Raw genomic sequence first — 72,089 nt, 5'->3', positions numbered from 1 at the left:
TCCCATATGGTACCCCATGCCTGCCAGGGACAATTTCTGAGCACAGAGCCAGGAGTAACCCCTGAGCGCTGGCGGGTGTGACCCCCCCCCAAAAAAAAAGACAAGAAAAAAATAGGAGATTTTACAAATTTATTCATTTTCTTAGTTTTCTTTTTGTTGTTGTTATTGTTGTTGTTGTTGTTTGAGAGGCACATCCTATAGAACTCATGGTTTATTTTAGATTAGTTGCTGGGAGTAATCAGTGTAACCAAACTTAGAGTATCATTGAGATACCTGTGTTCTAACTCAGGTTACTTGTGGGCAAAGAACTCATTCCAGCTAGTGAGACAATTTTTCAGAATAGAAATACTTTTAAATTGTTAAAGAATTAATTTCTTCTATTAAAAAAGTTTTCATATCTTTAACCAGGAACAAATGGAACAAAGAAGGATAAATTAATTTCTCCGAGGAAGGAATTGAACAAGGTAGACTTGTCATAGTGGTGCAGAAGAACTGTTTGGAAAGTCTTTAAACTATACAGGGGTCTCTCCTTGACTGATGATGTGTATTTGGTTCAGACTCTGGTGTTGAGTGTTTGCTGTCACACCCTGCTGCCTCCTCTGGACATATTTTGTTTCAACAGTAGTGACATATTTGAAAGAGAATTCAGGCCCACTTTTTTATGCATCCTCTACTCTTTAGAATCTTTGCAGAGGGGATATTATTTTGACCTTAAGCTCTTTCTAGAAGGCAAGCTCTCAGGGGCTTTCCACTAGGTTACTAATTTCTACTCTGAGAGATCTGGTGTCAGCTCTAGTAGCTACAGGGACCCTTCCCATCTCCCCTGATGGATGAACCCTGAGCCCAGAGCTCTCCCAGTTCATGACTCCTCTATACTCTTCATGACCTGCTAAAACTCCCAGGGCTCATGTTCCAGGCCCCTGTTTCTGGCATGAAGAAGCACGACCTCAAGAGTTCAGGGGTGACTGCCAAGGCAGTGCAGCTGCCTTGACTTTGACTATTGACTTTGACTAGAGTAGGCTGCTACAGAATCTGGACTTGTATGTATCTAAGGGATAAAAGGCTCAGGGCTCTAAGCCTATAGGAAAGCAGGGATTGGCCATTTGCTTCCTACAAACACTGCCAAATTTGCTTCTGTCCATTTCTCGATCAGTTCTTTATAGTTCCCTCTAGAGACTCAATATGAAGTGCTGGAAGAGGCAAACTAGATAGGAAGGAAAGGTGCCAGAACCTGTCTCTCCAGGCATTTGGCCCCAGTTTCTAACTGGCGAGATCAAGAACAAAGGACTAGAAGTGATGTCCTTGAGGTCTGTTTTTCTGCCCCAGCTCAAAGGAGATTGTGCTTGTTTTTACGTTTTTATTTCTACTTTCTCAATTGAGTTTAGAAGACTTTCCTGGTTTTTATTCTGTGGAATTGTGCCCCCTTCCACAGCACATCCTCTTTGCTTCTTTTCTGTACCCCCAACGCCTAAAATGAATGTGAGAGTAAGTGATATCTTTTGTTTGTTTGTTTGTTTGTTTGTTTTGTTTTGTTTTAGGGTCACACCCAGCAGCACTCAAGAATCACTCCTGGCTCTACACTCAGAAATCATTCCTGGCAGGAATGGGAGGGGGGGACCATATGGGATGCCAGGATTCGAACCACCATACTTCTGCATGCAAGGCAAACGCCTTACCTCCATGCTATCTCTCTGGCCCAGTAAGTAATATCTTAACTTGCCTTCAGCTGCCTTGGCAGTCTTCAACCTGAGAACCCCTGAGGTCATGCAACTTCATGTCAGAAACAGGGGCCTCCTATCTCTGCACATTAAAATAGGAATTCCCCTCCTCCCCCCCTCCCCACACACACATACTGCAGTGCAAATCAGATTATCAACCACAACCAAAGACACTGGACCATGCCCCACCCAGATTTCCAGGGTGGTCTTAGACAGTTTTAAGGACCCTCATCTGTTTGCATCAGAACTTTACATTCACTCTCTGTTACCAATTCCCCAAAGGAAGGGAGGTGTGTGTGTGGTGGGGAGGGATGGCCTTCCCTTGGAGAGGAGAAGGGAGCTTGTAACTAGAGACACTTGGAGTACATAGTTATTTTATATAAAGAAATGATACATATGTAATTTTAGATTTTCTTCTGAATTAGAGTTCTGAGGCTATAGAAAACCTATTTTTAAAATCCCCTTCTCTCATAACAGCCTTGATTGCTTAAATTGCTTCTAATTGGGTGGCACACATTACTGGCTACGAAGGACGCATGACAAGCAGCCTTCATTCTCTCCCTGATGGAGCTGATGTCTCTGATTGAATATCTTTTCCGGTCAGGCACAACTGCTGAACTCTTCTACTGCCCCCAGTTTTCCTAAAGATTTGTACAATGGGGTAGAAACGTGCCAGACAGAACACAAATCATGCAAATATAGAAAATATTTGCACCAAGCATATCATCAGTCGCCAATATTTTCCTCCTAGGTCTGGGAGGCATAATGAGCAACCATACTTTTTTCTTAAAAAAAAAAAAAAGTCTCATATTTAGTCCTTGAAAAAGTTCTCAGTAAATCTCTACAATATGCGGTAAACTCTCTTGCCTCGAAGCCCCAGCCTCAGCCTCTCACTCTAGCTTCCCCAATAAGCTCCCGTACTAAGGTGCAACACCCTTTCAGGAAAGGTCTTTAACCTCCCAGCCCAGTGCGTTTCAGCACTTGAAGAGTTGGCGACCAGTTTACACCTTGAGTGAGAAAGTTTGAACTGCAGGGAGCCCTGCCCCAAATTATGTGCTTAGAGGAGGAGGGTTAGGATTGGAGGGGATGCAGCTGGGCTTTCAGAGACGTTCTCTAGCACCTGAAGATGACAAAAGTTGCTAGAAGTTGAAATGCTGCGATCTACGAAAGTGATCTGACATGAACCCACATCTCAGGATCTCACCAAACTGTGGTTTCACTTTTTACTTTATTCACAAGTAAATACTTCAAGTTGCTACTGAAGGCCGGGATTCAATTTGCCCAAAGGAAGCGCCCTTTTTCTGCTTTAGACATACCCAACATTCCTTGTTATTTGTACTTGGGAAACCCCGTTAGGGCATCTTAAATTGATTCCCATGGAAGCCCAGAGGAAAATTATGTGGGTCCAAGGAAGGACTAAAGTCCAAGGCTGCCTGGAGAGGAAGGACGCAGGCTGTGTGTGCTCTGTCACCAGGCAGGCGCTGCCACTCTCCCCACTTCGTGCACAACTTTTCTTCTCTATACACTAGAGTGAGAACAACTAGATTTCTGATTAACCTAATGCTTTGGCTGAATCCAAGGGCCCTTGGTATATGTCTTCACATTTTGCATTGAACCTTAAATCTTTCCTTAGTCCCAGTAAGGAAGACTTGAGTAGAAAGAAATTCTCTAAGGTGGCTTTATACTTTGGTTCCTGTAGTTAGTTTGTGCCTCACTCCTGGTTTTGGTGTGGTTGCCAAATATTGTTGAAACGCTGGGGCTTTCTCTGGCTGGTTGCCCTCTGCCAGTCCCTTCATGGGGCAACACATGGTAAAATATTACAGAGTAGGGGAGTCTGACAACTTTGGAGGGTCAGCCAAATCCTTTCCTGTTTGGGGAATACATTATGGAAGGCAGTTAAAAAACCTAGAGGCCACATCAAAGCTTCTCTTTGTTTTAAAGGTAACGCTGGTGATTCAAATCCGATCTTTTGCCCAATGAAGACTAATTGCCTGGAAACGAAATTGGCATTTAAATAAAGTCAGGTTAAGGCCAGCATCCCAAGCCACATTTGGAAGCTCAGAAAGGCACTTCCCATGTCCACCCCCCTTTAGAAAGCGAAAGGAAAAGAGTAAGACAGGTCAGAAAGGGGGAGAGTGCAAAAGAAAGGGAAGGGGAGATATTTAGCAAGTTAAGAGGTTAAATATTTGAACAGATTTGTAAATATATAGACAGCCCTAGTTATTTGGAATGTGTAATAATGCCTTTTGTGATGCGGTCTGGCTGTGAGGCTGCAAAAAGGCAGATTCCCTATATCTTCTTCCCTGGGAAATCAACTGGAAAGCTCACAAGCCGCAAAATCAAAAAGTAGGGGCTCCCCTCTGGTGGGGAAGAGGGATTCGCCCTTCCTCACCCACCTTGTTCTCTCTCTCTCTCTCTCTCTCTCTCTCTCTCTCTCTCTCTCTCTCTCTCTCTCTCTCTCTCTCTCTCTCTCTTTCTCTCTCTCTCCTTCCCTCCCCGCCTTCCACTCTCCTCTCTCCTTCCCTCCCCTCCTCCCTCTCTCCTCCCTCTCTCCTCTCTCCTCTCTCTTCCTCCCTCTCTCCTTCTCTCTCTCCTTTCCTCCCCTCCTCCCTCTCTCTTCCTCTCTCTCCTTTTCTCCCCTCCTCTCTCTCCTCCTCTCTCCTTTCCCCTCTTTCTTCCTCTCTCTTCCTTCTCTCTCTCCTTCCCCCTCTTCCTCCCTCTCTCCCTCCTTCTCTCTCTCCTGCCCTCTCTTCCTCCCTCTCTCCCTCCTTTTCTCTTTCTCTTTCTCTCTCTCTCCCCCTCCTCCCCCCTCTCCCACCTAATGTAAAACTTAAGAAGGAAAGGCGGAAAGGAGATAAAAGCAAAACAGAATGAATGGTTATTTTCTTATTAAAAGGTCTATTTCAGGAGCATCCCAGAAAGCTATCTTCAAGCTAAAGTCATTCTAAAGTATTGCTGAAGAGGCGAACAGAGTCTTTGTAGTTCTCGGCAATCTATTGTGCATTCATTATTTCTTGGAATCCAACTCTTGTGTCTGACAAACGTGGTGCTTTTGAGAAGATCTGGGTTCACTAGCGGGGCTTCTGCGACCGTACAGGGAAGATGCCTTCGCGTTGGCCTCGCTTTAGTGTTTTCTGCAAAACTGCACCGGAGCGCCCTGATGGCATCTGTCCTCTGCTCGTGTCCGTAGGCGGAGGACAGACCGTGGGTGTGTTCCGCCCACAGTAGCGCTTGCGTGCGCGTGTGTGCGCGCCTAGATACACGCATTCTCTAGTGTGTTCTTCAAATGGAGCCATTTTCTGTGCCTATGTCGGTGTCCCGTTATTTTTTTTTAATTAGTATGATGCAAATAGAAGCATTTTGCCCCAGTATCTTTGGAGGGGGAGAGGATAGAACATTTAAATCTTTTTATTTTCTTCTTAATCTTTGCATGCTTGGGAGTTCACTTGGATGCTTTTGCAGAGGTGTGTGTGTGTGCGTGTGTGTGTGTGTGTTGTTGGACAGTGCGTGTGTGTCTGAGCATGTGGGGGTGTGTACAGCTTGTGAGTACCTGTGTTCTCTCCGGGGGGGTCCCTACCGCCCACCCCACCCCCGTTTTTTGTGTTGGCTGGATAATTATGTGTGTATTTACATATATGCGTCTATTCCCGGCTACGTGTATTGTTTTCTCTACAATCCACATATTTCTTACCTTTCAGATAGATTCCTCTTATCTTTGGGCAAACAAAAAGTCTTCATTTTTTTTCTAATTCCTTATTTATTTGATGTGATCATCTGCAATGAAAAGTAGCCTCCCATGAAGGAGAAGCAAGAGAAAGGGGTGTTCATCTCTCTTAATAGACGGGGCAGAGCCAGTGGACTGGATCACAGGGTTCCTCTGCACTTTCTGCGTGGTGTGTGTGTGTGTGTGTGTGTGTGTGTGTGTGTGTGTGTGTGTGTGTGTGTGTGTGTGTGTGTGTGTGTGTGTGGCGTGTGGGGGCAGGGACAGGGACAGAGACGGGGCCTTTAGCCAAAGGAAGGAGCCGAGGCCTCGAACAAAGATGGGTAATTGCGCCCCTTCGCGTCCAGGCCTGGCATTGCGCAGGACCGGGCCCGCTAGCTTTCTTTCAACAAATGAAGCCTGCCATTTGCTCCCTTAAGCCGGGGAGGACCCGCCTTTCAGACCCGGCCCCCAGCCACCACCCAATCACCCAGCGCCATGCAAATCACCTTTTCCGTTCACCCTGTAATCGCCCCTCCCCGCTGCTTCCTCCGCCTCCACCCCAGCAGCTGCCGGGGAAGAGGGAGGACAGTGCTGGGGGCCTCATGCATATGCAGGGATTCTTCCAACCTCTCCCTTCCATCTTCTCCTGCTCTCCCCTGTCCTGCCTGCTATCCCTGCTTCCCGCCATCTCCGCCGCGCGCTTCGACGTGCACTTCGACCGGTCCTAGTTCCCCGGGCAGCTGGTGCCCACAAGAAGGCCTTTGCGCATCCTTGCAACTGGCGAGGGAGAGGAAGGAAGGCAGGCAGGCAGGCAGGCAGGCACTCCCCTTGAAATTCCTTTCCAAGGTCAAGTTGGAGGCATGCTTAGCGGGAGGCGAAAAGCCCCCTAAGATGCCACTGCGGGGTCCACAGGACGCTTCTGCATTCAGCTGACTTTGAAATGTCTGCCCCCACCCCCCAACACACGATTCATATTTCTGAAACACACAATGTACTTGGTCACGTCCGATGGCAGTGGCATATAGATGATTGTGTAAGCCGGGAGATAACAGTGTTGGTCTCCTACGTCAACGTTACCCAGCTACATACATCGAAAAGAAGGGATGAGAGCCAACCGCATTCGGTTCATTTAGGAGCACCCCCTGGGGGGCCCAGGGGGGAAGGAAAGTGGAGGCACAAGAACTCCTAAAGGGTGACAGTAACTGTCACTGTCTAGAACGGGGCAGAGGAGCACAAACCTGGAGCCCTGGAAAGAGAGACCAAACCCGAAAGAAAAACAAATCAAGTAAACAAAAACCAGAGCCGTGAATAGCAGATGTTGCCTGTTCTTGACATTCAGATTCTGGTTTCTGGGCCCCTTGCAGGCTATGCAAGCTCTGAACACTGCTCAGGACTGACCTTGAGAAACAGTGAGAGGAAAATGTCACTGGAGAAAACGGCTGCTTTTGCAGTGCTTTGAGATCCTGAGTCTAAGGAGAGAGCGGGAAGATTACAAAATGACCTTGTTTCCTAAGATTATGTAGAGGACGTTCTACTGAGAAACTAGTTAATTCTCCCTCAAACCATGAGCCGCGGAGGAGATCATAAAAGATGTGAAATGATGTTTTGCCAGCATAGATGATTCAGCAGTTTATTAGGGAATTGCTTCTTGTGTGCCAGGCACACCCAGAGCATCCATCCTCCTCCATGTAAATAAAGCACATCACATGTTGTGTGCTTTGCAGGGTACTGGAAATTGGGAAGTGGGGCGAGAATTCTAGATGGTTTCAACCTTGGAGTTGCTTCCTGTCCTGCAAACTTAGTAAATCATTGTGGTAGAATGTTCCAGGGAATATGGAAACAGCCTTAATATCTATCAGGAGTATAATAAACTAGTATGTTGCCATATTCCTACAGAGAAATAACTTGCAGTAGTTAAAATCTGCCGGAGACACAACTGGGTGGCAGAGCACTTGCTTTGCGTATGTGAGACGCAGGGGTCAGTTCTAGGCACTGCCAAGACAAATAAAAGATTTGAGGGAGGGTGGATTGCAACCACACTCCCTCACCCATGTGATATTAATGTAGTATTAATCTAAGTGAGAAAATATTGCATTGCCAAAACAAATACTGCAAAAATACATGTGGTATTAATGTAATATCAATATCTAAATATGACTTTAAAAATCCCCTAAAACAATATATGTGGGTGCATTACAATGTAGAAAAGTATAAATTCTTGTCAGGGGAAGATGCATGCCAACTTCAAGATGGACTTTACTCCTGAGGAAAGAGGTTCTATAATCACATGACTGTTAACTATATCAAAACGTTTATTTCTGGGGCCGGAGTGGTGGCACAAGCAATAAGGTGTCTGCCTTGCCTGCTTTAGCCTAGGACAGACCATGGTTCGATCCCCTGGCATCCCATATGGTCCCCCAAGCTAGGAGCAATTTCTTAGTGTATAGCTAGGAGTAACCCCTGAGCATCACTGGGTATGGCCCCAAGACAAAAACAAACAAACAAACAAAAATAACAAAAACGTTTATTTTTAAAATGTTTATTGTCAAACATTGAAAATATTTATTTTCAAACATTTGGGACTGGAGACATAGAAAGTGGGTAAGGGAACTTGCCTGCAAGGCAACAGACCTGGGATAAATCTTAGCACCTCTAATATGGGAGGCATTACTTTCCCCAACTTTAAACTGTATTGCAAAGCAATAGTTATCAAAACAGCATGGTATTGGAATAAAGACAGACTTTCAAATCAGTGGAATAGGATTGAGTACTCAGAGAATGTTCCCCAGACATACAATCTAATTTTTGATAAAGGAGCAAGAAATCCTAAATGGAACAGGGAAAGCCTCTTCAACAAGTGGTGTTGGCACAACTTGCAAAAAAGTAAACTTAGACCCCCCAGCTAACATCATATATGAAGTTAAAATCCAAATGGATTAAAGACCTTGTTATCAGACCTGATACCATAAGGTATATAGAACAACAGGTAAGTAAAACACTCCATGTCATTGAGACTAAAGGCATCTTCAAGGAAGAAATAGCCCTTCAAGGAGGAAGCAGAGATAAACAGATGGGAATATATTAAGCTGAGAAGCTTCTGCACCTCAAAGGAAACAGTGTCCAGGATACAAGAGCCACCCACTGAGAGGTAGAAACTATTCACCCAGTAAGCATAAGATAAGGGGCTAATATACAAAATATACAAAGCACAGACAGAACTGAACAAGAAAAAAAACCATCTAATCCCATCAAAAAATGGGGAGAAGAAATGGACAGACAATTTGACATAAAGAAATACAAATGGCCAAAGGGCACATGAAAAACTTCTCCACATCACTAATCATCAGGGAGATGCAAAGCTAAACAACTATGAGGTACCATCTCACACCACAGAGATTGGTGCACATCACAAAGAAGTAGAACAAGCAGTGCTGGTGTGGATGTGGAGAGAAAGGAATTCTTATTCTCTGCTAGTGGGAATGCCATCTAGTCTCACCTTTATGGAAAGCAATATGAAGATTCCTCCAAAAACTGGAAATTGAGCTCCTATATGACCCAGCTATACCACTCCTAAGAATATACCCTAGGAACACAAAAATACAATATAAAAATCCCTTCCTTACACCTATATTCATTGCAGCACTGTTTACAATAGCCAGACTCTGGAAACAGCCAAGATGCTCTTCAACAGATGAATGGCTAAAGAAACTGTGGTACATATACACAATGGAATATTATGCAGCCATCAGGAGAGATGAAGTCATAAAAATTTTCTTTTTTTTTGTTCCTAAAATTTCTCGAAAGCAATATTTCTTTTTTTTATATATAAAATTTTTCTATACATGGATGTGCATGGAATCTATTATGCTCAGTGAAATAAGTCAGAGGAGAGAGATAGACGCAGAATAGTCTCACTCATCAATGGGTTTTAAGAAAAATAAAAGACATTCTTGCAATAATTTTCAGAGACAAAAGAGAGGAGGGCTGGAAGTTTCAGCTCACTACATGAAGCTCACCACAAAGAGTAATGAGTGAAGGTAGAGAAATAACTATATTGAGAACTATTATAACAATGTGAATGAATGAGGAAGTAGAAAGCCTGTCTTGAGTACAGGCGGGGGTGGGGTGGGGAGGAGGGAGATTTACATTGGTGATGGGTATGTTGCACTGGTGAAGGGGGGTGTCCTTCTTTCTTTCTTTCTTTCTTTCTTTCTTTCTTTCTTTCTTTCTTTCTTTCTTTCTTTCTTTCTTTCTTTCTTTCTTTCTTTCTTTCTTTCTTTCTTTCTTTCTTTCTTTCTTTCTTTCTTTCTTTCTTTCTTTCTTTCTTTCTTTCTTCTTTCTTTCTTCCTTCTTTCCTTCCTTCTTTCCTTCCTTCTTTCCTTCCTTCTTTCCTTCCTTCCTTCCTTCCTTCCTTCCTTCCTTCCTTCCTTCCTTCCTTCCTTCCTTCCTTCCTTCCTTCCTTCCTTCCTTCCTTCCTTCCTTCCTTCCTTCCTTCCTTCCTTCCTTCTTTCTTTCTTTCTTTCTTTCTTTCTTTCTTTCTTTCTTTCTTTCTTTCTTTCTTTCTTTCTTTCTTCTTTTTTTTTTTTGATTTTTGGGTCACACCTGGCAGCGCTCAGAGGCCACTTATGGCTCCATGCTCAGAAATTGCTTCTGGCAGGCTTGGGGGACCATATGGGATGTGGGGATTCGAACCCATGACCTCCTGCATGAAAGGCAAAAGCCTTACCTCCATGCTATCTCTCCGGCCCCGAAGGGGGGGGCTGTTCTTTACATGACTGAAACCCAACTACAATCATGTTTGTAATCAAGGTGTTAAAATAAAGATATTAATTTAAAAAAGTCAAAAAAAAAAAAAAGAAAAGATCTTAGCATCTCTGGTTCTCAGTAGATCGGCAGAAGTGAGCCCTGAACACAGAGCCAGGAGTAAGCCCTGAGCTTGGTGTAGCTCCCAAACAACAAAAAGAACAACAAAAATATAGAGAATTATGGGAGTTTGAGAGATTGTAAGGAATCAAGTGAGGCTTTGCATGAGGTCAACCCTGGTTTTAATTCCTGGTACTGCATTATCCCCTGAACACCACTGGAGTCAGGAATAGCCTTTGAGCACCCATGGATGTGCCCCAGATACCTAAATCCTGTCCCTGCTTCAAAATTTAAGATTATGAAAGAATGTAGAAAAAATGTTATTTATAGAAGAGGTGACATTAAAGGTAAATATTTGAAGTGGTCATCAATGATTTAATGGGAATATTCAGAGGAATGTTCTCTATTTCTAAACTCATGAGAAATACCAAAATGTGACTAAAAACTTTTATCTGACTTTTAATTTACATACCAGAAAATTCACTTTTGGAGATATATAATTCCATAAGTTTAACAAAATAATGACTCCCTCAAGGCAGAAAATATCACTGTCTTCTTTTCTCCAGTGTACTATAGTTGTAAACAATCTTTGCCCTTTGTACTCAAGTTTCCATAATTTTGACATAACAAACTACTTATATGTTCTCCATCTATTCATAGTTTTGCATTTTCCAGAATGTGATGCATGGAATGAAACAATATATAGTTTTTTTTTTTTTTAGTCTGGCTTTTCTTTTTATTTATTTATTTATTTTTTGGTTTTTGGTTTTTTGGGCCACACCCATTTGATGCTCAGGGGTTACTCCTGGCTAAGCACTCAGAAATTGCCCCTGGCTTGGGGGGACCATATGGGATGTCGGGGGATCGAACCGCGATCCTTCCTTGGCTAGCGCTTGCAAGGCAGACACCTTACCTCTAGTGCCACCTCGCTGGCCCCCAGTCTGGTTTTTCTTACTTAACATAATAAATTTTTCTCCATCATTGCTGTTGGTTTTATTTCTTTTTGACTGCTGAATAATATTTTATTGGACATTTTGTCAGTTTATCCCCTTTTTTTTTTTTTTTTGGTTTTTGGGCCACGCCCAGCGGTGCTCAGGGGTTACTCCTGGCTGTCTGCTCAGAAATAACTCCTGGCAGGCACGGGGGACCATATGGGACACCGGGATTCGAACCAACCACCTTAGGTCCTGGATCGGCTGCTTGCAAGGCAAACGCCGCTGTGCTATATCTCCAGGCCCAGTTTATCCCTTTAAAAAAATTAAACATTGTGATTATATATAAGAGTACTATTACAGGAAGGGTATTTTTTTTTTTTACCATGAAGGGTATTTTTTTTTTTTACCAACTGAAGCTTACCTGAGTTATTTTTGGCATACAGTACAATTCCAGGTTCTATATTCATTGTTGCCCAGGTTGTTGTCATCTATAAACAAAGATTTATTTTGAGGGGTCAGAGAGATAGTGGTAAAGTGTTTGCATCCCATGTGTTCCCCCGGAGCCTGCCAGGAGTGACTGCTGAGCACAGAACCAGGAATACCCCCCTTAGCACTGCTGGGTGTGACCCCCCCACCAAAGATCCCAAAAAATTATTTTGAAAAAAATTTAATTTTTTTTTCACTTGCCTTCCCTCTGTCAATATTGTAATGATTGGGGCTTGCACTCTTACTTGGGTTGTGTTTCTCATCGGGCTGTGGTGGTAAGGTTCCAACTCCCTACATTGTGGTCCCTGAAGCATAGTCTGATTTGTAGTGCTTTCTGAGGTTGCACTTTGTGATGCTTATATGAATGCTCACTGCGTAATACATTACTGACTGTGGTGCTTGCATTTTTTTCCCAAGTATGCTTTGTGGCACTTGCCTCGAGTTACACCCCTCAGCAGTAACACTTACACACAACAGGCAGTGATGTAGTCAGAAATCACTTGTGACACCAAGAGAACTTATAGGATAATAAAGTGGAACTGGGAACCAAATTCATGGTCACATACTTAAAAGGCAGGCACTTAAGTCACAAACAGTCATCTTCCAGTTCCCTATAATGTAGATCTTCTTAAAATGTTTAGTGTATTATGCCGATAAATGTGTTGTTATTTATTTACTCCAGTCTAAATCTGTAATCTGACATTAAACACTGGGTTGTTTTGAGCTGGACAAAATTTCCTAAACCAGATCTACAGAAAAGCACATGTTCACAATGAAAATGGAATTTGTCTTTTACTTACCATCAGCCTGTTTAGTTGTAATGTAGGACAGACCAGTTAGAGATGCTGATGGTCAATAGGTATGAATTTTACCTGAATGTGACTGATGACCACGATGTCTATCTCTTTAAGTTCTCCTGTACTTTTTGCTGTGGAATCATTGCTTGTTTCTAAATGCTTCATTATTCTTGTGGAAAGATTGAATTTGGCTCTAGGAGGACCATATTGATCTTTAATGACAAGCTGAGATGTTGCATGCCGGATAGAGGACTGCAGCTCTACCACATCACTATAGACTGAGCCTCAGAAACATGAAGATCCCAGTATATGCATGGAGATCCTGGCCTATCTAGTCAGGCCTTTCTTCTTCAGATTCTTATTAGTTCACCAGCAGGACCCCAAGGAACTAGCTGAAATTTGGGCTTTCTAGGATAAGTACGAGTTCAGAAGCAGAAAAAGCAAGTTGTGAGTATAAAGTATTTCTTTTTAAATATATATATATATATATATATATATATATATGTTAGGTTTGGGGCTACATCCAGAGGTGCTCAGGGCTTACTCCTGACTCTGCACTAAGGGTTCACTCCTAGCAGAGCTCAGGAGACCAGATGGAGTGCTGGGGATTGAACCCAGATCAGCCACATGCAAGGGAATTACTCTACCAGCTTGCTCCTGTCCTTAACTTTGATTTATACAAACATTTCTTTCTTTCTTTCTTTCTTTCTTTCTTTCTTTCTTTCTTTCTTTCTTTCTTTCTTTCTTTCTTTCTTTCTTTCTTTCTTTCTTTCTTTCTTTCTTTCTTTCTTTCCTTTCTTTCTTTCTTTCTTTCTTTCTCTTTCTTTCTTTCTTTCTTTCTTTCTTTCTTTCTCTTTCTTTCTCTTCTTTCTTTCTTTCTTTCTTTCTTTCTTTCTTTCTTCCTTTCCTTTCCTTCCTTCCCCTCTCTCTATCTTTCTTTCTTTCTTTCTTTCTTTCTTCTTCCTTCCTTCCCCTCTCTCTTCTTTCTTTCTTTCTTTCTTTCTTTCTTTCTTTCTTTTCTTTCTTTCTTTCTTTCTTTCTTTCTCTTTCTTTCTTCTCTTTCCTTTCTTTCTTTCTTTCTTTCTTTCTTTCTTTCTTTCTTTCTTTCTTTCTTTCTTCTTTCTTTCTTTCTTTCTTTCTTTCTTTCTTTCTTTCTTCTTTTCTTCTTCTTTCTCTTTCTGTTCTTTCTTTCTTTCCTTTCTTTCTTTCTTTCTTTCCTTCTTTCTTTCTTTCTTTTCTTTCTTTCTTTCTTATTCTTTCTTTCTTTCTTTCTTTCTTTCTTTCTTTCTTTCTTTCTTTCTTTTCTCTTTCTTTCTTTCTTTCTTTCTTTCTTTTCTTTCTTTCTTTCTTTCTTCTTTCTTTTCTTTCTTTCTTTCTTTCTTCTTCTTCTTTCTCTTTCTTTCTTTCTTTCTTTCTTTCTTTCTTTTCTTTCTTTCTTTCTTTCTTCTTTCTTTCTTTCTTTTCTTTCTTTTCTTTTCTTTCTTTCTTTCTTTCTTTCTTTCTTTCTTTTTCTTTCTTTCTTCTTTCTTTCTTTTCTTTCTTTCTTTTCTTTCTTTCTTTCTTTCTTTCTTTCTTTCTTTTCTTTCTTTCTTTCTCTTTCTTTCTTCTTTCTTTCTTCTTTTCTTTCTTTCTTTCTTTCTTCTTTCTTTTCTTTCTTTCTTTTCTTTCTTTCTTTCTTTCTTTCTTCTTTTTCTTCTTTCTTCTTTCTTCTTTTTTCTTCTTTCTTTCTCTTTCTTCTTTCTTCTTTCTTTCTTTCTTTCTTTCTTTCTTTCTTTCTTTCTTTCTTTCTTTCTTTCTTTCTTTCTTTCTTTCTTTCTTTCTTTCTTTCTTTCTTTCTTACCCGGTAGGGTTATTCCTGGCTCTATGCTCATAAATCGCTCCTGGCAGGCTCGGGGGACCAGATGGGATGCCGGGATTTGAACCACTGACCGTCTGCATGCAAGGCAAATGCATCACCTTCATGCTATCTCTCCAGCCCCTATACAAACATTTTTTTTTTGTTTGTTTGTTTTTTGGGCCTCACCCGTTTGATGCTGAAGGGTTACTCCTGGTTAAGCACTCAGAAATTGCCCCTGGCTTGGGGGGACCATATGGGACGTTGGGGGATCGAACCGCGGTCCTTCCTTGGCTAGCACTTACCTCTAGCGCCACGTCGCTGGCCCCATATTTCTTAATTAGTGCTTTCTAGTTCCCGAGTCAAATATCAGTTGTAAATTGCCTACTACAAGAGAAATTTTGATTTGTTTAAAAATCTTTTAGCCGTCTTCTGGGCTACTTTAAAATCCTGTTTGTAAAAGGCAACTGTCTAAGTAATAATGTGCAAGATGGCAAAGAGAGGTACAAATGCTCACTTACTTCTTGGTGTGGTTTAGTGAAGAGTCAAGGACAATCCCAGCTAAGAAAAGTTTTGTGATCAAGAAAATGCTGATTTTAATAGTAATTAAGTTGCCAAAACAGACTGTTTTTCTTTTTAGGAGTAATCCCTTAGTACCCAGCAGTGCTAAGGAGTTACTCCTGCCTCTGCACTCAGGGATTACTAATGACAGTGCTCAGGAACCACGTGGGATGATGGAGATTGAACCAAGGTCAGTAAAGTGCAAGGCATGCACCCTATCTGCTGTACTATCACTCTGGCCCCCAAAAAACTGTTTTTATAGTTTTTAATTATATCCATTTACATCATCACAATCTAATTTTATTTATTTATTTATTTTTAAAAATCTTTATTTAAACATTGTGATTACAAACATGACTGTAGTTGGGCTTCAGTCACATAAAGGACACCCCCTTTACCAGTGCTAATGAGTGAGAGAAGTAGAATGCCTGTTGTGAATACAGGCAGGGGTGTGGGTGCAGGGAGATGCCATGCATTCGGGGTGATAATGTTGCAATTCTAATTTTAATAATCAGCACCAGTCTCTTATAAATGACACTAGAAACGAAAGTTTCATCTAACTAATCAACTAAAGGAGTAGCTGGTAAAATAAGTATTAGGAATTTATTTCAGATTAGTTAAATTTCTGTGGGTCTTTGGGGAAAAAAATCTATCTCATGTAAGTCACAGTTGTCTTAAAATAGAACAATGAAATAACTATGTTACTATGTAGGATTCTAAGATTCCCCAGCAATAAGTGTTTTATGAGACCTAGACTGCTATTTTGGATTTCTTTCATTAATCATGCCAGATTACATTGATGTATTGATCTACCTTTTTTTTTTATTTGAATTAATATATCTATGCTGCACATTTTCTGGTACATTTTGAAGATTTTGAAAAGTTGATATTTCTACTTAGATAAGCTAATTCATAATTCTTTAGTTGTTCAAAGAAGGTTACTTTTGCATAATTGCATAACTTTTGTTATTACTGCTTCATAACTTCCTTTATTACTATTGCACATATTTAGAAACATGTCTTTGCTAAATACATTTCTTTAATACATGATTTAAAAAATGTATTTAGCGAACATGGCTGGGAAGATGGTCAGTCTATCTTTGTGCTTAATGCTACAAGTAAATTATCCTGACTTAATAGTACTGAGATTGTGCTTTTTTTTTTTTTTTGTAACAACCTCTGGTGCTCAGAGCTTATTCTGGCTCTGTGTTCAGAGAGAACCCTCTCTGGTGGGCTCGTGGGACCAAATGGGGTGCTGATGATACAACCTGAGTTGATGATAATACCCTTTGTACTATCTCTCTGGTCCCTGAAGCTGTGCTTTTTAATGAAAATGAAATTACTGATGATAAAAAGAAAAGAAAATAACAAAAAAGAGAGAAAAAAAAAGAAAGGAAAGACCTTTGAAGTGACCATCATGGATTAAGCTAGTAAGGCATTTTCTCTTCTATGCACTGTCTTTTAAAATGAGATTCTGTTCAAGTGTTACAGTAGCATAATATAAATTGGTGGCTCTGGCTTCTTAAACTTTAGTTCTTTCTCCTGTAAAGCAGCATAAGTGAGTGCCTTATCATAATGTTGGAATAATGACATCTCAAGGCCTGTGTTCTGCATTCACAAGTAAGAAAAGTTCCAGAATAGAATTGACTCAGCAATACCTGACCAGGGTCCTTAATGCACTGATGAATACCATTGCCCCTAGGAATTAAATATAGAGGTAGCTGTAGCTTGTGTAAAGTTCTCTGTGCCATTTGAAAAAGGTACTGAGAGAAAAGATAGGCTGATTTTTTAATTTTAATGTTTTACTCATCGGTTAAGTACATTTAGGGTTTGCTTTGCAAAATGTCAACAGATATCCCAAGTGGATAACATTTAAAAAAGATTGAATTTTATATATTTACTCTAATACCATCTCAAGAATGTGGTCATCAATGCCAACAGGTTCATTGGTTAAGACAACTGACTCAAATAATTATTAAAAATCATCCATCACACTTTTTACTATTTTTGTCATTTTCTTTTCAAATCCATTTGGATCAAAATTCTAGCCAGAAAAGCCTAGCGATTTCTTCCTACTTCTGATATATTTAGGAAAAGTTCCAAATGGAGTTTCCATTTACAAAGTTGCTAAAAGACAATCTGAGGAGCAGTTATCTGTTACTTAATGGTATTTCTTTTTACCTTATATTTCTTTTTCATTATAAATAATATTGATCATGCATTTATTTTTATATATTCAATAACTGACAAACCAATTTCAATGATCTCATGTTATATAACTTATCTTAAAAAATGACTTTTTTGGGGCCGGAGGGAGCATGGAGGTAACTAATGCATGTCATTAGTTCAAATCTCGGCATCCCATATGATCCCCCGTGCCTGCCAAGAGCGATTTCTGAGCATGGAGCCAGGAGTAATCCTTGAGCACTGCCGGGTGTGACCCAAAAAAACCAACAACAACAACAACAACAAAAAAAAAAAAACCCCAAAACCCCACTACTTTTTCAAATTAGCAATGTGAATACCATTATTATTGTTATTAGGCTTGGGGTTTGCACCTGACTGCTCAGGGCTTATTTCTGTTGTGCTCAAAGATGACACGTGATCTAGAATCAAACCTGTATTAGCTTTGTGCAAGTCAAGTACCTTATTTGCTTGTACTATCTCTCTGACTTCTAATATTATTTTTTAAATATATCTTGCCCTCCTTTTGTTGTTATGACTAAATATGACAGACACTTGGTTGTGGTGCTTGCACACGTTCTCATCATTGACACTTATAAATCGTGATTCTCATGAACAGTTATCAATGGTTCCATATTTATCGGGCTACACACTGGTTGTGGTGCTTGAACACTTTTGTTACAGGTTCACACATACTTGGCTGCAATGTAATTGAGATAAAAAACATTGTGCTCAGGGATCACTCCTAGAGGTGCTGGGGGATCATATATTACTAGGGATTCAACCCACATTGGTAAGATGCAAGTAAATTCTTGCATATATTGTCTCTCTGTCCAAAGATCACACACTTCGTTGTGATCCTGAAGGTTCCAAACAGCAAACAAAACTATAGGATTGTACTTGGATATATGGAGCAGTGCTACAATTTAATGCACAGCCTCATGGGCCTCTAGTTTGTAAGGTTGGCACTCCTAACAATTACAATTGTTGTCATTATTTTATAATAAATTATTTTGAGGTTCAGGGATATTGAAATAATTTGATTTTATGGAGTATTTTCTCTGTATTGGGTAGTATTTGAAGAACTTCCTGTTTAAATTATTTGATTGAGATAACAACTATAGGTAACCTCATTTTATAAATTGAACTCAGTAGTAGAATGAGGTAAAAATAACCTACTCCAAAGTATGGAATGAGTAAACAGGAGAGTCCGTTAAATAAGAATTCACTGAGACTGATTCTAGAGCCAAGTGCTTACCACCTCTTTGCCTAGCTAAGGTCCAGAAACTTTTTCCTAGAACTTGGCTCCTAAATTAGGATCTGAATCTTCTGATTTCTATCAAACTATTTTTATTTTGTATTTGGTTGTAACTTTTCTCATTATCATTTGTTTTCTCCCATAATACAATTTGCAGCATTATGTACTACTCACCTGCCCAACTTCACTTGTACAGGAAAAAAGTGATTATTTCTTATATATGTATAAATATATTTATATTATTACATATACCACATAAAAGAGAGTCAGTTAAAATGACTGAATCAAAGTGGTGGAACTCCTTCAACACTTCAGAATTTAATCTTTACAGTTGGAATTTTCATGACATAAAGTTATTAGATAATAAAATTAGCTGACATAAATGTAGCTGACTAACCAGAGGGGGTGAAGAGAGGTTGATATGATTGATATGATAGAAAGAGCAAGATAATCAGAACATTTTACATAGTTTTTACTGTTTCAGTTTTTTGCTTGGTGCTTTTTTTTTTTTTTTTTTTTTTTTTTAGGTGCTCAGGGATAACTCCTCACTCTGTGACCAAAGTCTTGGTAGTACTGGGAAATCATACATGTATGGAGAGATGAACTAGGGTTTGCAGCCACTCACACAGCCACATTACTAGGCAGGTGCTTGACTCTCCTCGGGCTATATCTCTTGCCATCAATGTCAGGTTGTTATTAATCAAAACCTATTAGTTATTATTTTTGTTTTGGGGCTACCTTAGTGCGTGCTCAGGACATGTTCATGTTCCTGGCTCTGTGCTCCAGGATGGGATCTCTGGCTCTGGACTCTAGTATACAAACACTGGAGTTAGTCAGAGACGCCAAAGCAAGAACCCTACCCCATGTGCTACTTGTTCTGCCCTGGCCTGCATTTAATGTCTCCTTAATCAGTATCTCCTCTGTTTTAATGGGCTCGTTGAGGAGATGGACAAAGAGGAATTACTTCTGACACAACTCTAATATACTAGCTTGTATCTCTAGGATAAATATAAAAAGAGGGACACGAAAGTATAAAGGATTGACTTCCTATCATCACCCACGCTCACTAACAATTTCCAAAATTTTTTCTTGATTATTTATCGTATATTGTCTGTGTTAGATACCCACCCCTCCCTTTCTCTCACCTTCTCCATCTAGTTTCTGTAGGGCCTCATTATTATCTATGATCTATGATGTATGACATATGATATAAAAAGCAAGATAACCTGCTGCTTGTTGGTTTAAGATTTTGACTTTGTTTTAGTTCTTTTGTTTCATTTTTTTTTTACTTTTTTGATCACAGATGGCTATGCACATGGAATACTCTTGGCAGGGTTTAGGGAACAATAAGGGGTTCCAGGGTGCTGGGATCACACCTAGGTTGGCTGTGTGCAAAGCAAGAGCCCTACTCCTGTTGTTTTAATTATAAAATATAAAGGCTAAATTCCTAGTGTTGGATAAGGCCTTTCTCGGCATGGTGCTTTTAGCCCTTTCTGCCGGTGGGTCTGGAAAAGGGTAGTAGTGGTGAAATAATTTATTGGAGACATCTTCATTTATTCTATTCTCCATGTGCATTTCCTCACATGGCTTCTATGCTAAACTTTTTTAGCAGCCACTCTCTGCTGCTTCTCCTCTGGCTATCTGCTTGTCATTCTCTCTGCTGCTCCTAAGCAGTGTCTTTCTCTCTCATCTCTTTTTCTCCAGAGCTCTCTCTGACTTCTTTTCTGCTGCTCTACATGCTTCCTTCTTGCTGCGTTTCTCTTGTTCTTGCTCTTTCCCTTTTTTATCCTCTCCCTCCCCCCCAGGCACACTCCTCTATCCACCCATTCTAGGTGTGGACAGTTCTGATCATTCGGGTGGGATTAACAAGAAGTTTGGGGAGGGGATACCCATACTCTCCTGTATCATGTCTCCAGCACCTAATTTTCAAGATTTTGTTAATTTGTTTGTTTTGGGGGCACTCTAGTGGTGCTCAGGGGTTACTCCTGACTTGGCATTCAGGGATCACTACTGCTTGGAGGACCATGGGGATGCTAGAATTGAACCCAGGTCAGGTGTGTGCAATGCAAGTGTCTAATCCACTATACTATTTCTCTAGCCTCCTTACTTCCTCAGTTCCTATAGATTATGTAGTTTATTGTCATAATGCTGCTTCTTCTTTTATCATTTTTATTTTAGGCTTATTTTCTAGTATTTTTAAAATTATGATTGTATTTAAGTCATCTTTCATCCCTGATAAAAAATGTACTTTAACATTTTTGTGACTTTTTCTTTATCGTTCTTTCTACCTAGATTATTGTTTACCTCCTTTTCACTTGAAGAATTAGCACTTATCCTACAAGATAAAATCCAAATGTATTTCATTTTCAATTTACTTTTATTTTATTGACACCATTGTGATTTACAAAGTCCTTCATAATTGTATGTAGATACTCAATGAAACAGGGCCAATCCACTGCTAGTGTTGACTTCCCTCCAACAATGGTACCAGAGTGCATGCATACCTTACCACCTTGCCCTGTAACCAATCTGCCTTTATAATAGGCCCTTTTTAAGTTTAGGCTATTAAAGCTTAGGTCTTTTTATTTCATTGTTGTTGACTTTGGCATGGGAATTTAGTTGGATGTATATCTTGATGAAAATTTTATGATCCTTCAGATAAAATTATTATATACCAACGTAAAGATATTTTGACAATGACAATGAGAGTAAATGTTTATAGAATACTTAAGGGCAACAATTTTATTATCATTGATAAAGAACATGAAATTTAGATATTTTATGTAAATTATTTGGGGAGAAAAATTTCAGACAAATCTGTTTGATTCCCAAATCCATAAACTTAAATCTTCCATCAATAAATGTATATTTTGGCTGCATATCTTCAAACATCTTCATTGGAGATGGGTACATGATGCTGGGGGTGGTGTTGGAATTAGGTGCATGAGAAACCTTTATTGACAGTATTGTAAACTACAAAATCTCAATTGATCAATCAAAAACAAAAAAACAAAATGAAAAGATAAAGTGCATATTTACATTTTGTCCTTTCTGCCACCACAGTATCTTTAACATTGAAGGATTTCACTAAATACAATGAAATGATGGGATAGATATTGCACTTTCTCTGGATTATACTACCTTCACTTGGTCCATTTTTTCCCATGTCAGAGAACAGGATCTTGTTACATATTACTATATTTTTTTCTCTTATTTTACAGCTTCTGAAGTGGTGATGGGCAGAATTGAGTATCTTGACACTTGTTGCTTGTGAGCCTTTCATTTAGTAGGTATGGCTCTTAAGTAATAATAAAGGTGTGATTTTTATGCTATATTTATTTTGATATATTTATATATTTATCAGACTATTTTATATTTCTAGATTGTTTCAGAATGCTCTCAACTCTTATGCTTCAACTTGTATCTTATATCTTTGGAGCACCAGGTCCTCTTTTCTAGAACTTAGCTTTTTAAACAATAAATCTACTAATAGTAAAATTCTTCTGAATATGCAACAATCAGACCTTAATTCAAAATCAACTTCATAATCAATCCCTGGTATTTCTGACGGCATTCACCTCTGTTACAGTTATTTATGTGAAAACATGTATGAAAAAAGTTTAAGAAGCCCTACTCTAAGTTTCACAAGAATTACTGGATTTGCAAATTTTCTAAAGAAGTCCTATGGCACCTCAGGGTTCAAGAGTGCCATAGGGAACTTCATGTCATGGTATGTTAACCAGGCAAGCATGTCTCTTTGAATGTGGCTGGACTCAGGGATCATTCCTAGTGTGACTTGAGGGGCCATATTGGATATCTGGAATAGATCTCTGGTTGGCCGGGTACAAGGCAAGCTCCCTACACACTGTACTATAGCTCAGCACAATAATGCGTAGATTTTTAAAAAAATTTAAAAAAATTTTATTGTGCTCGAGTGAATTACAATTCTTTCACAGTAATATTTGAGGCTTATAGTGACAATGAGTGAGAAGCATTCCCACCACCAGTGTAGTCCTCCCTCCACCCCTGTTTCCAGCAACTCCTTCCTCCCGAACCCCAGCGCTATCCCTAGCTGTCTGCCCAGGGTGCCAGTGAGGTGGGTGCTGGAGAGGAGTTTAAAGAGGACCCCAGGCCTCCCCAGCCCCCACCCCACACCAGAGTGTAGTATAACCCATGTACTATATCTCTCCAGTCTTAGAGAGTTGTCATTAAAAAAAAAAGGAATTCCTTACTGTATGTTACTTAAATTAAGCTGCCATCATTGAAACATTTTTTATTTCTTCAGTGCTTATATGCAATCTTATTACTACTCCTAAGGAGAGCAAATATTTGTATTTGGAAATGAATTTGGTTTTGGAAAGAGCATTATTTGGCTTAGTCTTATGAATTTAATCAGTATAAAAATTGCTTTTGGTCTCCAAAGAGGTGAAACTATAACAAAATGACATGACTTTGTGAGTTGTATTAAGTCTAGGAGAGAATTTCTAAATACTGTGTCAGGATGGAATGTCAGGGAAATAAGCAGAGAACTTTCAAGTGTGACTGCAGTCAGAATGACACAAATTTGAATATAAATATTCTGGTATATTTGCGACTATCTAGTTTCATTATGTTTTTAAAGGCATAAGTTACATGTTACTTCAAAACCCTTGCTTTGAAAACCCAACTGTAGACTACATTTTGAGGTGAACATGAATTTTCTGAGGTTGTAAGAATGCAGAATCTAAATTCTTTTTTTTTTTTTTTTTTTTTTTTTGGTTTTTGGGCCACACCCAGCGGTGCTCAGGGGTTACTCCTGGCTGTCTGCTCAGAAATAGCTCCTGGCAGGCACGGGGGACCATATGGGACACCGGGATTCAAACCAACCACCTTTGGTCCTGGATCGGCTGCTTGCAAGGCAAACGCCGCATCTTGCCGCTGTGCTATCTCTCCGGGCCCGCAGAATCTAAATTCTGCTACCCAATTCAACTCTGAAAACCAAGAGTCAGTATTTCTAAACATCCCCTAGCATTCATTCAGTTACTTCCTGGTGAGAAATACTACTCTAGTCTCTCTAAATAGTCCTGTTAAACAAGTTGAAATCTTGGTTTGCATATGGATATTGCTACCCACATAAGACCACACATGAATATTTCTCCTTAGAAAACTGTGCTAATGAACATAAATTTTATCTAAGAAAATGTGCCTTAGAATTTTCTCTGATATTGCTTTTGTTTTTGTTCCCCAATTCACAATATGGACCAGGCAAAGGGCCTGAGGTGAGGTGTATATGGAGTGCATTTACTGTACCTCCTCTTTCTATACAGTTAGCTTAAAGAACACAGCCTAGGGCCCGGAGAGATAGCACAGCAGCGTTTGCCTTGCAAGCAGCCGATCCAGGACCAAAGGTGGTTGGTTTAAATCCCGGTGTCCCATATGATCCCCCGTGCCTGCCAGGAGCTATTTCTGAGCAGACAGCCAGGAGTAACCCCTGAGCACCGCTGGGTGTGGCCTAAAAACCAAAAAACCAAAAAAACAAAAACACAGCCTAGCTGAAAATGTAATGCCAGGCATCTTTTTGGATTTTTTTTCACACTCCTGGCTGTGTTTTCAGAAGACAATATGTGGTGCCAAGGATGGAAACCGGGTCAGCAATGTGCAAGGCAAACACACAACCCACTGTACTATTTCTCCCAGTCATAACTTTTAATAGTGTAAGATTAGAGGTAATTTTTCATGAGGGACTGTGGTCAAAATCACATTACATACCTCATCAAAATTAAATAGGGATTTGCTCAAAGATAACAAATCATCTAATCTTTCTGTTTAATTGTTTGTTTGGGGGTCACACCTCATAGTGCTCTTGATTTACTTTTTTTTTTCTGCATGTAGGGATCACTCTTGGCAGGTTTTGGGTACCATATAGGACACTGGAGATAGAACTCATGCTAGTCATGTGCAAGGCAAATGCCCTATGTGCAACAAACTTATAGTGATATATCCTTGTACCAATAAATCTTAAAAGTCTTTAAGAGGAAAGTGAGTTGCAATATTGCTGTTGAAGACTGCTTATCGGTATCGGAAATATTAATCCTTTCTTATGACACAAACTTAGTGGAAGCTTAAGCATACAGATCTTTCCAAATTCCTAATGAAGTCTGGGAATCAGAGTTTGCAAAACAGAAAATGAGACCAAAATTCAGGATTCAGTTCTCCTGTGTGAAAGATTATCCAAAGATTATCTTTTTGCATGTTAGAACTCTGGCACCAGCACCAGACATGAAAGGTTCTCCAGTGCATCACTGAGAATGACAAAAAGCTTAAGAGAGTGTGTGAGAACACTAAAGGGCATGTCCTTTAAAGAGTAGTATGGGATGAAGTTGCTATTCTCAAGTGCTGCAGAAGTTTTAAATAGGTAAAATATTTAATGACTTTTTATTTTTTTTAATTTTTTTTAAATTTATTTAAACACCTTGATTACATACATGATTGTGTTTGGGTTTCAGTCATGTAAAGAACACCACCCATCACCAGTGCAACATTCCCATCACCAAAGTCCCAAGTCTCCCTTTGCCCCACCCAACCCCCGCCTGTACTCTAGACAGACTCTCCATTTTCCTCATACATTCTCATTATTAGGACAGTTCAAAATGTAGTTATTTCCCTAACTAAACTCATCACTCTTTGTGGTGAGCTTCCTGAGGTGAGCTGGAACTTCCAGCTCTTTTCTCTTTTGTGTCTGAAAATTATTATTACAAGGGTGTCTTTCATTTTTCTTAAAACCCATAGATGAGTGAGACCATTCTGCGTTTTTCTCTCTCTCTCTGACTTATTTCACTCAGCATAATAGATTCCGTGTACATCCATGTATAGGAAAATTTCATGACTTCATCTCTCCTGACAGCTGCATAATATTCCATTGTGTACATATACCACAGTTTCTTTAGCCATTCGTCTGTTGAAGGGCATCTTGGTTGTTTCCAGAGTCTTGCTATGGTAAATAGTGCTGCAATGAATATAGGTGTAAGGAAGGGGGTTTTGTATTGTATTTTTGTGTTCCTAGTGTATATTCCTAGGAGTGGTATAGCTGGATCGTATGGGAGCTCGATTTCCAGTTTTTGGAGGAATCTCCATATAGCTTTCCATAAAGGTTGAACTAGATGGCATTCCCACCAGCAGTGGATAAGAGTTCCTTTCTCTCCACATCCCCGCCAACACTGTTTATTCTCATTCTTTGTGATGTGTGCCATTCTCTGGGGTGTGAGGTGGTATCTCATCGTTGTTTTGATTTGCATCTCCCTGATGATTAGTGATGTGGAACATTTTTTCATGTGTCTTTTGGCCATGTGTATTTCTTCTTTGTCAAAGTGTCTGTTCATTTCTTCTTCCCATTTTTTGATGGGGTTAGATGTTTTTTTTCTTGTAAAGTTCTGTCAGTGCCTTGTATATTTTGGAGATTAGCCCCTTATCTGATGGGTATTGGGTGAATAGTTTCTCCCACTCAGTGGGTGGCTCTTGTATCCTGGGCACTATTTCCTTTGAGGTGCAGAAGCTTCTAAGCTTAATATATTCCCATCTGTTAATCTCTGCTTTCACTTGCTTGGAGAGTGCAGTTTCCTCCTTGAAGATGCCTGTAATGTCCTGGAGTGTTTTGCCTATGTGCTGTTCTATATATCTTATGGTTTTGGGGCTGATATCGAGGTGTTTAATCCATTTGGATTTTACCTTCGTACATGATGTTAGCTGGGGGTCTAAGTTCAAGTTTTTGCAAGTGGCTATCCAATTGTGCCAACACCACTTGTTGAAGAGGCTTTCCCTGCTCCATTTAGGATTTCCTGCTCCTTTATCAAAAATTAGGTGGTTGTATGTCTGGGGAACATTTTCTGAGTATTCAAACCCATACCACTGATCTGAGGACCTATCCTTATTCCAATACCATGCTGTTTTGATAACTGTTGCTTTGTAGTACAGTTTAAAGTTGGGGAAAGTAATTCCTCCCATATTCTTTTTCCCAATGATTGCTTTAGCTATTCGAGGGTGTTTATTGTTCCAAATGAATTTCAAAACTGTCTGATCCACTTCTTTGAAGAATGTCATGGGTATCTTTAGAGGGATGGCATTAAATCTGTATAATGCCTTGGGGAGTATTGACATTTTGATGATGTTAATCCTGCCAATCCATGAGCAGGGTATGTGTTGCCATTTTCGTGTGTCCTTCTTATTTCTCGGAGCAGAGTTTTATAGTTTTCTTTGTATAGGTCCTTCACATATTTAGTCAAGTTGATTCCAAGATATTTGAGTTTGTGTGGCACTATTGTGAATGGGGTTGTTTTCTTAATGTCCATTTCATCCTTATTACTATTGGTGTATAGAAAGGCCATTGATTTTTGTGTGTTAATTTTGTAGCCTGCCACCTTGCTATATGAGTCTATTATTTCTAGAAGCTTTTTGATAGAGTCTTTAGGGTTTTCTAAGTAGAGTATCATGCCATCTGCAAACAGTGAGAGCTTGACTTCTTCCTTTCCTATCTGGATTCCCTTGATATACTTTTCTTGCCTAATCGCTATAGCAAGTACTTACAGTGCTATGTTGAATAGGAGTGGTGAGAGAGGACAGCCTTGTCTTGTGCCAGAATTTAGAGGGAAGGCTTTCAGTTTTTCTCCATTGAGGATAATATTTGCCACTGGCTTGTGGTAGATGGCCTTCACTATATTGAGAAAGGTTCCCTCCATTCCCATCTTGCTGAGAGTTTTGATCAAGAATGGGTGTTGAACCTTATCAAATGCTTTCTCTGCATCTATTGATATGATCATGTGGTTTTTATTTTTCTTGTTATTGATGTTGTGTATTATGTTGATAGATTTACAGATGTTAAACCAGCCTTGCATTCCTGGGATGAAACCTACTTGATCGTAGTGGATGATCTTTTTAACGAGGCATTGAATCCTATTTGCCAGGATTTTGTTGAGAATCTTTGCATCTGCATTCATCAGTGATATTGGTCTGTAATTTTCTTTTTTGGTAGTGTCTCTGTCTGGTTTAGGTATCAGGGTGATGTTGGCTTCATAAAAGCTATTTGGACGTGTTTCTGTTTGTTCAATTTCATGAAAGAGTCTTGCCAAGATTGGCAGTAGTTCCTCTTGGAAAGTTTGATAGAATTCATTAGTGAATCCATCTGGACCTGGGCTTTTGTTTTTCGGCAGACATTTGATTACTGTTTTAATTTCATCAATGGTGATGGGGGTGTTTAGATATGCTACATCCTCTTCCTTCAACCGTGGAAGATTATAAGAGTCCAAGAATTTATCCATTTCTTCCAGGTTCTCATTTTTAGTGGCGTAGAGTTTTTCAAAGTAGTTTCTGATTACCCTTTGAATCTCTGTCATATCAGTAGTGATCTCTCCTTTTTCATTCCTGATACGAGTTATCAAGTTTCTCTCTCTCTCTTTCTTTGTTAGGTTTGCCAGTGGTCTATCAATCTTGTTTATTTTTTCAAAGAACCAACTTCTGCTTTCGTTGATCTTTCGGATTGTTTTTTGAGTTTCCACTTCATAGATTTCTGCTCTCAGCTTTGTTATTTTCTTCTGTCTTCCTATTCTTGGGTACTTTTGTTGAGCATTTTCTAGTTCTATTAGCTGTGTCATTAATTCTACTCAGGTAAGCTCCTTCTTCCTTCCTGATGTGTGCTTGCAAAGCTATAAATTTTCCTCTCAGAACTGCTTTTGCTGTGTCCCATAAGTTCTGATAGTTTGTGTCTTTATTGTCATTTGTTTCCAGGAACCTTTTGATTTCCTCCTTGATTTCATCTCAGACCCACTGGTTATTGAGCATGAGGCTGTTTAACTTCCAGGTGTTAAAGTGTTTCTTCTGAGTCCCTTTGGAGTTCACAAATAATTTCAGAGCCTTGTGGTCAGCAAAGGTAGTCTGCAAAATTTCTATCCTCTTGATCTTATGGAGGTATGTTTTATGTGCTAGCATGTAGTCTATCCTAGAGAATGTCCCATGTACATTGGAGAAGAATGTGTATCCAGGTTTCTGGGGATGGAGTGTCCTATATATATCCACTAGGCCTCTTTCTTCCATTTCTCTCCTCAGGTCTAGTATATTCTTGTTGGGTTTCAGTCTGGTTGACCTATCCAGTGCTGACAAAGCCATGTTAAGGTCCCCCACAATTATTGTGTTGTTGTTGATATTATTTTTCAGATTTGTCAACAGTTGTATTAAATATTTTGCTGGCCCTTCATTCGGTGCATATATGTTTAGGAGAGTGAATTCTTCCTGCTCTACATACCCCTTGATTAATATAAAATGTCCATCTTTGTCCCTTACAACCTTCCTGAGTATAAAGTTTACATTATCTGATATTAGTATGGCCACTCCAGCTTTTTTATGGGTGTTGTTTGCTTGGATAATTTTTCTCCAGCCTTTTATTTTGAGTCTATGTTTGTTCTGACTATTCAGGTGCGTTTCTTGTAGGCAGCAGAAGGTTGGATTGAGTTTTTTGATCCATTTAGCCACTCTGTGTCTCTTAACTGGTGCATTTAGTCCATTGACGTTGAGAGAAAGAATTGTCCTGGGATTTAACGCCATCTTTATTTCAAAATTTGGTGTGTCTTTTGGGTAGTCTTGTCTTAGATTAGGTCTTTCAGTTTTTCTCTTAAGACTGGTTTTGTGTCTGTGAAGTTTCTGAGCTGTTTTTTGTCTGTGAAGCCATGTATTCTTCCGTCAAACCGGAAAGTGAGTTTTGCTGGGTATAGTATTCTGGGTGAAGCATTCATTTCATTCAGTCTTGTCACAATATCCCACCACTGCTTTCTGGTATTGAGTGTTTCTGGTGACAGGTCTGCTGTAAATCTCAGGGAAGCTTGCTTGAACGTGATTTCCCCTTTTGATCTTGCTGTTTTCAGAATTCTGTCTCTATCTGTGGGATTTGTCATTGTGACTAGGATGTGTCTTGGGGTGGTTTTTCTGGGGTCTCTTTTGGTTGGTACTCTTCGGGCATGCAGGATTTGATCACATATATTCTTTAGCTCTGGAAGTTTCTCTTTAATGATGTTCTTGACCATTGATTTTTCTGGAAATTTTCTTCCTGGGTCTCTGGGACTCCAATGATTCTTAAGTTGTTTCTGTTGATCTTATCATAGACTTCTATTTTCATCTGTTCCCATTCTTTGACTAATTTTTCCATTGTCTGCTCATTTGCTTTAAGTTTTTTGTCCAATCTCTCCTGCTGTATGGAATTGTTATGTATCTCATCTTCCACAGCACCAAGTCTATTCTCAGCTTCTGATACCCTGTCCCAGAGCTTATCCATTTTGTCATTCACTTCGTTTACTGACTTTTTCAGTCCTGTTAGTTGACATGTTATTTCAGTTTGGAGTTTTGTGATTTCTGTCTTCATATTTTCTTGGTTCTTATTAGTGTTCTGTTCAACTCGATTCATGGTTTCTTGGAGTCCGTTGAGCATCTTCTATATTGCTAGTCTAAAGTCCTTATCTGAGAGGTTGATAAGTTGGTTGGTCATTATCTGGTCCTCAGAATTGTCATCTTCATTCTCTATGTCTGATGCTGGCCTGCGTTGTTTCCCCATTGTCACACTTGTATTGTGGGTTTTTCTACGTGTTGTAGTGGTATTCATTGTCTATATGATGTAGGCAGCACACTCCTCTGGCTCCTCCCTTTCTGGATGGGCTGACTTGCCTCTAAGGGAGGGGAGTCCTCCGTGGATGAAGCCTCACACTGGGTCAAATCTTAGGCCCGAGCATGCAACAGAGAAGACAGTCCAGAGAGAAATGTTTGCTTCTGTGATATAGCGCCGTTCTTAGTGTGATTTTTCCTTCTTGTTGCAATGGATTTCTTTCCTTAGAAAGAGTGCATGGCCGCGTAGCGAAGCAGAGCGGCCGTGCTCCGCTGGAGCCTCTTTTTGCCCCACTCGCAAGAGTTTCACTCAAGAGGACAGTAGACAGACATAGACAGGTCAAACTTACAGTTTTTCACAGTTGGGCCCCACTGGGCCGGTGTACTTTCGCGGATTTTCCCCGCCTGGTGTCACACACAGGGAGCCGGCTTTTGCAAAGCTTAGCCGGTTTTCATGCTCTGTAGTCCCTCCCTGAAAATGGCGTCTGGGTGAGCGAGGTTTCTGGAGCCTCTTTTTGCCCCACTCGCAAGAGTTTCACGCAAGAGGACAGTAGACAGACATAGACAGGTCACACTCACAGTTTTTCAGTTGGGCCCCACTGGGCTGGTGTAATTTCGCGGATTTTCCCCGCCTGGTGTCACACACAGGAAGCTGGCTTTTGCAAAGCTTAGCCGGTTTTTCATTTAATGACTTTTTAACTTGGAAAATTTTTTTATGTTCCAAGATCATTTTAATTTGAGGGATTTCCTTTTAAGTATTAGATTTTTTTGTTTTGTTTGTTTTTGGGCCACACCCAGTGATGCTCAGGGGTTACTCTGGCTATACACTCAAAAATCACTCCTGGCTTGAGGGGACATATGGGATGCTGGGGATCGAAACCAGGTCTGTTCTGGGTCTGCCACATGCAAGGCAAACACCCTACTGCTACACTATCATTCTGGCCCCTAAGTATCAGATTTTTTTTAAAATTTTAAACAAAGTGGATTACAAATCTTTCACAGTAATATTTTAGGTACACAATGATAGTGAATCAGGGGTGTTCCCTCATTGTCTTCCCTTCACCCCTGTTTTCAGTATATATCCCATATCCCCCTCTTTTATGCCATAGACTGCTAGTAGAGGTGGTCCTCTCTCTGTCTAGTATGTTGTAAATTGTATATCGATTCTGTTGTCGTTGGCTTTGAATTTAGTGCTTAAGTTTGATCCTTTCTTTATTTCTACTTAATGTTCATGTGATTGTTTGATCTTGGTACCCTCCATTATTTCCCCCTCCATTTGTGAGATGGAGCAAGATGATTCAAGTTGTATGGTTCTGTTTGAAGGAAAGAGAAAAAAAATATTAATAAAATAAAATTGGTCAAAAATCAAACAAGTAAAAAATGAGAGGAGTCCTTCTAGAGGCTATATCTATCAGTTTAAGAGCAGCGGGGAAAAATAGAAAAAGATAACAATGGTACAAAAATTTAAAAATAAAATAAAATAAAAGATAAAAATATCAAACAAAAACTCGAAAAGCACCAGAGCAATATAGACAGCAGCCATACAATAACCACGATCCTGAAATATAAAACAAAATAAAGCTCAAAAGAAAAGAAAAATAACCAACAGCAAACAACAATGACAAAACTTAAAACAATCTATTTGTGCTTCTCTCTTATTTTTTTCCTTGCATAGGCACAGTAAATATTTTGGAGGGAATTAGAAAGGGAATTCCCTTGGCCTAAGAGATACAGGGTTTCTCTGCCCTTGAAGTATACTATCATGGAAATAACTCCAGGCTCTGTACATGCTCTTTTACTCTCCCCTAGTTCCTTCTGTGGTGTCTGGAAACTTTCCACTCTATCATGGGTGATAAAATCATGCCTCTGTAGCTAGAGATCTTGAAATTTGCACAGGTCAAAGGATGGAGCCTAGGACGAAGTCTTTCTTTATGGTTCTCGGAGTTGTGATCCATCACTGTTGTTTTAATAAGTCTTCAGTAATTGGTGGTCTTGGTTTTTGTCTTGATCCTAGCATGAAGCCTAGGATAGAGTCTTTCATTATGTTTCCCGATGATCTGCTTGGTTGCAATTGTTTCAGTCAGACTTCTGGAATTAGAGATCTTGGTTAGGGTTCCTTTTATTGGTCCCTGGATAAGTTCTGCCCAGTCATGATTATCAGAGTCAGTCTTCTGTAGATAGCAAACTTGGCTTTTGTACAAATCAAAGAATGACATGTCTTCTGATTTCATCTTATAGTTAGGAAGTGAGGTAAGACTACCTGTCTTAGACCAAGTTGTTGCCATTTCCTCATTGTCAGGATGTCATATTAAAACCAGCATATGTTGATGTCAGAGCAGTATTAGGAATGTCTCAGAGGGAGATTGGTTCCTGGGGCTGGGGCGGAGAACTATGTCGGTTCTATGTCTGAGAACTTGGGTTCGGGGTTGGATAGTTGCTGTCTAATCACCTGGAATCTAAGTTGGGTCCACATGACATAAGTTCAAGGTGAGAGGTGCCCTGTATTGTAAAGTGTTTGAGTTTTTATCCCTAGTAGATAAGAGCTTGTTTCTATATGTACAATTTCCCCCTGTTTAGTATGCCTTTGCAAGATGACATGGTGCTATATTATATTGCTGGTGCATTTGGAGAGAGTGTCAGGCTCCATCCCATTTGTGCTCTTTTTTTGACCTGAGCTATTATCCCAGGCAAGACATTTTCTTGTAGGTTTTTGTATCAAGCAGAACCAATACAGGCGGAGTTAAGGAAGAAAAGAAAACAGAAACAAGACCCAAAAAAACTCTATTTATCTCTATCTCTCTCTTTATCTATCTATCTATCTATCTATCCATCTATCTATCTATCCATCCATCAATCATCTATCTATCTATCTATCTATCTATCTATCTATCTATCTATCTACATACTCACATATATATAAAGGAAAAAAATAAAGAAAAATAAGTTTAAAAAATTAAGGAAATAAGACAATGCAGGAGACTACATTTGGGGATAAAAAAATTTTTTTTTGGTTTTTGGGCCACACCCAGCAGTGCTCAGGGGTTACTCCTGGATATCTGCTCAGAAATAGCTCCTGGCAGGCACGGGAGACTATATGGGATGCCAGGATTCGAACCAACCACCTTAGGTTCTGATTGGCTGTTTGCAAGGCAAACACTGTTGTGGTTATCTCTCTGGCCCTGGGGATAAACAAATTAAGAGGTATTATTACATATGTCATTAACTTATCAAGGAAGTATAGGCTTCCCCATTGTCTTTTGAGATTTTCTTCTGGGGTGTGCAATCCAGGGCATATTTTCATCACACACCCTGGTCTTCTTAAGATTGAGAATAGATTTGTGGCAGAGAGGTCTTTGGTAGAGTTCTTGTGCTGGGGATCCTTCTGAAACTGAGCCCATTATCAAACAACAGTCCACATTTGGGAGAGGTGAGTAATCAACACTAGTAACATTTTTAGAAACATTTAGAACCTAACCTAAAAATACATATTATTAAAATGATGTAAATTGCTTACATTAATCTTTTTTTTTTTTAATTTTATTTTTCATTTCCACTGTGCACTCAGCAAAACTGAAAGAATCCAAGGGAACTAAGGAAGAAGTCGCTCAGGTTTTCTGCACCAGCTCACAGGTGCTTAACTCTCAATCTGCCATACTGGCTACACTCTGATGTCCTAAATAGTCTTGATATTCAAAGGCCTTTCTTTGGGGCCATTTTTATAACACTTGTGCCAAGAAAATCCCAGAGTGAGGCTTCTCCTTCAAAATGGATGTAAACCTTTGTGTGGCTTCTCTGCAGATGAAATGAAGTGCCCTTGTTTTGGAAGCAGCTGTGTCGTTTCTCTCCTTCTGGATTTTTGTTCTGTTTCATTTGGGGGTCACATCAGGTTCTGCATGGGTCACTCCCAGGGACTGCTCAGGGGTCCAGGCAGTGCCTGGCATCAAACTCAGGGTCTCACAGCTCTTGTCCCTTGGGCCTCTCCATATCCCTTTTTTTGGTTTCTAGTTACAGATAGAAGGCATGTGAGCTCTAAGTGATCTTCACACCCAGTGTGATCTTGTCTTAGGAGATGCTTTGTTTGGTTCATCCGGACTTGAGGAGGAAAAGGGCCGGCCCAGGTGAGCCAGTGGTCCAGGCCACACTTGGCTCAATTCAAGCCACATTAATCTTTTTATATAATAGTTAACACAATATAGACTACAGATATTTCTATTATTTGTACTTTAAGAAGTTAGTTTAAATTATTTTATATTTTTATTCTTATTCTATAGTATTTTTTAAATATCTTTATTAAACACCTTGATTACAAATATGATTGGAGTTGGGTTTCAGTCATATAAAAGAACACCCTTCTTCACCAGTGCAACATTCTCATCACCAATGTCCCAAATCTCCCTCCTCCCCAGCCCTCCCCAGCTTTTATTTGAGACAGGCTTTCTACTTTCCACATTCATTCTCATTGTTATGATAGTTGAGACATGAATTATTTTATTTTATTAAATTTTTATTGTGGTAAAAGTGAATTAAAATCTTTCACAGTAATATTTAAAGCATATAGTGACAATGAATGAGGGGCATTCCCACCATCAGTGTTGTCCCCCCATGTAAAGAAAGGAAGCTAATAGATCAACTTTTGGATATGTATAGGTTTCGTGTCTCGAGTACTAACCATTGTGTTAGTGGGGTCTATCTATATAGGTGTTTACCCTTTGCAGTATTGTCTGCAGCACTCTATATATCAGCTTTCTTTCCTTTCCTATAGAGAAGGTAACCATGTGGTTTTTATTTGACATGGATTGAATTGATGGTAATGAGAAGAAGGTGAAAGAAGAGGGAGACAAGAAGAGAGAAAAAAGAAAACAAAACAGAACAAAAGAAACCAACAATTAAACAACACCAACAAAAATATGAAGTAATGAGAAGAGAGGGTAAAAGAGCAAGGGCATGTTAGTTTGCTTGAACGTGTTCGATGCTTAGGCCCTGTAGTAAAAATCTGTAGGTCACGGTTGTTGCTTCGGTGGTCTGGCTGGTCATGCACTTCAGAGACCTGAATTTTTTAACTGATTTTTCTAATCTCTAGTGTATGCTCCCAACTGAAATTTTTGTTGTTCTTTCAAGGTACAAGAGGTACTTTGGAAACTAGATAATATGCTTATATATCCTGGATCATTTTCACAACAATAATAAAAATATTTGCTATTGGAAGCAGTCAAAGAAATGTAAGAATATGGAGTCAGATTCATAGTGATTCCATGTCCTAGGTTACAGTCTACTGAAAGATGAGCGGCCACAGAAAGAAGGAGGTTTAATTATGTTACTTTTCTATATAAATATTTTCTATATAAATGTTCTATTAGAAAACTGAGCTTGTACAAATACTTAAATGATAAGAAATCAATAGCACTTGTTATTTGTATAAATTATAAATGTTAGTATTAGGCTAATAATTTGTGTTAGAACTTTTGATTATTTCCCCAAATGTAAAATTGGGAAAATAATAGCTTTTTTGTGCTAGTCAGACAAAATTTATTTAGATTTTGATTTGCACCCTGTGAAAATTATTTTGTAGTGGTAAAAGGTTAAAAATAAGCATTTTAGTGTTTTATAACATGTGCATTTGACTGTTTGACATATGAAATTTTTTTGGGTTTGAAGTGATGTTGGATTCAGAATATTTCTATCTCTTATATCTTGGGAAAGAAACACATATTAACCAAAATCCTTCTCTAAAATTGAAAGTTAGTATTTTGTCTAATAACTTTCTGAAGTTGTCTGATAACACATTCAAATTTATGGTGAGCCCAACACTCTGTAGTTAAATATGAGCACCCTAATCTACCATGACTTTTTGTTTGGTCTCTTACCAATATGACTGATTTCATAGACTAATGTAAAATGTGTTCTTAGCCAGTATTTCCTCTTAAGCTGCATTTCAGTCACTGTAAGATATTTGTATATCTGTATCCCTACTTACTCTCAAAACTTGACAAAGCCCAAACTATATTTAACAATCAATAAATTTTTATTCACCATTTATTTTACATTTAATTTGTTAAAAATTGGATGATCTAATAAAACAGAAGATGGCCAGGTACATTCTTTATTCCCAAACAATGTATAAGATATAAATTTATTTATTTATTTATTTTTATTTCTTGGGTCAGACCTGGCAGCGCTCAGGGATTACTTCTGGCTCTACACTCAGAAATCACTCCTGTTTGGCTCAGGGGACCATATGGGATGCTGGGATTCAAATAACCATCCTTCTACATGCAAGGCAAATCCCTTACCTCCATGCTATCTCTCCGGCCTCAAGATATCAATTATTAAGTGAGGTCAGTATCTTACAAATCTGACCCTAGATTTGCCCTCAGTCTTTGGTTTCAAAAATGTTTTCTTCAGATAATTATGGATATATAAATATTGGCTTATTCTCCTCTAACTTTGGATATAGATTCCTCATTTTTTAATCCAATATGAGTTTTTGAAATTCAGACTGTCACAACCCAATTGACTAAATTAAAACTTTCTTGTAATGATCATATCAGAGGATTTTCCACCTGGCTTAGCATCTGGGTTACAATAATTTTTAACCAGTGTTCCTTAACTCACATTTACAAATATTTACTTTAATTGCCAAGATTAAAACAAAAAACAAAAAAAAACCATGGGACCTGAGTGGTGGCACAAGTGGTAAGGTATCTATCTACCTTGTACGCGCTAGCCTAGTATGTACTGTGGTTCAATCCCCTGGTGTCCCACATGGTCCCCCAAGCCAGGAGTGATTTCTGAGCATATAGCCAGGAGTATAACCCTTGAGCATCACCAGGTGTGGCTGGAAAACCAAAACCAAAACAAACAACACAAAAAGCCCTCTTAATCTCTTTTCTCAAACAAGATGTAAACAGAGCTGTGAAAGATTATGGCTACACAGGCCTACACAGCACAAAGCCGGCCATCTGAGGAGGAAAAGTGGGTTAAGCCCCCACCCTGCTGAAGCCGTGCTAGCTGCCTCCATTACCCAGAGTGACTGATTTCCCAATGGCCTGCCTTATCACTGACCCTCTCCGATTTCCTGCGGGGACAACTGATCTGACCACACTCCAGGTAGGCTGGTTGTTGGGCTGATCTCACCAGGGCGCTTTTTGGAATGAGTGTGGGCACCCTCCTCCATGTTTCTTTTTCCTGGGAATGCCTGTCAGCAGTAACCACACCAACAAATACAGTTGCCATTTTCAAACTGGGTCTTTTTTAAGAAGGCCTGGCAGCTGAGTCTATATCCCTAAAATTCATAATATTATAGCTTTGAATTTCTGGACAACTTCATTTGTTTGATGCTGTCATCCCTAAAGGAACACTGCAATTTAACATACTGGTCATATAACAAGAGCTTACTAAACCTTCTGCTATTGTATCAATGATTTTATTGGTGACACAATAATTTTCACAAATTGACCTGCTACTGTACTTCTTCTTTTTTCTTTTTTTCTCTTCTCTTACATTTTCTTTTTTTTTCCCAATATTTTTTAAAAATAACTTAGCTTTTACTCATCTGGAAACAAATGTTTTATGATCAACATTGTCTATTATGTGATGCATTTTATCTAAATAAAAATTATAAAAATATAAAAACAACAAACAACAGATTTTAACTGCTATGGATTGACAGTTCTTAGTTTTACTGTGAGATAAATAATTAGCTATGAATTTATGAGATTTTTAAAGCAATCGTTTTTCTGTTTTTAGTTGTAGTGACCTTTATGTTGGAGTCATACTCAGTGGTGCCTAGGGCTTACTTTTGCCACTACATTCAGGGATTACATGGAGGTACATGGAATATCATTATGGATTGTCTCGAGTTAATCTTGATGGACCTCAAGGAAAGCAAGCACACTACTTGTCTCTCCAACACTTTGCCTCATGTTTTCTTTAATTTATAGGAGCCACCTCCAGTGTATTGGGGAGGTGTTTGTTCACTCACAAATCCTAGGGCACCTCAGGGTACCTGCTTTTATAGTGAGGTATCTTGAACTAAGCTTTCAACATGCCAGTCATATGCTCTACCACTTTAGTCATATTTACTACCTCTTTAATTTGTAGTTTTATCCTATTATTCTATTTAGTATGATCGATTGAGATCTTTCATCAGCATTATTGAAGAAATCTCACATCAGGCTGCTTTTGCAGAAAGTAAAAGATACCAAAATTAACCTAAGTAACAGGGCTTATATTTCCTCTCATATCAAGGTTTTCTTATGTAGGAGAATCCATGATTGCTTTAATTGTCTAACAATGTTAGGTCTCTAGATTAGTTCCTGTAACTTCCTTGAAATTTCTCCACTTGGTTACAACATGGTTGCAGCAAGAATATTTAAGGATTGGAAAAACCGAGATGAATTTTTCTTCTCTTTGTATCTTATTTTTTATCAAGGGATTAAAAACTTGCTTATGTAATTTAAATATATAATATACTATGATAGGATATGATAGAATATGATATAATACAATACAATATAATAATATGATATAATATAATAATTAATATAATAAAATATAATAATATAAATATATATACCACACCAAGCTGGAAACTCTGAAGGCCACTTCTTTAGAGAGTAGACCTAGTGGAATGTTGCAAGAGGACTTCTGGTGCCAGAAATAAAACTCTGGGCATCAGATACATCCTTCACTTTTTGTAGCTATATCACCAGATCCTCTGTGCAGAAACTTTATAAAAGATAATCTTTTCCTTTTTATTAACCACTGTTTTGTGCTATCATAGTTTTTGAGTAGCCAGGACATTGGAGTATATCTGCTATTTTTTTTTTTTTTTGTCTCTTTTTATAGTAAGAAAGAGAGGACGGGAAAAGCTCTCAGGTAAGTATTTAAGTCTCTGACATTTCTACCTAATGTGCTTTCTTATTGGTAGAGTCTGTTCATGGTTTCCCACTGAATACTGACTTCTTTATCAAAGTATATCTCCAGGAAGCGCTCTCAGTTCCTAGCTGTGGTGATTTCTTTTTTTCTTTTACTTCTTCAGCACTTTCTGTACAATGTAGACCTTGACCACTCATGGATTTAATATATGAAATTTGATTATTCAAAAAAACCCTGACAGGTTCAATTCAAAAGCATTTCTAACGTTGCTGAGGTGCAACTTGAATCTTGTCTGCTGCTAAGCATGGTGTGCAGTAGTGAATTTTCTCAACGGGTAGTGAGCCAGAAACTGTCTACTATCTAGTCCTCAGCAAGCTGTCATAGTTCTTTCTTTGTTGAAATAGAAGCAGTAAGTTTTGTGAACTCATTAAAAGCGGTACTCCACTGTGGAAAATGGCTGTTAATCGAGAGATAAAACTTAAAGTGAAATTTGAAAAGGTAGTTAACTTTTGGTTTAAGGACAAATAGATGAAAGGAATAAAATCCCCAGAAAAAGCCATTTGTGGGATAGCCAGGGGCTTGGGGAAAAAAATCCTTGTACATACATTCTTGAGAATTTTGCTCTAAATGATTTTTTAGCCTGTGTAGCAATTGTTTTTATATAAGAATCCTTGAAGACAGTATTTAGAAGTCAGGAAACACATATCATGATGACATAATGGCTCTGGGGACAGGAGGATTGAGGTTAAGTTATAACTCTGTCAGCTCCCCAACACTGCGTAAACTTTTGAAAGCTTCTTGACTATAATTTATTGGTATTATCGAATATATAGTGATGATAAGAATATCATATTTCATAGGATATTTAGAATTATTAAATGGAATAACACATGAAAATGATTGTAAAACTACAGGAATTAAATAATTATTATCTATACCCAACAAAGTTTATCATGAAAGCTGTTTCTCAGAAGACTTTTGGAATAAATGGATCTGTTTAATGATGAGTGAAAGTGTAAGTGAACAAAAAATTATTACAATAAACTGGCTACAACAATAAACACCTTGACAGATTTGGAGCCGGAGTGGTGGTGCAGCGATAGGGCATTTGCCTTGCATGTGGCTGACCTAGAGGGGACCACGGTTCCATCACTGAGCGTCCCATTTGGCCTCCCAAGCCAGGAGCGATGTCAGAGCACATAGCCAGGAGTGACCCCTGAGCTTCACTGGGTGTTTCCCCCCGCCAAAAGAAAAAACCAAAACCAAAAAAAAAAAAAATCATGACAGATTTAAGTATCAGTGGATGATATTTCTCCTTTGGCTATAATGGTTATTTGTACATTGTTGAACATACATTTCCACTGTTCAGGGCGATAGAGGAGCTCTTCATGCATATTACAGTTGTGCAGTTCTTCTGGGATTATCTATTATTTCCTGGATCAATTATCATTTACAATTCTCTTTTTTTTTTTTTTTTTTTGGGACACACCCAGTAACGCTCAGGGGTTACTCCTGGCTATGTGCTCAGAAGTTGCTCCTGGCTTGGGGGACCATATGGGACACCGGGGGATCGAACCGCGGTCCGTCCAAGGCTAGCGCAGGCAAGGCAGGCACCTTACCTTTAGCGCCACCGCCCGGCCCTACAATTCTCTTTTAAAAACAACAAAATTTACTGAGATTTCTATCTTTAATTTACTGAGATTTAATAGTTCTACTATACTATTGTACCAAATCAATTCCAATATGCAACAATTTTATCTAATGGTTTGGCTCGGAACTAAATAGTTTTCTATGACTTATAGATAAGAAATATTTTCTTCCCCCTAGAGAATATGCATTATTATAAGATGTACATGTATTTAAGCCATGTTGGTTTATTACTTGCAGAGGAGGAAATATAGGAAATGCACACCTACACGTTTATAAATGTTTTTTAATTTTATAAGCACTCAAACTAGCTTAATGATAGAGCACATGCCTTGTATGTATGAGACCCCTAGGTTCAATTCTTGACACCACAGAAACAAAATAAAAACAATTGCAATATTTAAATTTATCATTGGACATCATTCCTGTCACCCAAACTTTGAAGTAAGATTTTTACTCCAAACAGATTCTTGGTGCTATTTGTTAATAGGGTCATTAATTATTGACCCTCCTCAGAGATCTTTAATTTGTTCTGATCTGTGTTTTCTGTGTTCTGTGTTTTTCTTTTCAAAGACCATGTCACCACTCCTCTACCATTTGGTATATGTCCTTTCCCCCTGTATTTTTAACTTACATGCTCCTAAGAGTATTATATATGTTTGGGAGTGGCCTACAGGAGGTATTTGAAGAATCAATAGTTCTTTTAACTGTTGGCATGACTTCAGCTGTGCTGAAATGGGTGAGGTTTTGTATAAGACTGTATTGTTCTTTGGCACCAGAGCAGGACCCAATCTCATGCAATGGAATTGTAGGCTGGATAACAGTTAGTATTCCAAAGATAAGATCCTCTTTCATTCCTATAACCTGTGAAATTTGCTTTATATGGCAAAAGAAGTCTCATAGATAAGAGTGAATTTAATTTTTTTTTGTTTTGTTTGTTTTTTGGTTTTTGGGCCACACCCGGTGACGCTCAGGAGTTACTCCTGGCTTTGCACTCAGAAATCGCTCCTGGCTTGAGGGACTATATGGGATGCCAGGGGATGAAACCACTGTCCGTCCTAGGTTAGCGCATGCAAGGCAGACCATCTTCCTCTTGCGCCATAAGATGGAGAGGCTATCTTGTATTATCCAAGTGTGTTCTGATTATAATCACAAATGTTCTTAATACAGAAAAATGTTAAGGTCAGAGGTGGAGAGCTATATGATGACAGAAGCAAGGAGAGAAAGGAAAATGTGTTCAGGGCACAATGAATGTTAGCTTTTAGAAGCTGAAAAGGCAATTTGGAATGGTTTCTCCCTAGAACTAACAAAAGAAACTGGACCTCCCAAGACCTTGATTTTTAGCCCTGTGCGATTTCCTTGAGATGTCCTACTTCCAGAACCAGAAGAGAATTGATATATGTGTGTGTTAAAACTCTACATTTAAAGAAATTTATTTAGGCAGCAATAGGAAACAAAAGCAACCTGAATGGAAGAATTTGAGTGGAATATTTGAGCCTAGTGTTTGGCAAAGGTTTTCCTCTTTCACAATTGGGCATTCTAATAAGCCTGTAAGCAAAGCTCTTTAATGCCTGCTTAGATTTCTCTCCAGCAGTGGGTGCCTCTCTTTTTTGGACTGACTTTTGCTAGGATAAAGGCCTTTGGTGTCTTGAGCCATTTTAGTGAGACCATTCTTCATATTTTCTCTAGTTTAACTATATCAAACTTCAATGTAATCAAATAATATATCAAATATCAACAAATTATCAGAATAATTTGATGAAAAAAATCAAAACTTTAAAAATCAAATGAATAATTAAATATAAAATAATAAAATAAATCAAATAATATATTAAACTCTAACTATTCTCTTTATCTGATCTTGATAATTACAAAATCTAGAATCAGAATCAATTCGAGGCATTATATTTTCTCCTCAAATTTATTTGAAGTTTTATTTTTTTAAAGGATCCTTGGGAAAGAACGAAAAAGTTTATAGTCAATCTTTAATTATATGAAGAAAAGGAAAGCAAACTAAGTAGTTGTCATGAAAACACATGAAATTGAATATTTGTGTCCTGCTATACAGTTTCACCCTGCAATTTCTTAGTATTTTTTCTCTTGTTTTTATGGCAGAACTGAAATTAGAACCATGGTTGCATGTCTAGACTCCTTCTGGTATGTGCTTTGAATAAAAGAGAACAAATTCCTACTATGAGCAAAATTCTGACAAATTACTGTCCACTATCACTTCTTGTTTGGTAAAAAGTAAACAGGGATTTTGGGGGGATGAGATTTCTTTTTGGCCATACCTGGCTGGATTCAGGGTTTACTAGTATTTCTATATTTAGGAATCACTCCTGGAAAAGCTCAGGGGATCCTATGTGTTGCCAGGGACTGAACCTATGTTGGCCAAGTGCAAGACAAGTGCACTATATATTGTACTATTGTTATGGCCCCTTAATTGAGATTTTATATTACAAAAATATAATAAAAATGAGGAGTCTGTTTAAAGAAAGTTTCACGAAAATTGAAAATAGAAAATTTGTCTCTCCAAAGTTATAAAGCCACTTTATAACTTAGCTATATATATACATATATATATATATGTGTGTGTGTGTATATATATATATAATTTAGCTCTATTCTGTGTCAAAACTCTATTAATAAATTTTTTAGATAGATATAGAATCTTATGCCTGGCTTAAACAAAATTTTAAGAAAAAGGGAAGAGAAACATCATATATGACATGTAATATTATTTATACAATTAAGGTGGCAGGACTTCCTGTTTTTCCTATTAAAAGAGAATATGAAAAGCACTAGAATGGGGTAAAAATAAGAAAAAAAATAAAATAAATCAAATACGCTGAAAATGGGTGGAGTCCTTCTAGAGGCTTTTAAACTCAGTTTGAGAGAGGACATGAAAAAGGTAATTGAAACACCATAACAATACAAAAAGAAATGTCAAATTAAATATCCAGTGAGCACTACAGCAATAAAGACAAGCACCACACAATAGTCTCAGTTCTGAATTCAAATCATGTAGGAGTGCAAAAAGAAAGAGAAAGTTAAGATAAAATAAAATAAAAATGGAGACATCAACTTCAATATCTACACCAAAATAAGGATGACAAAAAAAAAATCGATCAATCAATAAATATATATGTGGAAAAATGATTATTTTGTGCTTTTTTCCCCCCCCTGCATAGGCACAGTAATTATTGGGGATATTATAGAGGGAATTCCCTTGGCCTAGGAGATACAGGGTTTCTCCACCCCTAAAGTATACTGTCATGGGATTAACTATAGACTCCTTGCATGATCATTTACTCTTCCCTCGGTGCTTTTGTGGTGTCTGGCAGACTTCTGCTTCATCATGGATGGTAAAATCAGACCTCTGTATCTAGAGATCTTGGTGACTGTGCAGCTCAAGGAATGGAGTTAATGATGAAGGCTTTCTTTGTGGCTCTAGCAGTTCTGCTTCTTCAGTGTCATTTTAATTCATCTTCTGTAGTTGGTGTTCTTGGTCATTATGTTGCTCCTAGGATGGAGCCTAGGATAGAGCCTTTCGTTATGTTTCTGGAAGACCCGTTCACTTGCGGTTGTCTCAGTCAGACCTCTGGAATTGGAGATCTTGTTTGTTGAACAGAAGCTAGGTTAGAGCTTTTTGTTGTTGTTGGTCCCGGGATGCATACTGTCTAGTCCTGGTTGTAACAACCAGTCATCTGTATATAGCAATCTTGGTTTTTGCACAGATCAAAGGGTGACATATCTTCTGATTTTGTCTTATCCTTGGCTGGTGAGGAAGGATAATTTGCTCTTAGATCTAGTTGTTCCCATTTCCTCGTTATCAGGTTATCAGTTTAGAACTGGCGTTTATTGGTGTCAGAGCAGCATTATGAATGCCCTGGGGAGATTTGGTTCCTGGAGCTGTTGTGGAGAACTCTGTTGTTTTTACGTCTGGAAACCAGGAGTCAAGGCTGGATGGTCAGTGCCTTATTTCCCTGGAGTCTAGGTAATGCAACATTTTTAACCTTTTTTTCCTCATCAATCAATGTGTCATTGGAACACAGAAGTGAGTTTCATTTTATCTTCTAGAGTGTAGACTATGACTTATATTCTTATGGCTTCTGAGAACATTTAGTGTAACCTAAGGGACATTGCCAATAACATACATGTATCTAAATGCTGCCAATTTGGAAAGCTATTACTAGACCCTGTCATTACTGGGCTGGGTTTTGGAATCAACCTTGTCAGAGCTAAGAAAGCAGCCAACCTTCCCAGCAGTCTCTTTTGCATCTCTGTACTTCTGTATTATTGTCTTGCCAAAGTTGGGAATAAAAGTGTTGACAATTTCACAGTGCTGTTTCCTTTCTTTAATTTGGTTTCTTAAGGGTCAAGATGACCTGCAGTGTGACAAAATAAGCTTGTTTTTTCCATTGAGCCAGGTGTCCTTTGAGAAGTTAAGCAAAGGGATAACAGTATCACAAATTCACTAGCATACCATATATTATAAGCCATATTGACTGACAGCTCTGAGTGGGATTGTCAACTTGGGAGCCTGCCATATCCTTTCTGTTGGAATCATTTAGTAGCAGGCTGGAACTAACATCTTATAGAAGTTCTGCTCCACCAGTAGAACAGTCATCTTATATAGGTCTAGAAATTAGAGCAGGTCCAAAATAGCCCATTAGAAATGGAAAAATTGAGACAAGAAATTACTCTCTGTAGAGCCTTTTCCTCCCCTGTCTCTTTTTGTCACTCACATAAAGTATAAAGAAAAGGGATGCGATCATTATATTTTATTCTCCAACTCCAAGTCTAGACTACTATACTGGCTATTGAAATTAATACTAGCTCCTCTTCACAGTGATTTTACATCAACCTCCCCCTCTCCTAGCTATTATGTCCTACCAAGTCCCATGGGACTTTTCCCTCTTACTCAATGTGTTTAACATGCCCAACTCATATCAGTGGCTCTAAAATGCCTGTCATCTTCTGGATGCCAAGGAATCTCAAGTCCCCTTCATCTTTGGATCTCAGTACTTACCTTTACAATCTTGAATTCAGAAACTTTGTCTCTTAAAAACTCTTTACTCGAGGCTGGGAAAATCTACAAAACTACACCTGCCCAGTGGGGCCTGACTGTGAAAAATTGTGAGTGCTGCCCGTGTGTGTCTGTCTCCTGTCCTATTTCGTGAAACTCTTGGAAGTGGGCCAAAAAGAGGCTCCAGAAAACTCGCTCTCCCAGAAGCGCATTCTAGGGCTGGAACACCAAGGAAATGCTTCATAACATGAAAACCGGCTATAAGCAGTACTTTACAGAAGCCAGGTCCCCTGTTTGTGACATCAGGCTGGGAAAATCTACGAAACTACGCCTGCCCAGTGGGGTCCAACTGTGAAAAATTTTGAGTGCTGCCTGTGTGTGTCTGTCTTCTGTCCTGTCGCGTGAAACTCTTGGGAGTGGGCTGAAAAAGGGAGAACACCATCGCAACAAGAAGAAAAAAATCACACCAAAAACTGTGCTGGATCACTGAAGCCCAGCATTTCTCTCCAGACTGTCTTCTCTGCTGCGTGCTCAGGCCTAAGATTTGATAATGTGAGAGGCTTCATTTACAGAGGACTCCCCTCCCTTGGAGGCAAGTCAACCCACCCAGAAAGGGTGGAGCCACACAAACTCAAATATCTTGGAATCAACTTGACTAAAAATGTGAAAGATCTATACAAAAAAAACTATAAAACTCTGCTCCAAGAAATAAGAGAGGACACGCGGAAATGGAAACTCATACCCTGCTCATGGATTGGCAGGATTAACATCATCAAAATGGCAGTGGAATAGGCTTGAATACTCAGAAAATGTTCCCCAGACATACAATCACCTAATTTTTGATAAAGGAGCAGATCCCAAACCATAAGATATATAGAACAACACATAGGCAAAACACTCCAGGACATTGAGACTACAGGCACTGACAGAACTTTACAAGAAAAAAACACCTAATCCCATCAAAAAATGGGGAGAAGAAATGAACAGACACTATGACAAAGAAGAAATACAAATGGCCAAAAGACACATGAAAAAATGCTCCACATCACTAATCATCAGGGAGATGCAAATCAAAAAAACAATGAGATATCACCTCACACCTCAGAGAATGGCACACATCACAAAGAATGAGAATAAACAGTGTTGGCGGGGATGTGGAGAGAAAGGAACTCTTATCCACTGCTGGTGGGAATGCCGTCTAGTTCAACCTTTATGGAAAGCGATATGGAGATTCCTCCAAAAACTGGAAATCGAGCTCCCATACGATCCAGCTATACCACTCCTAGGAATATACCCTAGGAACACAAAAATACAATACAAAAACCCCTTCCTTACACTTATATTCATTGCAGCACTATTTACCATAGCAAGACTCTGGAAACAACCAAGATGCCCTTCAACAGATGAATGGCTAAAGAAACTGTGGTACATGTACAAAATGGAATATTATGCAGCTGTCAGGAGAGATGAAGTCATGAAATTTTCCTATACATGGATGTACACAGAATCTACTATGCTGAGTGAAATAAGTCAGAGAGAGAGAGAGAGAGAGAGAGAGAGAGAGAGAGAGAAACACAGAATGGTCTCACTCATCTATGTGTTTTAAGAAAAATGAAAGACATTCTTGCAATAATAATTTTCAGACACAAAAGAGAAAAGAGCTGGAAGTTCCAGCTCACCTCAGGAAGCTCTCCACAAAGAGTGATGAGTTTAGTTAGAGAAATAACTACATTTTGAACTGTCCTAATAATGAGAATGCATGAGGGAAATGGAGAGCCTGTTTAGAGTATAGGCGGGGGTCGGGTGGGGAGGAGGGAGACTTGGAACATTGGTGATGGGAATGTTGCACTGGTGATGGGTGGTGTTCTTTACATGACTGAAACCCAAACTCAGTCATGTATGTAATCAAGGTGTTTAAATAAAATAAAAAAAATAAAAAAAACAAAATACACAACATCAACAACAACAAAAATAAAAATCACATGATCTTATCAATAGACGCAGATAAAGCATTTGATAAGGCAAACACCCATTCTTGATCAAAACTCTCAGCAAGATGGGAATGGAAGGAACCTTTCTCAATATAGTTAAGGCCATCTACCACAGACAGAGACAAATATTGTCCTCAATGGAGAAAAACTGAAAGCCTTTCCTCTAAATTCTGGCACAAGAAAAGGCTGTCCTCTCTCATCACTCCTATTCAAGATAGCACTGGAAGTACTTGCTATAGCGATTAGGCAAGAAAAAGATATCAAGGGAATCCTGATAGGAAAGGAAGAAGTCAAGCTCTCGCTGTTTGCAGATTACATGATACTCTACCTAGAAAACCTTAAAGTCTCTACAAAAAAGCTTCTAGAAACAATAGACTCATAGAACAAGGTGGCAGGCTACAAAATTAACACACAAAAATCAATGGCCTTTCTATACACCAATAGTAATAAGGAAGAAATGGACATTAAGAAACAACCCCATTCACAATAGTGCCACACAAACTCAAATATCTTGGAATCAATTTGACTAAAAATGTGAAGGACCTATACAAAGAAAACTATAAAACTCTGCTCCAAGAAATAAGAGAGGACACGCGAAAATGGAAACACATACCCAGCTCATGGATTGGCAGGATTAACATAATCAAAATGTTAATACTCCCCAAAGCATTGCACAGATTTAATGTGATCCCTCTAAAGATACCCATGACATTCTTCAAAGAAGTGGATCAGGCACTTTTGAAATTCATTTGGAACATAAACACCCTAGAATAGCTAAAGCAATCATTGGGAAAAAGAATATGGGAGGAATTACTTTCTCCAACTTTAAACTGTACTACAAAGCAATAGTTATTAAAACAGCATGGTATTGGAATAAGGACAGGCCCTGAGATCAGTGGAATAGGCTTGAATACTCAGAAAATGTTCCCCAGACATACAATCACCTAATTTTTGATAAAGGAGCAGGAAATCCTAAATGGTGCAAAGAAAGCCTCTTCAACAAGTGGTGTTGGCACAACTGGCTAGCCACTTGCAAAAAATTAAACTTAGACCCCCAGATAACATCATGTACAAAGGTAAAATCCAAATGGATTAAAGACCTCGATATCAGACCCAAAAGCATAATATATATAGAACAACGCATAGGCAAAACATTCCAGGACATTGAGACTACAGGCATCTTCAAGGAGGAAACTGCACTCTCCAAGCAAATGAAAGCAGAAATTAACAGATGGGAATATATTAAACTGAGAAGCTTCTGCACCTCAAAAGAAATAGCACCCAGGATAAAAGAGCCCCCCACTGAGTAGGAGAAACTATTCACCCAATACCCATCAGACAAGAGGCTAATCTCCAAAATATACAAGGCACTGACAGAAATTTACAAGGAAAAAACATCTAATCCCATCAAAAATTGGGAGAAGTAATGGACAGACACTTTGACAAAGAAGAAATACAAATGGCCAAAAGACACATGAAAAAATTCTCTACATCACTAATCATCAGGGAGATGCAAATCAAAACAACCTCATGCCCCAGAGATTGGCACACATCACAAAGAATGAGAACAAGCAGTGTTGGCGGGGATGTGGAGAGAAAGGAACTCTTATCCACTGCTGGTGGGAATGCCATCTAGTTCAACCTTTATGGAAAGCGATATGGAGATTCCTCTAAAAACTGGAAATTGAGTTCCCATACAACCCAGCTATACCACTCCTAGGAATATACCCTAGGAACACAAAAATACAATACAAAAACCCCTTCCTTACACCTATATTCATTGCAGCACTATTTACCATAGCAAGACTTGGAAACAGCCAAGATACCCTTCAACAGATGAATGGCTAAAGAAACTGTGTACATATACACAATAGAATATTATGCAGCTGTCAGGAGAGATGAAGTCATGAAATTTTCCTATACATGGAATCTATTATGCTGAGTGAAATAAGTCAGAGAGAGGGAAAGACACAGAATTTTCTCACTCATCTGTGGGTTTTAAGAAAAATGAAAGACATTCTTGCAATAATAATTTTCAGACACAAAAGAGAAAAGAGCTGGAAGTTACAGCTTACCTCATGAAGCTCGCCACAAACAGGCATGAGTTTAGTTAGAGAAATAACTACGTTTTGAACTATTCTAATAAAGAGAATGTACGAGGGAAATAGAAAGCCTGTCTAGAGTACAGGCGGGGGTTGGGTGGGGAGGAGGGAGATTTGGGACATTGGTGATGGGAATGTTGCACTGGTGATGGGTGGTGTTCTTTGCATGATTGAAACCCAAACACAATCAAGTATGTAATTAAGTTGTTTAAATAAAAAAGAAAAAGGAAAAAAAAACCCTCTTTACTCTTAGTCATTCTAAATCTGTTGTCCAAAACAGACACTGGTCTTCGTTTTGTCACATTTCTGCCTCTGCACTATTCCTTTAGCTGGTTTTTCTTTCTTCTTTCTTTCTTTCTTTCTTTCTTTCTTTCTTTCTTTCTTTCTTTCTTTCTTTCTTTCTTTCTTTCTTTCTTTCTTTCTTTCTTTCTTTCTTTCTTTCTTTCTTTCTTTCTTTCTTTCTTTCTTTCTTGTTTCTTTCTTTCTTTCTTTCTTTCTTTCTTTCTTTCTTTCTTTCTTTCTTTCTTTCTTTCTTTCTTTCTTTCTTCTTTTCTTTCTTTCTTTCTTTCTTTCTTTCTTTCTTTCTTTCTTTCTTTCTTTCTTCCTTTCTCTTTCTTTCTTCTTTCTTTCTTTCTTTCTTTCTTTCTTCTCTTTCTTCTTTCTTCCTTTCTTTCTTTCTTTTTCTTTCTTTTTTTTCTTTCTTTAGTTCTTTCTTTGTCTTCCTTTCTTTCTTTCTTCTTTCTTTCTTTCGTTTTTTCTTTCTTTCTTTCTTTATTTATTTCTTTCTTTCTTTCTTTCTTCTTTCTTTCTTCTTTCTTTCTTTCTTTCTTTCTTTCTTTCTTTCTTTCTTTCTTTCTTTCTTTCTTTCTTTCTTTCTTTCTTTCTTTCTTTCTTTCTTTCTTTCTTTTCTTCCTTCCTTCCTTCCTTTCTTCCTTTCTTTCCTTCCTTCCTTCCCTATTGACCTTGAACTTTCAATTGCTTGCTTGCCAGGCTGGAGGGTGCTATTAGAGAAAGCTGTGCTGATTGACTCTGCCACAAATTCAAGCTCATTCACTTTTTAACTGAGCTATCATTTCTGCTCAGCACTTCTTTTATTCATCTCTTGCTGACTCACTGCTCATCCTACACTGCAGTTTTTCCAAACATTTTAAACTCTCTTTAAGATTCAAGTCCTGCTCCAGCTCTGGCCTCAAAATACCTTTCCTGTTTTCTTTCATTTTTTCCCCCTAAAACTCTTTGCCTTGTAATTTCCAAACTCTATTCTTCTGCTCATTCATCCACACTTTACTGTTATCATAAGTGAAGATGTCACTTAACTTATAGAATTTTCTGAAGAGATTGCTGCAAACACCTACGAGATTTTAATCTTTTCTATGTGATTTAGCAAATACACTCTTATTGTAGGTATCTACACTATCCCAGTTTTATTACGTATTCCTTGAAAGTAGATATCAAGATACATGAATATACATGGTTATAGAGGGTCAACTGATATTTAGTAAACATATTGAGGAAATAAATGGCAGCTTGCCTGAAGAATAGTTGTTTTCCTTAGACTCCAGAAAGAATTTTTAAGTTAAGGAGTTTTTGTTTATTTTATTATTAAATAAAACTTGAGGTTTTAATGCAAAGTTGCAGTTTGAGTTATTAATACTGACATATTGTAGAATAATTTGTGAAAAAATCATGTTTTATTCATTGATACTTTTTTTTATTCTGTACATTGTTTTTTTCTATTTGGCTATACTAAAGTCTTATTCATTGCATAGTTTCCTAGCTTCTTCTTCCTCTTATTACTGTTCCAACTATACTGAGTGGTTCCTTCTTTTGTGCTTTGCACATTTGTGCTTCTTTCTAAGGTATCCACTACATATTTAATTTTTATTTGGAGGGTGGCACATTAGACATCCTCTGGGGACTATTTCTGGCTCTGTGCTCAAGAGGGACCTCTGGTGGCTGGATAATATGTGGTGCCAACATTAGTGTAATGCAAGGCGACCACTTTAATTCCTATACTACCTCTTTGTCCTTCCTGTCCACTACAGACTTTTTTTTCTTAACAATGCCTGTACTTACTTAGTAACTGTCAACTCGAAGATTTTTTAATTAATTAATTAATTAATTAATTAATTAATTAATTTTTGGGCCACAGTGAGCTTTGCTCAGCAGTTACTCCTGGCTCCTCCTTCAGTAATTACTCTTGGCATACTTAAGGACAATATGGGATGCAAGGGATGGAACCTGGGTTGGCCGTGTGAAAATCAAATGCTCTACCCACTGTTCCATCACTCTGGCTACTCAAAAATTTATGTTTTTAAAAAATTCCACAGAACTTCACATATAGCTCTGCTCTAGAAGTTTTCACTTTGTTTTCCAACTATTCATATATCTATCAATTTTTTAAATATTTTTATTGAGACCATTGTGAATTATAATTCTTTCACAGTTGTATTTCAGTGACAGTGACAGTGAATTAAGATCATTCCTACCACCAGTGTTGACCTTCGACCATAATTCCCAGCATGTACCCCAAACTTTTACCTTTTATCTGTCAAATTTTTAATTTTTAAGTTGACTTACCATTTTTTTTTGAAAATTATGGAATTCCAGGGATTTAACTTCACATCTCTATATACTTGCCACTTTCATTAATAAAGGTCCGGTGTCATCTTCTTACTGATAAAAACCTAGGAACTAGTTTTCTGATGCGAACTCCCAATATGACTTGCTATTAAGGTTTCTTTCCTCATCTCCTTTAGGGCAAGGTCAGAGGGACATTCTCAATGGTCAGCTAACTTTAACCAGACCAATTTTCTAATATTTAATACAACTCTTCTTTTTGCCAGTTTCAAGTTTATTTGCTTTAATTATTTATATTTCCCATAAATTAAAACAGCTAATAATTGCATTGTGATTGTAAACTCTTGGAGGATAAATTATTCTATTTTTTAAACATGCTTACCATGGTATAGGCATACTCACTGATTATGAACAATAAAATTATAATTTTTGTAAAATTCTTCCTTCATGAATAACTCGGAATTCAACTAGTTCAAAAATATAATGCTCAAAAAGATTAGAGTAGGACTGGAGAGATAGCGCAAAGAGAGGAGTTTATGCTTTACCTAAAGGAGGTCCATTCAATTTCTAATGCCTTTTGGTCTCTTGTGAGCCATTGAAAGCAACTCCTAAGCATGGACCAATGAGTACATTCCAAGCATAGAGCCAGCACAAACCTGCCCCTCAAGTATTAGTTTTTAGACTTTTGTTTTACTATCTATATGTCTCTGCAATATAAAAATATACACATGTTCTTAGGAGGTACATAGGCACCAATACATTTCTATCTCTATATCTCTTGGAAGTTCCTCTATGACTTAGCTGTATAACTTATTTAGGACATTGTTTTCAAATTTATTTTTTCAATTAATAAAATGGTATCTTCAGTGGTTATTGCTCAATGGGGTGCAAGCACAAAATTTAAAACTTCAATTAAAGCACATAAAACAAAACAGCAGCAGTTAAAATCACATATTTAAAATATTTCAACTTAAAATAATATCCCAATAGGGAAGGGTAATTTAGAAAGATATATATGTAGATATATATACCCAAACACGCATCGAGAAAAGTTATGAAGAAGAAAATGTTGACAATTTAGAAGTTCTTTTAGATGTTAAAATATAGATGTGCATTATTATTTGCACTTTAAAATCCTTCATATTTTGTGTGCACTCAGTACTGGTTGTGTAAGTAGACACTGTTCAGACTGCTGTTAAAAAATTATAGAGATACTGGTCACTATCTTCTTTTATTTTTTAAACTTATTTATTTATTTATTTTGGATTTTGTGCCACACCCTGTGAAGCTCAGGGGTTACTCCTGGCTTTGCCAGCTCAGAAATCACTTTTGGCAGGCTCAGCACCATATGGAATGCAGGGATCAAACCGGGATCAAACTGGGATAGAACCTGCATTGACCACAGGCAAGGCAAATGCCATTCCGCTGTGCTATTATTCCAGCCCCATGGTCACTCTCTTCTAAGCATTTCTGATTAGTAACATTCCAGTTATAAGAAAAAGGTTGTTCTTAGAATGTACAGATGGAAATAAAACCTTTTTTGTTATGGTTTGATATTTTTCTATCAAATAAGTACTCAACTTAGCCTAAAGTTGGCTGGAATTACCTTTAATATTTTGAAATAATGGTACATCTTTTGGATTTTCATTCACTCTAAATTATGTTGTTTTGAGTTTTTGGTTAAAAAGTAGAAACTACTAGAAGACATTTAATGAATAGAAATAACTAAATAATGAAGTGAGGACTGCATATATGCTCAGTCAGAGACAGAAGCCCTTTTTTTTTTCAGTCAGATGCTTATTAAGCTCTTCTACTAGTTGATTATTCTGTTACTTCTTTAGTTTCTAAACATTAAGTTGCTTCAAATACACATTGGCATGTAAATTTATATGCTCCTATGGAAATGTCAGTATTAAAAATATTGGAGCATGAGGCCACATGGTCCAAAAATTTTAAGCCCTATTGCTGATACTACAGCTTTTGTGGTCATGCTTTCTGCTGTCAGGCCTTCCTGAAGAAGGGGGCAAGAATGGAATTGGGAGGGGGTTATTAGGTTGTTCCTGCACTCACTCCAATAACATTCTGGTGATGGCAGGTCAAATATCTGCATATTAAGAGTTTTGGTCATATTGATGTCTCTGCAGAGAGCTGTAGATGAGTGGTGAGTGGTGAAGCTCAGCCATTGGCAAAGCAGTGATTGTGGGTAATGATACAACAGGCAAGGCTTCTGCAGGATGAAGACATGGCTGACTTTTCTGAGATTTCCAATTTTCAACTGCGTGGCTGGTGTACTCATAATTTTTTGTTGCTTGGTTTATATTTCTTTCAAGTAAATTGTGTCTATGACAGAAACTTTTTATTTTAGAATCTTGGTTAAAATAAAATGTTATTCACATACTTTGAAGAAAAGTAGCATTTGTGAAATTCTGGGAAAAGTTTCAGGTAGTTTCCCAACTGCCTGATACAATAATCATTGATCAAGAATAAGTAAGTAGAAGCAAGACACTATAGGAGAGAGAATGTAACCTAAGTTTATGATGCCTGCTTCAAGGTCTTTATCATTCTATTGGGACAAAGAAAGTCATGCAAGGATGATAGAAAACAGTCCAATTAAACTTAGTGAACTGAATTTATTTATTTAGCACCTTCCTAAATTACTACTGAAGTGAGGGGAAAAATTGAGGTATGAACTGATAATATAATCAGAATGGAAGAGGATATAATAATAAAGCAAGCTGTTTTTAGATGAGAAAAATGGATATAAAATATAGCCAAAGTGGAAAACTGTCTATAGACGGTAATGATAATGAGTAACAAATCAAATTGTAATAATATCCAGAAAGTTTCATAAATCAAAGACACTTAATATTAGTCAAGATAGGAATGAAGCATAGAAAACAGAGGAAACGGTTTGGAAATTTTTATAATAAGCAACTTTGGTTGCTTATTAGACTCTGGTATTTTTCCACATTTTTCTATAATAAGCAACTACAATTCAGTCTTAATTTTCTCTAAATATTAATTAGTGAAAACTTGAACTACAGAGGCTAGCCTGAATTGTGGTGGGGAGGGAGATGGTGATAATAAGAGAATAAAAAGTCATCATAATGAATGGTAAGATGCTGACTTTTTTTGAGGTACTTGACTCTAGAAAGTCTTTTAGAAGCAGGAAAGTTGAGGATTTCCCTGGGGATACTGACTGCCAAAGAATGTCTCTTTATATCTGTCCATGAGGTCTCCTCTACATCACTCAATTAAATATCCCAGGTCTCTAGACAGCATTGAAACTTAGAAAGTGCCAAAATCTACCTCCATTTCCTAAGCAACATTTTTGATGTTTTATTTTTAAAAAGCTCACAATATATCTCACCATAACATCCTTAGATATCTGACCAAAAAAAAAAAAATAAGACCATAGGGAGGGGGAGAAAGAGAGAAATAACAATAACTCAGAGAAAAATATAGATATTTTAGGAGACAAAAAATTGTACCCTCTCCCCCTCAAAACCATTAATAAAATCTTTAAAGAACTGATGTTATATCTGAAACAAGAACAAGAGGTGATTTAAAAGAGTGCTTTGAAAACAAAAAGAGCTTTTTTTTTTTTTTTTTTTTTTTTTTTTGGTTTTTGGGCTACACCCGGCGATGCTCAGGGGTTACTCCTGGCTGTCTGCTCAGAAATAGCTCCTGGCAGGCATGGGGGACCATATGGGACACCGGGATTCAAACCAACCACCTTTGGTCCTGGATCGGCTGCTTGCAAGGCAAACGCCGCTGTGCTATATCTCCGGGCCCACAAAAAGAGCTTTTTTAAATTAAACATAGGGTAGGAAAATACTAAAAGTTAAAAATTAAAAGATATTTTCAGAAAGTGAATAAAAAATACAAAGAATTTGACAAAAGATGGGAAAAGATGAGAATCTCGGCATCCCATATGGTCTCCCATGCCTGCCAGGAGCAATTTCTGAGAAAAGAGCTAGGAATAAACCCTGAGCACCAGAGGGTGTGGCCCACCCCCCCCCAAAAGAAATTTAATCTAAGAGGGTCAATATTTGACTCATAAAATTTCTAGATAGGACACATGAACAAATAAATCATTTACAAAAGTTTCCTGGTGTAGCAGTTTGAAAAATCGTACAGTTGGTAAGATTTTTGCCTTGTAAATAGTCTACTGGGGTTTGATCCCCTATATTGTATATGGTCCTCCTCCCCTGAACCCCACTTAGAGCGACCCTTGAGTTAGGAGTAAGCCCAGAGCAAAGCCATATATGGCCTAAAAACAACAACAAAAACAATAATAATAAAACAAAACAAAACAAAAGAAATCTAACTATTTTTCAGAAAATGAACCCAAACCTGAAAGTGTTCTGACATTTTGACTCAGATATGACATTTATGAAAATTTATTCTGGAATGAAAATCTTTACACAAAAACATTAGTTATGGTAAATTTTTGCACCATTTTGAATCATAAGAAGTATATGATTTAATGTACATAATATTGTATGTTGAAACTGAAATAAAAATTTAACTTTCAGATAAACAAAATTAGAACATTTCCCTGAACTAAAAGATCTACAATTCCCAGGAAGGAAGAGCTGGAGCAGGGCTGCAGGGATGGAACTAGTGACAGATGACAGACGTGCCACTCGCTGACCTGAAGCCGCTTGGGGCCCCCTCTATGGACCCACTGCCCTAATATAGAACGAGTCAAGAGATTCAAACCCAGTAACCATTCCACATGCAGCCGAAGATATTCTAGGAGATGGCCGATGGGTGTCTCAGCACAGCAGATTTGTCCTGGATGGTAAAGACAAAGAGCCTGATGTCTTATTTGTAGGGGATCCATGGTTTACTTACTGCAGCAGTATGAGACATGGCGAGAATTTTTACCCCCACTTCATGCACTAAATTTTTGGGGAGATACAATAAGACATATTTTGTGGAGACTAAAGAATAGTGAACTGGAGAATATTAAACCTAAGGTCATTGTAGTCTAAGTAGACACAAACAACCATGAAAACACAGTGGAAGAGGTAGCAGGTAGGATGAAGCCATTGTATGACTCATCAACAAGAGGAAGCCACAGGTCAAAATAATCGTATTGGGTTTGTTACTTCGAGTTGAGAAGCCCAATATTTAGAGGCAAAAAAAAAAAATATGCCAGGGTGAACCAGCCCTCAAGCTGTCTCTCCCCAAGTTCATCAATGTCCAGCTCCTGGATACAGATAGCGACTTCTTGCATTCATTGGAACGGTGCCATCTCCTGCCACACATGTTCTACATTTTGCACATCACGGGAGGGGTTTTATGGCAAGACCTGCAAACTGCTCATGAACTGATCATGTAGTTAGTTGTTGGAGGAGACTCCCGGGGAGAAGCAAAACCTCATCTCCTGACAGGCCCCTATCAGTGTTCTCCTCTCCTCTCTGTTATCTCACTGGCACTACAGAATCCTTCATTTTCCAAAGGCATTTTGCATTGTTGAATGCTCCTGGATGTTCCTGTATCTAATGCTGGAAGGGGAGGAGAGATTTAAGTCTTTCACTTTTATTCTTTACTTGTATTGTGTTCTTCTCAATGTTCTATGAGCATAACAGCATAAGGTTGAATCCACTGGTCATATGAATACCATTCTCAAGTCTATGATAGACCCATGCATACAGCCCTTTCTCCCTGTCCCCGTTTCCTTTTTTGGATGGTAAGGCAGGATCTTTGTGGACATCACATCTTTCATCTGAGCACTCTGTTGCTGGAAGTTTGATTCCTGAGCCCATTGTCCTCCTAAAACTCCACTAACATGTAACTTGTTCTCTGGGGTTTTGTGCTTTATTGTCTGTGCCTTCTTCCCATATCCAGAAATCTGGTCTTTTTTGTCATTTTTTGTCCTTTTCCTTTTTGTCCAAATACTTGTCACTGTTTCCTGTTTAGGAACAAAGAGTGTGAGGAGAAACCATGACCTAGAACCTTTTTTCTATTCATAAGCACTGACATAGTTGCGTTTTTTTTTTTTTTTTTTTTTTTTTTTGGTTTTTGGGCCACACCCTGTGACGCTCAGGGGTTACTCCTGGCTATGCGCTCAGAAGTTGCTCCTGGCTTCTTGGGGGACCATATGGGACGCCGGGGGATCGAACCGCGGTCCATGCGCAGGTAAGGCAGGCACCTTAGCTCCAGCGCCACCGCCCGGCCCCAATAGTTGCGTTTTAGATTATTTTAAGATGTATTTTTTTCTTATTGGCTTAGATTCTAAATTATGATCAGGTTAGAAAATATTGGCCTTTTTTTCACAGGGAACAAATGAAGCTGCTCTTCAGAACAGAAAATGTACATTTATCTCACTATTATTGGGATTTAACATCAACAACAACAACAACAACAACAACAACAACAACAACAACAACTAGTATTATGTAACTTTCAGGGTTTTGCCATGTTATCATCACTGGAGGGTTTCTTTCAAGTGAGTTCTTTATTATTTTAATAGTCTCCTTGAGCCACCAGAATTGCAATTTAAATGCCACAGTAGATGGTGTATTGTTTAGTATACTGTATTGAATATGTACAAACTGGATCTACACATGGATATTTTAAACGGGACTAGGTGAGTATTAAAGTACCAAATTCAAATGTGCTAAGTAGTAATCCTGTTTAATGGTCAAGTTTAGTTTTCTAAGACATATGTATGTCCAAGTTTAGTTTTTAAGGCATATGTCCTACTTCCAAGGCAAATGGCAGTGCCTTAATGTATTACTGATTTGTTCCAAGAGCTGCTTCTGGTTTGAGAAGGATAGAACTTAGGGATGCTTATTTTCCTTATCAAATCTCTCTCTAGGAATTTATTGTTTTGTCTTACAAAAACAAATATAATTTTATGAATGTATCATGTCTTTATTAGCAACGAAAAACACAATGCTTAATAAACTTGTTTGTGATATTAAAATATCTTTTATATTTTTAGTAGTTCAGTTTCTTGAGATTCAAGACTGAATTTTTTTTTCTCCTTCAGCTGAGGTATATTTCTAGAGAAGAGCATTAATTAAACCTGAATGTTTGTGTGTGATAAGACAGTTTCCTTGGGGCCTGGAAGGTGGCTCTAGAGGTAAGGTGTCTGCCTTGCAAGCGCTAGCGTAGGACGGACCGAGGTTCGATCCCCTGGCATCCCATATGGTTCCCTCAAGCCAGGAGCGATTTCTGAGCGCATAGCCAGGAGTAACCCCAAAAACCAAAAAAAAAAAAAAAGACAGTTTCCTACTCAGGTGTTTCTTTTTGTCCTAGGGTTATTTGGGCACAGATCCACCCTCTGTGTCACCTCTACAGCATGTGCTTCACCTATCCTTTGGCTGAGCATTAGAACCTTTTAGCTACTCATGTACTTATGTGTACACATCTTGGGATTAATGAGGCATTTTCTCTTCCACCAGTAGCTTTTGAACCACTAGTCTTGTCAATAAAGCCTTGCCAATGGCTGATATGCTGAGAAAATAAATGAATAAATAAATAAATGATATACAATTCCACATTGAATTTGCCTACTAGTGATTGTCTAGCATGTGATCTGACAAAAGATCTACATCACTATACTTAAGTGGGGAATTTGAGATCAGCAAAAATGCAAAAAACATTCTTCAAGATGTAGCATAGAAAAATAGCTTACACATGAAGGGATAAGAATCATGTTATTGAACTTTATAGTAGTAACTATGAAACTTAGAATTTATATTGTGCAAACAACTTATTAAACACATAGCAAAACAAGGATATTTTCTTCACAAGTAAATTTGCCTCCAACACAAAAACTTTTGCAGAAACCACTTAACTTACAACTTGTACTAATAAACTAAAAGTGTAAATAAAATAAGAAAAGATAGAGGATGCAGAATTCCATAGTGGAGAAAGATGGGGGAATAATTGGAATGATAGCAGTAGAACTGCAGGATAGTCAGACTACCTAAAATGGAGTAGATAGGTAGAAAGTTCTACAAAACTGGAGCAATAGACTATTGTACTACTGTCTTTTGTATAAGGTGGTACTATTTATTGACTTAAGACAATTTCATTTTTTAAAAAAAATTTTAATAAAAATTTTTGATAAAAAATAACAATGATTTAAATGTATGCTATGAAAAATCAAATAGATTTAGAAATTTAGTGCTTTGGATAAAGAGGAAGTATTAAAGAGGTGATGCATTTTGCCTACATGACAATTTTCAGGAAGAGAATGAATGTGCTAGGAATTATCAGTGTCGGGCAAATATTCCTGACCTCTTTAACAGTTGTTGATACCACTTTAAGATGATTAAGCTTATGTGACTTGGTTGTTGCCAATAGAATGTGAGTGGAAGAGATGTAGTCACTAGTAGCTCCAAACCTTTAAAATAACATTGCCATATTTTATGGCCATTTCTTTCTCAAAACTATGTTGTTATGGACAATTTTTGAGAGAGTAGAGGACTGTCTGATCCACATTTGATTTTGTATAAAGAAATATATTTTATTGCATCAAAGGCTTAAAATTTTGGGACTGTTTTGGTAACCGAGCAAACAGTATAACTAGACATATAGAATGTAAGAGGTATTATAGTAGTAAATAGCCATATAGGAACAAGATAAAATGGTGAGATTAAAAAGAATGGCCCTAAGGAAAACTCATCGTATGGAATATCAGTCATTAAAAAGAGAATGGAGCCAGGATATGCTCCTAGAATAGGCAAGGGACAATCCTCCTAAACATCATGTTCAAATGTTTTTAACCCCCCTTTTAACTTTTTTTTTCTAATTTTTAATTGTCTCTGATATCCAGAGACAATAGACAGTGGAGAATACAATTAGAGTAAAGAAGGGTCTAATATGGAAGGAACATTCATGGAACTCCTTCATTAGCAGTAGTGCAAAACAAAATATGAAAAGTGAAGAGAGAGAGAGAGAGAGAGAGAGAGAGAGAGAGACAGAGAGAGACAGAGAGAGACAGAGAGAGACAGAGAGAGACAGAGAAGTAAAACGCCTGCCCCAGAAGCAGGTGGGAGAGGTGGGTGGGGGGAGTAAAAAGGACATCAGGGAGAGCGAGAGGAAAACTATTGTAGTTGTTGGCAGGAAATGTGCATTGGTGAAGGTGGTTATGCATTGTCAATCATAAACAACTTTATCTGTAACAAAAAAAAAAACAAAAAAACAAACCTGTAGTATGAACAGCCTTGCAATCATGGTGCTTAAATAAAAAAAAAAAGAGCATATTCTTTCTGAGATGTTTGTAAATACTTAGCTGGTTGATGGAGACAATGAACCATCATGTATGAGGCACCAAACAGAGCAGAATGTATCCCAACAGAAAAGACTTAAAAAGGACTTCATCAACCAGCTAAGTATTTACAAACATTGCAGCAAAGGTTATGCTCTTTTTTTATTTAAGCATCATGATTGCAAGGTTGTTCATACTACAGGTCTCTTGCCACTCCTATTCAACATAGTGCTGGTAGTTCTTGCCATAGTGACTAGGCAAGAAAAAGATGTTAAGGGCATTCAGATATGAAATAAATAAATTAAACTCTCACTGTTTGCAAATGGCATAATAATGCAATGCTTAGAAAACCCTAAATATCCTACCAAAAAAGCTTCAGGAAACAATAGATTCATATTGCAAAATGGCAGGCTACAAAATTAACACAAAAATCAATGGTCTTCTTGTACACCAATAATGATAGAGAAGAAATGGACATTAAATAAACAATATCATTCACATTAGTGTCACATAAACTCAAATATCTTAGAGTCAACTTAAATAAAAAGATGAAGGACCTATACAAAGAAAATTATAAAAAAGTCTGCTTCAAGAAATAAAAGAGGACACATGAAAATGCTGATCCATACCCTGCTCACGGATTGGCAGGACCAACATAATTAAAATGGCAATACCCCCAAAGCATTGTGCAGATTTATTGCAATTCCTCTAATGATACCCATGACATTCTTCAGAAGTGGTTCAAACACTCCTGAAATTCATTTGGAACAATGGAAAAAGGAGGATGGGAGGCATCACTTTACCTAACTTTAAATTGTATTTCAAAGCTATAGTCATTAAAACAGCAAGGTACTGGAATAATTTCAGACCCTCAGATCAGTGAAATAGACTTGAGTATTCAGAGAATGTGCCCCAGATATACGATGAATTAATTTTTGATAAATGTGCAAGAAATGCAAAATGAATCAAGGAAAGCCTCTTCAACAAGTGGTGTTGGCACAACTGGCCAGCCGCTTGCAAAAAAGCAAACTCACACCTCCATCTAACAACAAGCACAAAGGTCAAATCCAAATGGATTAACTACCTTGATATCAGACCTGAAACCATAGGTATATAAAGAACAACACATAGGTAACACGTTTGGGAGAAACATAGGTAAACCACTCCATGACATTGAGACTAAAGACATCTTTAAGGAGGAAGCAGCACTCTCCAAACAGGTGGAAGCAGAAATAAACAGATGAGACTATATATATTGAGCTGAGAAGCCTCTGCACTTCAAAGAAAATAGTGCCTAGGATACAAAAGCCACCATAGAATGGGAGAAACTATTCACCCAATACCCATCAGATAAGGGGCTAATATCGAAAATGTACAAGGTACTGACATAACTTAACAAGAAAAAAACATATAACACCATCAAAAAATGGGGAGAATGAACAGACACTTCCTCAAAGAAAAATTCAAATGACCAAAATGCACATAAAAATGGTCCACATCACTAATCATCAGGGAGATGCAAATGAGAACAACCATGAGGTACCATCTCATGCCACAGATACTGGCACACATTACAAAGAATAAGTAAAATTGGTGCTAGAAGGGATGTGGAAAGAAAGGAACTCTCATTTACTGCTGATGAGAATGCCATCTAGCTCCCATTTGATGCAGCTATACCACTCCTAGGGATATATCCTAGAAACACAAAAATGCAATAAAAAATCCCTTCTTCATACCTATGTTCATTGCAGCACTATTTATAATAGCTAAACTCTGGAAACAAGCAAGATGTCCTCAACAGATGAGTGGCTAATGAAACTGTGGTACATATACACAATGGAATATTATGCAGCAGTCAGGAGAGATGAAGTCATGAAATTTTCCTATACATGGATGTACATGGAATCTAATACATTGAGTAAAATAAGTCAGAGGGACAAAGATAGACACAGAATAGTCTCAGTCATCTATGGGTTTTAAGAAAAATTAAAGACGTTATTGTAATTATGCCCAGAGACAATAGAGATAAGCATGGAAGGACTGTCTTATGATATGATGCTCTCCACAAGGCATGGTGAGTACCAATAGAGAAATAATTACACTGACAACTATGGTGACAATGTCAATGAGTCAGAGAAGTAGAATGCCTGACTCGAATACAGGCGGGGGCAGGAGGGTGAAGAGGGAGATTGTTAGTGATGGGAATGTTGCACTGCTGTTCAACATGTTCTTATATGATGAAATCCAACTACAATCATGTCTGTGATTGATTAAATAAGATATTATTATTGTTGTTGTTGTTAATTATTTTGGTTTTTGGGCCACACCCTGCAATGCTCAGGGGTTACTCCTGGCTATGGGCTCATAAATCTCTCCTGGCTTGAAGGACCATAAGGGAGGCTGGGGGAATAGAACCGCTGTCTGTCCTAGGTTAGCACATGCAAAGCAGATGTCCTACAGCTTGCACCACCACTCTGACCCCAAATAAAGATATTATTAAAAAAAGAAAAGACTTGAAGGGAGAGAATCTAAACATTTTGATAAAAATAATTAAGATTCAGGGCTGGAGCAATAGCTCAGTGGTAGGGTATTTTGCCTTGCATGCTGGCTGGCCCAGGGCAGACCTGGGTTTGGTCCCTGGTATCCCAGGAGCAATTTCTGAGTGCAGAGCCAGGAGTAAACCTTGAGCATCATTGGGTGTGGCCCACAAACAATAAACAAAAACAAACAGAAATATGAAAGACTCCTTGAGAGTTCACAGCATATTTCCTGTGATAAACCAAGAATAATTTTCCTATATACAGAGAACTGCAGACTAAGGCAGTTTGGGAGAAACTATACTTTTAAACAAGTGTTGTAAAGGCATTTAGGTTCATTTTCCACCCTTACTTTCTATTTTATCTAAGTCACCTACAGCACTTGGGAGAAATATCTGGGAGTCAGGTGTCCTTCAGTGGGACTCAATAGCCACCAAAAGAACCCTACCTCTTCTGTTAAAGTGACCTCTCCCCCTTGCATAAAAAAGTTGCATCAGTGGCCAGAGAGATAGAATGGAGGTAGGGCATTTGCCTTGCATGCAGAAGGATGGTGGTTTGAATCTGGCATCTCATATGGTCCCCTGAGCCTGCCAGGAGCGATTTCTGAATGTAGAGCCAGGAGTAACCCCTGAGTGATGCCAGGCGTGAGCCAAAAAACAAAACAAAATAAAAAGTTGCAACAGTTTTTTTTTTACAGGATTGCTATAAGGATTAAAAAATAGTGATAATATGTAGCTCTTCGGACAGTTTCTAGTGCAAATTACATTCTATAAGTACTATTATTATTAACAAAGCAAGAAATCGCATCTAGAGAAAAGTAATACAACCAAATAAGATGATAAATTCTCTTTGACATATGGTCTAGGAAATGGGGTATAATGATGGATAAAATTATCCAAAAAAAGAACAACTGACTAAAACTGAGGATTTTACTGGAAATGAAACAACTTCAGTTGGGAAGGATGTTTACTAGCCAAGAGCAGAGAACGGTTTTAGAGAGAGGGAGTAAAAGGATCTGGTTTTGTCTTAACAGTAGTGTGGGATCACAGCTTTTACTATATTGAAGTTTTTTATTTTTTGAACATAAGCATGAGGGATAATTTCAAGCATGCACAAATAAGGAACATGCAAAGGACATATGTTGCGTGTACAGAGAATGGTGGAAAATTATCTTTGTTTTTAGTATTTTAGTATGGTCAGGAAAACCAAGAAGAGTAGAAGTTGAAGTGGGTTTTACTGCACAGTCTCCTCTGACCAAGAATGGTCATCCAGTAATCTGTGGTCCTTCTGAGCACAAAGTGTTCTGAAGGTTCTGTTTTGACCTGCCAATAGAATGCAATGGGAATGCTTTTGCCAGAGAGAGGAAGTAAAACCCAGACTACCCACCTCAGACTGATCTTTGTTAGCTTTTCCTTACCCCAGGAGTCCTTCTAAACTTTTCAAGGAAAAATTGAAAACAAGAATAAAACAACACAACAAAGCTTTGATATCAAATGTAAGATTTAATTGCTGGATTAGATAGAAAATTTATAAGGATTTAATTATACTAAGCCTGGGAAAGAGTCAAGGGAAAATTATTACATTTAATTAGAGAAGCTGATATAAAGAGAGGAAAAATAAGAAAATGTGCTTTTGGAAACCTTCATCTAACACCACTTCTAATCTTAATGACATATGTACCCCGCAGAAGGATAATAAAGTGCCCCTAGTTTCAGCATCAATATAGGTAAGTGGCAGTAGATCCCTCATAGAACTGCATTAACTTTCATAACATAATAAGTTTCTGTTTCACTTTTGTATCAAATCCCATGAAGCATTCTCTTCTGACCAATGAACACACAATCATATAGGTACTAGATTTTTGAACAGTGAGGTTCAGATTCAGATTAATAGATTGGAGATTCTAGATGTGAAGCTGATGAATTTGGACCTTCTTACGTCTCTATAGAAGGTTGTTGATAGTTGACAAGATTAATAAATTCAAAATCAAAAGCTATAGGATACAAGCTCAGTGCTTTTGAGAATGTTGATATTGTTACAGCTGATTTTACTCACTATTTATTGCACACTACTGAGCATTTGTAAATTAATTTTGCCCTTTTTATGTTCATAAAGAATAATCTCTATCACTAGTACTGCTGATTATTCCAGGGACAGAACGTTAGATATAGTGGATGCAATTCAATGTCATTGCCAGTAAAAGTAATAATATCATCTGTTTTAAAGTGCTTTAGGGCCTTTAGAGGCAAGGTGTTACTGGTTGTAGGTAAAAAGGAAATTCAAGATGAATGATGCTTATATGGTGATGGTTTAATAATGTATTTCAGAGGGACAAGTGAACTGCAGTGTTGAGAACTATGAATGTTGCTACTTAATGGCACAAGCTGTCCAAGTTTAATCATTTGAAAGAGTAGTTTTCCTTTTTTTCAGTTATGGAAACAAAAAGCCTGGTATCTCCAAACAGAACGATTGTTTACAACATGATTTTCGTGAGCTGGGATGTAAATTTGTCTCCATCTATCAAAATTCCTTCTATTTCAAAGACTACATTTTCAACATGTCCTTCGTGAAGACTACTATGATAGCTTCAACCTGAAGACACACTTTCCTTTCTATTTTGGGTGGCACTTTTGTTAGATTTTGAAAAATTTGTCATAGTATTTTGCTATCTCTACAAAGAGACATGGAATTACAAAGAGACAGGGGGAAATATTAGAGAGAAATGGAATTCTGGTTCTTTGGGGATTGTGTTACTTTGGGCAAGGTACTTAATATCTCTTAGTTTCCAATTCCTTAAGTTTTGCTAAATATGTTCCACATAGATATAAAACAATGAATTCTCTCCCTCACTTTACATCTGATTTCCCTAAATTTGCTATAGTATTTCCAATAACCCTGAGGATAAATATCATCTTTGTTTAACCAACCAATTCCTTTAGACTCTTCCTTAACATTTATCCTAATGCCTGACTGTAGGCATATGATATAATGTCATGATGGTTAAATTAAAGAGCATGAAGCAATCCACTCAAATTTGATCCTACTGAAAAACACTGCTGGGAATGGCAGAGTCCTTGTCTGGTGCTCTGATATACACTTTCCAAGAGCATTTCTTATTTCCGCAGAGATGAAAGATTATCCCTGTCAGTGAATCTTTATCTTGACATCCACCACTGAAGGCTAAACAAATCAAAACCTCTGGAAAGAACAGAAAGGAATTTTTGAGATTTACCCAGGCACACTAATTTTCATAAGGACTCAGAATGCTTTCAGAAGTGGTGCCTGATGGAGTGTTGGCTCCCAGAAGTTCACCTTCTTGTCTTGAAGAGAATATCTCAGTGAAGGCGGCCTTTTTGAGAGAGCTTCTTCCCATGCTGGGCCCTACTAAAAGACTATTTATTAACCTCACCAATTCATGTCCAAGTGGCATCAATCATTTGGATCACACAAAGCTGACTGTAAATTATGACATTATCTCTGAGTAGGAAGGTGATAATAATAATAATAATAATAACTAAAAGAAAAAGCTCTTGCATGGCTCCAGCCAGCCAAGGACCCTAGCCGGATCTGTCATATTTGTTCTGAACATGAAAGGCTTGGCTGTTCCCTTGCAGGCCCATACATCACTGACTTGTCATGGGTTTCTGTAGGACCAGTTGACATAGCTCAGAACAGCAGCTGCTGGATGGCTTTGGGGAGCCTGACTCGAGAAACAGTTGCTGGGGTACAGGGTCCACAAGCATTCCTCTAAACACTGACATCCTGTTGTGCTGTCCTGCCACTGCCCTCAGTAAGTCACAACGAGGAGTAAACTGCTGTCACTGAGATGAAAGGCCCCCTTCCTCTGATCTCTCCACTACAAAATTACTTCAGTGCCACACTGTATTTTATGTCAATACCTATTTTATTTTTCAAAATTGAAAAAGATATAAGTACATTGTTCCCTGAATTCCTGATGCTCTAGGTAACCTAGCAACCGAGTATGCCACATAGCACACAACAGAATATTATCATGCACTCCACTCAACTAACAAGCAAGCAGCACAGATTTCCCTTGCAGATGATTTAGGATGAATTAACGGTTAATAGTCACTATTAATATTAAAAAATAATAATAGCCTCCCTTTTTCATTTCTGAGAGTGAGATGGGTAGCAAATAATACTTGGCTCTAATTGCACATGTGGGAAAGTGTTTTTCACAGAATCTGCATCTCAGTGATTTGCATGGGATTTAGGTAGCCAGCAGCATGCTGCAAAGTGATAATCACATGAAACAGGAGAATACATTCAGGACATTTGGAAACCATAAAAAATTTTCAAGTTCCAAATTGACTCACGCTTTTCACATCTGGAAAGATGATGTCAATAAGGGACTTATGTGCACTGATGGGCTGCTTTGCCACTCTGAGCACTGCTCCCCGCCCCCTGCCCCTGCTGAGAGAAAGCTGCCAGGAAGCCCTCTGGTTAAGCAGCTCTAGGATAAGAATGAAGGCAGAACAAGAGTCAGGGGCAGACAGAAGTTTAAAGAACTCTGACCCCAAAGAACACGGACAAGGTCATGGCACAGAGCAAGAGTCTGTCAAAGGTTATAAGGAAAAGAAGAAAGAGTAAAATTCAAGTTGGACAGAACAAAGGGGGCAAAAGGATATCTCTGCGAACAAGAGGGTAGAGCCTGAACCACACACAACATCAGGAAATAGGAGGTGGTGGGTGGGCGCCTTTTCTGATAATAGACCGGAAGTTCCAGTTGGTGCTAGGTATATAAAATAGGCCTTTATTCCCACTTGTCACTCACTTTAGAGTTCCTTTCAAGTTGACCTACATATTTGTGTTTTGTGAAAACCAGCAACTTAGTTAAATACACACACACAGCCACACACACACATACACACACACTCTCTCTCTTTCTCTCTCTCTCTTTCATTAATGGGATCTGGTGAATAATTCACTGTTCACTCTCCCCCCACTTTAGAAGCAATCTATTTAATTTGGTAGCTTCTTTCCAAGTCACTGGAACTTTAAGATGCCTTTGCAACTTTCTTAGAACTCAGACCTCAAAAAGAACCCTTGAAAAGTCCTGCTGTTCCTCTCCTTAGCTAGTCACCTCAATCTGAAGACTAAGGGCCTTTCATTTTGAGTACATCCTGCTGTTTTTTTAATAATCTACCAATGAATTAGGCATCTTTGCCTTCAGCATATTTGCACTTGCAAATAATGTTTCCTTCCAGTCATGAAGAAAATATTTGAGTACTTTCTGAAACTCTGAACAACCTGCTTTAAGAAAGAGCTCTCAGTGTTTAATTTAAATTGAGTTAACCTATGTGCAGTAAGCAATGTACAATGGATTCTCAAAATGCTAATTTTTCTTAATTAAGACATAAATTGAAGAGCAAGTTCTCCTTGCCAATAGAGTCTAATAAATTTTACATTTTGGGAAAGTATTTTGATATTGTAGTTGGGAACAGGCCATTTCTGGATTTGTGTTTTAAATGGTCATGGTTTGTGTCCATTAAGTAGCAAACCATTTGGTTGTATTCTTAGTCACTGTGGGACTGACAGAACACTAAATATCATTGCAGAGCAGCAAAGCATGGAGAAGCTCCAAGGACTGCACACTGAAAACATGAATACAATGCCTAAGCTTTTGACTGGATGGCACATGGGTGATGGAAATCCAGAAATCAGCCACAGTCTGATGTGACTCTGCATTTAGATTTGCTCAATTTAAGAAAAGAATTTTAGAAAGCAGAAAGAACTGCTGTGGTGATTTTTTTTTTCACAGATGGAGAGAAGGATCATCTGCTTGAAAAAAGGCCACATTAATGTATTTGTGTCCAAACACTTGTAAAAGCCAGACCACCCATGGGGAATGTGCCCTTGTCAAAGCCTGTAGCAGAGTGACCTGTGCATCAGAGGGTTTCTGTTGCTGCGGTGATGGGATGGGAGGGAGGCTGGGAGATTGCTGCCTTCTGAATGCAAGAGCCCTGTAAGTGCAGTGGCACAGAAAGGTTGAACTCTTCAGGGTCTTTTCTGCAGAGTATTAGGCTCCATTTGTTCACCTGGCTTCAAGTATGAAATTTGAGACCAGGTGTGACTTAATTTTTTCTTTTTTTGGACTTGGGGGCCATTACCAGTTGGTGCTCAGAGTTTACTCCTGAAGGACACTGCTTTAACCCCATCAAAAATAAATCTTAAGGACTGAAGCAATAATACAGTGGTTAAGATGCTTACCTTATATACAACCAACCTGGGTTCAATCCGGACACCCAATTCACGAGGAGTGATTCCTAAGCACAGAGCCAGGAGTAAATCATAAGCATAGCTGAATGTGGCCCAAAACCACACCTCCAAAAAAATCCCCCCAAAAGTCTTCACTCAGATACCCAGTATGCCGTTACTAATTTCTGTGCTAGGGGACTATTACTTCTGGGGGTGCTCAGGAGACCATTCAGGGTTGACTAGGGGCTCAAAAGTGAGTCAGTTGTGTGCATGGCAAATGCCCTACTACTGTACTATCTCTCAGATCTTGGGAGGGTGTGACTTTAATCATTATTCCTCAAAAAAGTAAACTTTATTTTCTCTATTTTCAAATGTTTTTTGTTAAAAGAACAATGAGACAATGGGCAAATGTCAAGAGCAAATGGAAGAAATCCTCGTCTGAGATGTTCATGGTTTTAGTGCAGAGTAGTGAGAGTCTAGGATGAAAAATTCATGTCAGTAAGGATTCATGGGCCTTACTGCATCTGAAAACAGCAGTGAACAGATGGACACTGATTTTCAAAAAAAGTATGTGGTTTAAAGTCAAATTTGAGCTCAGTGGGCTTTATATTGTAAAATGCCAATACTGTGCTGAAAATATCAAGAGTTCAAATAAACTACCCTTATATGTTATATCTAAATGGACTAAAAATGATCTTCATATGCTAAAAATGTTCTAAAACTAAAAAAAAATTCTTACACAAATATACAAGTCCTTGTGCCTACCTTTAGCCTAGTATGAGGAAAATCCTGGTCATAATGCAATTTTGAGGAGTTTGAAAATTAAAAAAATGCTTTTTGTTTGTTTGCTGTTCTTTTTGAATTTTCTTTTTTGGTTTTGATGTTATACCCCTGCTGGGGCTCCAGGTTTGCTTCCAGTTTAGTGCTCAAAGGATCAAGAGTTACCTGGGATTGAATTCATTTCTCCTGAAGGCAAAGCATACAATAAAACTTTTGAATTATTTTCTTGGCTCTTGTTTGCAGTTTTAGATGGAGAACTTGAGAATATTTTAAGTCTAATAGGAAGGTAGACTTTTATTTTTAGCGTAGTGTTCTGCCACCTGGTTTTATTAATTTTTATACCTAGCTAGCAATACTTGCTTTCAAGCCTCTTAGTAACATTACTGCTATGGTGATTCATTTCTTTACCCACCAGTCAATATCTATATTGTAAATGCAAGTACTAAAAGTGGGTTCATTTGACCCAAAGAAATATAAAATTAGTAATGGCATACTGGGTATCTGAGTGAAGAGTTTTGGGGGATATTTTTGGAGGTGTGGTTTTGGGCCACATTCAGCTATGCTTATGATTTACTCCTGGCTCTGTGCTTAGGAATCACTCCTCGTGAATTGGGTGTCTGGATTGAACCCAGGCTGGTTGTATATAAGGCAAGCACCGTAACCACTGTACTATTGCTTCAGTCCTTAAGATTTATTTTTGATGGGTTCGAATCAGTGTCCTTCAAATTCTTTTATGTTGGAAAACTGCCAAGAAATATAAACACACTTCTTATTTCAACTGTAAAAGTTTTTGATTATAATTTTTATTTCAATTGTAAAAAGTTTCCTTGGCTGAAAATTTTACTCATTTATTTAGTCTTTCGAGACATACTTGGCAGTGGTCAGGCTTACTCCTGGCTCTGTGCTCAGGGATCACTACTGTTGAGTTTGGGGTGACCATATGGGATACCAGGGATTAAATTTGAATCAGCCGTTTGTGAGGCAAATATCCTACCTACTGTACCAATATTTTGGTCTCTATGCCTTCAACTTCTAATAGCATAACATTGTATGTAGTAAAAATATCTATTTTTTCTAAAGAGATAAAAATTTTGTATATTTCAAGGTGGTATTTTTCCAATTATTTGATTTAAAAAT

General features: G+C 38.2%; 1 non-coding gene and 1 pseudogene across 1 annotated transcript; one reads left to right on the top strand and one right to left on the bottom strand.

Annotated features, from left to right (window-relative positions):
• Positions 1-15,970: 15,970 nt before the first annotated feature.
• LOC126001893 (platelet-activating factor acetylhydrolase IB subunit alpha2-like) lies at positions 15,971-57,523 on the top strand (annotated as a pseudogene).
• Positions 23,554-23,682, bottom strand: LOC126002725 (small nucleolar RNA SNORA51). The gene has a single exon (XR_007493387.1). It is a non-coding gene; the product is annotated as a small nucleolar RNA SNORA51 (small nucleolar RNA).
• Positions 57,524-72,089: the final 14,566 nt, after the last annotated feature.

The sequence above is a fragment of the Suncus etruscus genome, chromosome 2, assembly GCF_024139225.1.
Source record: "Suncus etruscus isolate mSunEtr1 chromosome 2, mSunEtr1.pri.cur, whole genome shotgun sequence".
In the NCBI taxonomy this organism is placed as follows: Eukaryota; Metazoa; Chordata; class Mammalia; order Eulipotyphla; family Soricidae; genus Suncus; species Suncus etruscus.
This window is presented reverse-complemented; position numbering and strand designations above follow the sequence as displayed.